The 72089-nt window shown below is 33.5% G+C and overlaps 3 protein-coding genes and 2 pseudogenes across 6 annotated transcripts; 2 read left to right on the top strand and 3 right to left on the bottom strand.

Moving 5' to 3' along the window:
* The first annotated feature begins 29294 nt into the window (after positions 1–29294).
* LOC148761783 (1-aminocyclopropane-1-carboxylate oxidase homolog) lies at positions 29295–31131 on the top strand (annotated as a pseudogene).
* A 523-nt stretch (positions 31132–31654) lies between these two features.
* LOC18594789 (DEA(D/H)-box RNA helicase family protein) lies at positions 31655–43580 on the bottom strand. The gene is made up of 13 exons (XM_018125238.2): positions 43313–43580; positions 43078–43225; positions 42908–42977; positions 42581–42643; positions 36432–36506; positions 35902–36021; positions 34513–34554; positions 34349–34423; positions 33345–33491; positions 33063–33200; positions 32761–32872; positions 32584–32672; positions 31655–32084 (listed from the first exon to the last, which is right to left on the bottom strand). The coding sequence occupies exons 1-13, from the start codon at positions 43449–43451 to the stop codon at positions 31968–31970; spliced, it is 1335 nt and encodes a 444-aa protein (XP_017980727.2). The 5' UTR covers positions 43452–43580; the 3' UTR covers positions 31655–31967.
* A 2749-nt stretch (positions 43581–46329) lies between these two features.
* On the bottom strand, positions 46330–53570 carry LOC18594788 (Tetratricopeptide repeat (TPR)-like superfamily protein). Of its 3 annotated transcripts, none has more exons than XM_018124749.2 (3): positions 50488–53570; positions 48768–48889; positions 46811–47232 (listed from the first exon to the last, which is right to left on the bottom strand). In XM_018124749.2, the coding sequence occupies exon 1, from the start codon at positions 53430–53432 to the stop codon at positions 50619–50621; it is 2814 nt and encodes a 937-aa protein (XP_017980238.2). In that variant the 5' UTR covers positions 53433–53570; the 3' UTR covers positions 46811–47232; positions 48768–48889; positions 50488–50618. The 3 variants fall into 3 exon arrangements, with proteins under 3 accessions (XP_017980240.2, XP_017980238.2, XP_088664229.1); XM_088808103.1 differs by having other exon boundaries at positions 48768–48839; XM_018124751.2 differs by lacking the exons at positions 46811–47232; positions 48768–48889 and adding an exon at positions 46330–46566.
* Positions 53571–54990: 1420 nt separating this feature from the next.
* SCI1 (splicing regulatory glutamine/lysine-rich-like protein) lies at positions 54991–58397 on the bottom strand. Its single transcript, XM_088808104.1, has 4 exons — positions 58265–58397; positions 58011–58130; positions 56954–57009; positions 54991–55391 (listed from the first exon to the last, which is right to left on the bottom strand). Exons 1-4 carry the CDS (start codon positions 58338–58340, stop codon positions 55161–55163), a joined length of 483 nt encoding a protein of 160 aa, XP_088664230.1. The 5' UTR covers positions 58341–58397; the 3' UTR covers positions 54991–55160.
* A 69-nt stretch (positions 58398–58466) lies between these two features.
* Positions 58467–63073, top strand: LOC18594786 (uncharacterized; annotated as a pseudogene). Its single transcript, XR_016027439.1, has 12 exons — positions 58467–58964; positions 59095–59199; positions 59292–59340; positions 59427–59742; positions 59859–60321; positions 60401–60501; positions 60644–60687; position 60771; positions 61127–61318; positions 61662–61806; positions 61919–62043; positions 62561–63073. The product of XR_016027439.1 is annotated as an uncharacterized LOC18594786 (transcript).
* The last annotated feature ends 9016 nt before the right edge of the window (positions 63074–72089 follow it).

The following is a 72089-nucleotide window of genomic DNA, read 5'->3' as shown; positions in this document are numbered from 1 at the left end:
TCGCGACGGTTGTCATGGGCCCGAGGGAGGTTCCGGGTCGTGACAAGAGTGACTCTGGGCATGGGTGCTAACATTTAGTGTCATGGTGAACCTACTAAAAGATGAATAGGAGGGAGCACCTCGACGTAGGATCCAACTACCTTCGATCCTAAAACTAAAACATGAATTTAAAGAGAATGAGTATAAACTCAGTGAGAGAACATAGGAAGGGAACAAGCAACCAATACGGAAAGTTTGTGAAAACATGATGCACTCGTTTTGAAAACAATGCAATTTTGTATGCCATAAACAAAACTCGATGCCATGTTGTCTTTTATTCATTTAAAACATTTAAGAAAATCAACTTTCAACATTCGATGTAATCACATAATATTTCCTTAACTTTTTCATAACATATATAAATATTTCTCCAGCATATATAAACATCTCTATAGCGTATAAATATATAAACATACATGTAACCACCAGTCATTAGCTCTTGTGCACTCCCTACACGCACAAGGCAATATCATCATGTGCACTCCCTACAAGCACATTTCAATATCATCCCATGCACTCCTGCCCACATCATTACCGGCATGTGCACTCCTACACCGAACACCACCAATACCATCACGTGCACTCCCACACCGCACATGCATGATTGTAGCTATTATACAACATTATCACTCAAAGCATAACATACATATCCACATAACATAGGAACACATGGTTTCATTATATCACATATTTTACCACATAAAAACATTTCATCAAGGGCTTGTTCCCATGCACGTTTTAAAAAAAAGTTCGATAAAACATTTCAGGTGATTCAATTAAACACAAATGCATTTATCCTAAAACATTTTAATGCAAGTTCACTCACTGATCTTTGTTGATTCTTAAATCAACTCCAACTTCCACTAATGCTCCAAATGGAGATGTGGGGTCTCATTGGAACCTATTACACACAATAGCATCACAATCAACTCAATTCACATAACTATAAATTCTAAAGGCTATCTCTTAAATCATGTTCTACTAGTTATTCCTAACTAACTTCCAATTACCATTAAGTGGCTATTTATTTTCACTATTCTAGTCACACTAAAGATGAATAAACAACCTCAACTACAAAACACTCACAAATCTAACCACAAGCCATTCTCAACAACTCAAAAATCAACTCAATTTCATTACTCACCTTGGTAGATTTATAATTGAATTCATTCTCAAAATTTCTCAAGCTATTATAGAAAATATCTCTTTCTCTCTCTAAAACACCTAGCTAGTGAGAGAAAGTATTAAGGCAAGACTTTTAAGGTTTTTAAGGTGAAAGTGTAAAAGAGCACAAAGGACTTTGTGAAAAGGTGCACAAAATCATGAAAATTGGGGTTTAACTTGAGAAAGTCATGGAGGTTTTTAAGGAGGCTTCCATGGGAGATAAAGAACGTTAAATAGAGAGAAAATATGCGAAACAGAAGAAGAAGCTGGTAGAAGTTTAAAGAAGCTACTGGAAATTTAGATATTTATTGCTAAAGTTGACTAAAGTTTCACATAATTTACAAAAATGCCCTTTTTGTTCTTCTGGTGCAGTGCTTTCACTTTGACAAATATTTTGACCGCATTCTGATCAGAACTGGGTAAAGTGGTAAACAACAAAGTTGTAGCCCTACCTCTTAGCTTTCTGATGGTCTAAAAATCATTTAATTGGACTTTGATAGTGGGAGATATGTTTGAAAATCCGAAACATATGCAAATAGAGCAACAGTCCATTGTGCACCTTTCTTCACCAATTGAAATTAATAAAATATTATTATATTTCAAAATTTTCCATTTGTCTCCTTAGCACCCAAAACACCTTGTTATACCCCGATTCACTTCCAAATCATTTTTTTTTTCTTGCTAATTCATCCTCAATAAAAATATTATTATTTAATTATTATTTCTTCACGTGCGGCATATTTTTCTCCAACCTATTCCTTTCATCTTTCATTACTTTGAAACATTCTAATTAACCTCAATTGGCATCTAATAAGCTTTATTAGTCACCATATCAAAGTACGAGGTATTACAGGTTAAAGCAAGGCAAGCATAGCAGAACGAATCTCACTGCAGCTGAAAGGCATTCTGGCTACAGCTATGCTACAGCGAGAATGAATTTTCGTTACAGTAAACTTTAAGGTAAAAAATGAACCAACAGCCCGATAGTTTCTCGCTGCAGTGAGAATCATTCTCGCTGTAGCAAGGAACAAAACACTAAGAAGAATTTTGTCTTATTACATCAAGAAAAGGCCATTTTACTGCAATAGTAAAAAAAATCAGCTTGAAAATAGTTAACAATTTTCAAGGTTCAACATGCGGGATTCCACATACATTACAACCATATACCATATTCATAAAGTTTCTATTGCATAAATATATATATATATATATATATATATATATATATATATATATATATATATACATATATAAACACGAATACCACCACCGCCTCACCCAGCTCATGTGCAACCCCCACATCGTGCACATAGCTGGAGTCATCATGTACATCCCCCACATCGTGCACAACTAATACCACAATGTGCATCCCCCGCATCGCACATAGGCAATATCATCATCCACACTCCCTCACCCGTCATCACCGGCATGTGCTCCCCCACATCGCGCACATGCACGGCTATATTTATTACACAATATTACTTATCACTACATATCATAAAATCATATATTTACACACACACACACACACATATATATATATATATATATATATATATATATATATATCAACATGATATATAAGCACATGGATTCATCACAGGCACATTTCACAACATAAAAATAATTCATCAAAGGCTTGTTCCCATGCATATTTTAAAGAAAAGGCCAATAAAACGTTTCATGAAATTCATTCAAACACATACGCTCTAATCCCAAAACATTTTTATGCAAGTTCACTCACCTCAATAATGGCAACTCACAAGACTAATGTCCACAAAGTCTTAATACTAGCAATCCCAAAATACCATTAAAACCTAGATTTGCCAATAAATAATAATAGCTTCAAATATATCACAAAATTGAATTTAATCATTCTAATAAGCATGCACTTGATAAATCACATCCTACCCTAATTTTTAACCTAGAATCTTAGTCTAATTCTCAAACCCATCATATCAACTATTCCAGATTTGAAGATTCTTTACCTTTATGGTTGCTTGACTCGTACTTGCACTCCAATATTCCTTCAAAACATAAATCATCAAGCTGCCAAAATGATTCATATATTATTTCTCTAAAGATTTAACCATCCATGAGCTTAAATCACAAAAATCCTTACCTTTGCTTGCTTGAATTACAATACCAAGCTTTTTCTTCCTTTCTCTCTTTTTCTTTCTTCTTCTCCTTCTTTTCCTTTCTCCTTTCTTTCTTTCCTTTCTCCTTTCTTCCAACCGACCTTACTTGTTTTTCTTTCTAAGGGCATAGTTTTCTTTGCCAAAAAAAAGCCAATTTCCTTATTGTTGGTGTGGCAGATAAAAGGAAAGAAAAACCAATGAGTGTGATGATGTTTCTAAAAGTCTTTTGGGATAAGAACAAAAATAAAATAAAATAAGGAAGTTGGCTTCAAGTGGCCGGTCATATGAATGAAAAAGAAAAAGTCAAAAAGTAGGGTAAAAGCTTGTTCATTTAGTCAAGTAATGCATAGTAAATTTTTTTGTCTTTTCCTTTCTTTCTTTTTTTTTTTTGGCACATAAGCCTTACATTTCCAAAAATCTTACATGAGATGGCCAGCCATGAGGAACAAAAAGAAGAGTCAAAGCTTCCTTTGAAAGCTTTGACAAAGTTTTGTAGAAAATTACCATTTTGCGCTCCAAGGTTCTCATCCTTTCAATTAAATCCTTCCAAAATCTTTTAATCTCTAATTTCCTTCTACTATCTTCTTTTACACATGTACAAATGAAATATAAAGTTTGTACCCCAACGCAATTTGACCATAATATTTAAAATATAATTTTACCCGCGTTAGTTTTATTTAATAACAACGCGCGGGCCTCACTCACTTCATTTTTCTCCAAAATTTGCTCATTCTTCCTCTCCCCCACTTAGAATGACCATATACCCCTCCTTCATGGAAAATTTCGACACTAAATAAAATATTAATATTTTAATATTATTTTATTAATAAAATATTATTTATTCTAAAAATTTCCTCTCGTCTCCTCTTATCTCCTTGGTACCTAAAATACCTTATTATGCCTCAATTCACTTCCGAATCACTTTTTATCTTGCAAATTCTTTTTTGATAAAAATATTATTATTTTATTATTGTTTCCTCGTGTGCAGAATATTTTATCCCAAACTATTTCTTTCATCTTTCATCACTTTTAAACATTATAATTAACCTCCATTGGCATCCGGTAAGCTTTATTAGTCACCATATCAAAGTACGGGGTATTACAATATATGTATCGCAAAGATAATATAATGATGAGTAGAGTGTCAATCCCATAGGGAATTGAATTAATTCTTATTATTAATTACTAAATTACACACCCTAATTTTATCCAAACACTAAAATTGGAAGCAAAATAAAATCAAACTTAAAAACTAAAACTGGTCTAAATTTACTCAGAAAAATTACTTTTTAGATTTGATTGAGTTTTAGATCTAAGATTATGATGTCCCTCAATACTTCATCTAATTATTCTCTCTCTCTCTCTCTCTCTCTCTCTCTCTCTCTCTCTCTCTTAACTTTGTTTAATGGATTAAATTGCTAACCTAGAATCCTAAATTATTTACAAGTCTCTGTCGAGTTTCTCATAAAAATATCTCTCTCAATTAATTTACTATATATTTATGCAAATTAAATTAAAGAAAGATTCATTAAGTTCCTGCTCTAATTTTAGCTATGTATGGCTTATAGGTATATGTCTACCTTGTATGCAAATCAAACCACCTAATCAACTAAGTGTATTCGATCATACGCTATTCTATTCAAGGTCTATCTAAATCTCCTTTGTCAAGGTTTAACTTAGATTTTCAATTCAATCTAATTGGTAAACAGGCAATTAGAAGTATTAAGAACTGAATAAAATAAACAACTTAAATCCATCAAAAATAAGCAAAAGAGAGATAAATAAATTAGACTATGTATTGAGTTCAATCATAATCTTAGATAAATCATTTAGTTCCTCATCAAGTTACATATCATCATCAAATAAAGTTTAAACATTCAAATCAAACTAAAAAAAATAAGAGAATAACAAAAAGATGATAGAACCCAAGAATTATAATCTTCATCTTCCAAATCTTCTTGAATCCTTTAAATTCTTTTTAGCTTTAATGACTTTTTGGCTTAACTTTTAGCTCTTATTCTAGTGTTTCGTTCTTCTCTCTAAAAGTCCTTCGAAAGGTTGTTTTTATATGGCTTTGAAGTTAGGGCAAGTTGGGTAAAGAAAGAAGTCAATTCCAATCAAGATTTCCTCATCAGACTACATGAGCCACAGCCTACCTCAACCAAGGTCACGGCCTTGACCAATTAATTAACAAAAATCGTAATTACTCTAAGACTACTATAGTGCTTCGATTTTGACAAGATTTTTTACTATTTTTCAAGCTAAACTGGGAAAAGTGGTCAACATGAAAGTTGTATCTTTTTCTCTTAGATTTCCAATGGTTTAAGAACCATTTCATTTGGAGTTTTGTACAAAGAGTTATGCTCAAGACACCAAAACATGTGCAATAAAGGTCTACACCTTGAAATTGCTCTCTTTCTTCCATTAAAATTCTTCTTTCATTAAACACCTACAAATCACAAATAAATTAATAACAACCTATCTTGATCATATTAATACCAAATTAAGCATAAAATTAACTAATATTAGATTGACTCACCTAAATTAATTAACCTAAAATAATTAAACTAAAACCTACTAATTTCTATGCATCACCACAAGAACTAAGCTAAATTACAATAAAAATTAAGCCCAAATAACTCTATATCATAGAATTATCAAAAGGCAAGAGTCTACAAGGAGAAGACAAAAAGATAGCATGATCAAAAAATATAAAGAGAAGCTTTGAGCCTGGCCAACATGTTCTCTTATATAATTTTCAATTGAAATTATTTCCTAGAAAACTGAAGTCAGGATGGTTTGTACTTTTCATTGTAACGAAAGTATATCCTCATGGAGTAGCGTAGGTGGCTGATGATAAATCAAGCTTCAAAGTGAATAAGCAACAATTAAATCACTATTGCGATCGTGATTTTGATCGTCAAAAGGCCTCAATCACACTTGTTGATGTAATTTGAATCCAAGTTAAGCCGAAGACTATAAATCAAGTGCTTTCTTAGGAAGCAACCCAAGCATTTTGACTCAATTTATTTCCTCTAAGTTATTTTCATCTATTTAATTCTTTTTCTTATTTTTATTTTATTTTATTAAAATTATTAATAATTTATTTTTTATTTTATAGGTACATTTAAAGCTTCTCAAAAAATTAAAAAATTAAAAAATTTTGGGGTAAGTCGTGACTCCCACTAGGAGAGGTCGTGGCCTCCAAAAGTCCTTACAACGCGGGCCACGCCATTAGGCCCTATGCTCCAGCTTCACATTTATTACAAAAAAATATAATAAATAATAGTAAAAAATTTTAAAATATATCAGGGCCGCAGCACCCACAATGGTAGGTCGCAACCTAGTGATTTTTTTCTTAACACAGATCGTGAAGCCCACAAAGCATGGCTGCAACCTCATGATCATTGTTAATATAGGTCGCGATGCCACTAGGGGTAAGCCGTAACTACTCACCTTGTCTTTCCCCCCTAATACCTTATCCCACCCCTTAAAACCCCTCTCCCCCCCTCTTCTTTTAGAATTCCTCTTCTATTTAAACCCCCCTAGCACTCTTTTGCACCCTCAACTTGTTCTACTTCAAAAAAAATTCTGCACTTTTTTTGTCCTCTTCTTTCTTTCCCATAACTTTCCATCTCTCATCAATTCTCGACAACCCATTCTTCTCTTTTCATCAATCCCTCTCCATACCCATTAACTACATCTAAAATCTCCATCAACTTTCCCTTTGCCACTTCAAGAGTTTAAGTAAGTTTTAATTTTTCTTTAATATTTTTTTATGTTTTTAGAACTATTAATTACTTGCTTCACATCTTTTATTTTATTGGCAAATTTGTGATGAACATTGATGATTCCTGAGCTACTGTGCTTAGTTATTTTTTAGGTTTGGTATATTGTTTTGATTTGTGCTTTAAAATTATTGGGTCTATTGTAGTTGAGAATATGGGTCAATTGATACTTGCGATTTATTTTTATGCCTCTTATTCTAAAAAATTTAATTGTTCAAATTTTACTTGATAATATGAGCATTAATTTATTGTGATTTAAGGACATACAAGTTGATTTTGTTGGTCATCTATTGTGTTATGTTGGTTGTCTTCTTTTCTTTTAACTGAGTTTAATTGTAGGAAATTTGAGAATGGCACCAAAACAGGCATGACAAATTTCTAGTGTTTCATTTGATCAAACTCGATTTGTGTCAGTTGACGCTGTGGCTATACATGTCAGTTCTCTCATCAATAAAATTGCAATACCCAAATGAGGACTAAATCAAGGGTTGATCATGTAGCTTGACCTTCAACCAATGATTGATGAATGACACTAGTAAAAATTTTGTGCCTCGCCAGAGGCTACAATTATCCCTATGGTAAAAGAATTTTACGCTAACGATGTTGAAGCTACTAAAGATTTTGCTTTTGAGATAGGCAAGCTGGTGCCATTCTTGAGCCATGCCATCAATGAATTTTATGAAGCTCCATATTTTGACAATGATGGTTATGGACTTGGCTGGCCATGAGGATTAGGATGACATCATCTATATACTCTGTGAAGAGGATGCTCAGTGGCGGATCTTCAATAATCCACCAGGTTCATTAAAAGGAATATGATGAAACCAAATTCTAAGATATGGTTATATTTTATGGCATCCAAATTACTTCCTACAACACATCTCAACGATGTCACAAAAGGCAAAGTCATCCTTATTCATTCCATCATGATGGGACGCATAACTGATATTGGCTATGTAATTTACAAAGCCATGACTCACATTGCAAAAACAAAGCACAATGACCTGTGGTTCCCTTCTCTTATTACAACCATGTGCAAGAAAGCTGGTGTAAATTAGGTTTCCATTGAGGAGTTGTTGCTCTTTAAACTCCTAATTGATATTAATCTCATCCTCAGACAACCTTAACACTCTACAGGGGGTAGTTCTCTTTCAACACATCATCCTTAACCCCCTCAACCAAGATCCCAACAACAAATGTCAATGACTCAAAGGATTAAGTAGCTTGAGCATTTAGTTTAGCAACCTGGGCACTAGTTTGAGTGACACATGACTTATCAAACACAATGTAATCAACATATGGACCAAATGTTTCAAGCTTATGGTGCTTTTATGGGGATGGACATGGCTATTCTTCCACCAACACCTAATCCTCTTAGGAGTGCCAATGAGGTAGAGGACGATAAGGACAATGCAGTTGTAGATGATAAGGAAGATAAGGAAGAGGATTAGAGCATCTACGAAATTAATTTAACCATTAAGGAAATGTTCTTTTACCTTTCCTTTCTTTTTTCTAACATTAAGGGCAATGTTTAGTTTAAGTTTGGAAGGGTGAATTTATTTTTCTATTGGTGAATATTCTATGGAAGTATAAAAATTTAAGTTTATTTACATGTTTATCTAGATTTTTAAATAATTAGGATCAGTTGGTCAATTAATTTTTGAGCTTACTTAAATTTTTAGGAATCTAGAATAAAGTTGTGCCAATTTTTTTGATGATTTCCCTATCCAATGATGATAACTAGTTGTCTTGAATTTTTAGCTCTTGGTAAATAAGGTCTTTGTTTGAATTCATGCTAAATTCTTTTGTTTAGTATCATTGTTAAGATGTGATTTTCATAATTTTGAACACTTTATCTTTTGCTTTAAATTATTGTGAATATTTAGAGAAAGTTTATGCTGATATAAAATTTTAGATTATGTCAAGAATTTTAGACTTTGCTCGATTCTCTTTCGTGGTGAAATCTTAGGCAATATTTAGTTAGGGACATGATTTAGGCCACTTTTGGATTGTTTGAGCCTAAAAAGCCAACCTTGATATATTTTTATCCCTAGTACATCCCTTCGAGCGTAATTTCTCTTTTCTTTGTTTAACCACATAATAATTGAGCCTAATCTTAAAATAAAATTTCCAATTTTGCAACCCTTACTCTTAAGCATGTATATTATTTTAGGAAATATAGATTGAGTTAAATGTTGAAAAACATAGAAAGGTGGAGTTCCTAAAAAAAAATTTCAAAATATTAAAAATCGCCCTAATACTTACAATATAAAGAAAATAAGTTTGGGAGTGTAAAATTGTGACTTTGTGAAAGAAAAAGAAGTTCAAAAATGAAGAAAAAGGGTTTATGAGGAGAATGAAAATAAATCTATATATAGGTCTTAGAATAATTATGTGTTTAAGGCGATTTGAGCCCTATTATATCCTTTATCCTACCTTGACCCTAACCATACATTACAAGCTTCATAAAGTTCTATGGAACCCTGACTTAGAATTAGTCTACTTTATTAGAGAGAGAGATGAAAAGCAAACTTATAGAATTCTAGTACTAATTTGAATTTCGTGCTGGCATAAACTCATCAAGATGTCATGATATTCTTGGTAAAAGATTTCACACACACACACAAATCCATTCGAGAGTATGCTTGCATTAGAATTGAAACATGAATCTGAATGATGCTTATATTTTTCCTTAAGTTAAATATTGATAGACATACTTTTAAGGAAATTATGGGAGATCACTGAAGTTGATGCACTTTATCTCTAGTAGTTGGTCTATCTATTTTGCTTGTATCATTTAAATTGTTTTTCGTAGGTTAGTTCCTTTTCTATGTTTTGCTTGAGTAGTAGCAAAATCTTAAGTTTAGGGGTGTAATAACTCTATGATATAGAGTTATTTGGACTTAATTTTGATTATAATTTAGCTTATTCTTGTAATAATGCATAGAAATTAGTAGGTTTTATTTAATTATTTTAAGTTAATTAATTAGGTAAGTCAATCTAATCATAGTTAAATTTGTGCTTAACTTGGCATTAATGTGCCTAAGATAAGCTATTATTGATTTATTTGTGCTTTTGTTAGTGTTTATTGAAGGACTTTTAATGGAAGTAGGAGAGAAATTTTGAGGTGCAAACTTTCACTGCACATGTCTTTGTATTTCGATTATAACTCTCACTACAAAACTTCAAATGAGGTGATTCTTAAACCATTGGAAAGCTAAGAGAAAAGGCTATAACGTTTTTGTTTTACCACTTTTCCAGTTAGGCTTGGAAAGTGGTCAAAAACTTTGTCAAAATTGATGCACTGTAGTAGTCCTGGAGATAGGTCGCGATTCACATAGCCTGATGAGGAAATCCTAGTTAGAATTGACTTTTTTCTTGACCCAATTTGGCCCAACTTCAAAGCTCTATAAAAGCAACCTTTTGGAGAACTTTTGGGGACATGAAACACCAGATGGAAAGCTAAGAATAAACCACAAAATCATTGAAAAAAAGTATCATTAAAGTTGTGAAGAAATCAAGGGATTTAAGAAGATTTGGAGATCAAGATTGCAATTCTTGGGTTCTGTTATTTTGTTATTGTTTTTTATTTTCTTGGTTTTGGTTTTGATGATTAAACTTAATTTGATGATGATGTGTGACTTGATGGGGAATTAATTTTGTCACGACCCGGAACCTCCCTCGGGCCAATGACAACTGCCACGACGTCCCGATTGACACTCATTACCCGGAATGCCAATCGAAACCCCGCAAGGCTTACATATCAGTTTCTTTCCTTTCCTGTGAGCAATCATTGTTAAACATTCCATTTAAAACAATTACCGATCGTTTCCGGCTCAAATAAATCCAAATAAATTTAAAAAAAAAAGATTTATAGACAAATATCACTATTCAAAATATTGATTAAAATATAGCATTTTTATATAAAACAATATTTATAGAAACACGTGTAAGAAATCTTTTGTAATGTGTAAGTAAAATAAATTCATACATACAAAATTTACTAAGTTATAATGTACAATAATGGTTACAATGACAAGTGGCCCAAAATACACCCAATGTTGGTGCTAGAAACCTACCATCTGTGTGGTAGAGATGTCAACTGGAATCCTTGACAAAATAGGGTATCTACAAGCTACCACAGGCCTGAAATATTTGGAAAGGAGGTGGGTGAGATTTTTCAATCCCAATGAGTAAACAGACATTATCATAAATATCTAAAGGTGAGTAAAATGGAGGCAAGTTTAAATAACAAATTACGAACCATTTCATAATGTTTTCAATTTATTTCTTAAACCATAAAATATTTGTAATTTACCAAAACAGTTGTTAAGGCTTATGTCTTTTATTAAAAACAAGGCTCAAGCCAAAACTAATCTTTGGAGATACCTTGGCCGAGGCATCTAACCAAGTCCGCCAAGGTTGTTACACATTTTTATTTTTAAAACAAGTCGTTCCTTGGCGTTGGTCGAGTTACACATTCACGTGAGGGTTCAACCTGAAGTGAGCTCTAATACTACCCCGAGAGTTACCCTCCTCGCCTCTACAACTGGAGTAACTATATAACTGGGTTTATCGTGCCCCTCTAATAGGCAGTCCATGGAAACCCGTCACTGCAGTGACTAACCCACCAATTTTAATAAAATTTTGACAGTATAACGTGGCTTTTATTTATTTATCCAGCCTGCATAGTAAAAACAGCTTACATAAATTTCCCAATGCACTTACAAAATATAGCCACATATACTCATATATCATAAGCCATTCATAGGAAAATATATAATTTTCAAGACAGTTAACAGCCTCCAATTACTCAATTTCATAATCAACCCAATATATATTTATTTGTCACATTTATTTGTAAAACATCAAAAATCCCGTTTTAATCTCGTTTTCATTTCATAAAATACATAAAGAGCATTTAAAAATAAACTCTAGATAATTTACAATAATAATAAGTTTACTCACCGTTTGTACAAACTAAAAGCTTTCTAGGTGCCCCGATAACTACTCGTCGAGTACGATTTCCTTACCTTTATCGGAAGGCTCTCCTCCTAGACACATTGCAAAAATTTACTCAATTCATCACATTAATGCTAAATCACTATATATTTGACTTAAATCCTATGCTAATGCATGGTATGAAATGCAATAGCCAAAAATGGCTTAAACGCGGTATTAACCTATTTTTAGCACTTTACCCGATAAACTGCTAACGCTCTCCATTTTAGCTCTAAATTGTCCCATTCTCTCTCCAACATTTCTAACCATTAATTATCAGCCAATATTCCTCTAAAATCACCAAAATCAGCTCACTCTCTTCCTTGGAAAATTCGGCCAAAAATGGGACATTAACTCGGTTAATTTTCCACTTTGTTTGTCTATCACATTTAACCATTTTTCATCATTTTCTCTTCATTTCTCTTAGAATAAAAATCAGATTATCATCATTGTACCTCATTGCAGATTCAGCCAAGGGTGGGTATTGTGAAAATTTAATGCTTTCTTGCCCAATTTAATTTCTAAACACATTTAACTAACTAAAACTATCAATTTAACTAAAAATCAAAACCTAAAAATTTCAATTTCTCCCCCCTTGAAATTCATCCAGCCCTTGATGTCACTTTTAGATCTCTCTCCTCAAGCATGCTAAATGGAAACAAAGACATAGGAAAGGTAGAAATCAAGCTAAAGTCGAAAAATCTTACCGTTAGACTCATAAACGAGCGAAAAATGCGAATTCCCCTTTGAATTTCTCTAGTTTCCCTTTGTTTTCTTTCTTTTCTTCCTTTCCTCTCTATTTCCTCTCTTTTTCTTCCTTATAGCCGGCCATCACTTAAAATGGGGTTTAAATGGACTGACTTTTCATTAAAATAATATTAAACCATTAAAAAAAATGCCATGTGTCACTTTCCCATTGGTCCGTTTTTAAAATTTTATCCATTTGTTTCCAAATTTTCACCATACACTTATTCCGCATATCCATAGCTTAGATAAAATTCTCAGACTTATACAAAGTCTCGGTGGAGTAATTTTTTAAATTTACACTTTTGCCCTCGTAAAAGTGAAAAATTACATTTTTGCCCAAAAAACTGAAAAATTGCCCATAGACATATTTTTCATCCCTTATACTCATACCATTCTCCAATTTGTCAAATCTGATCTAAATTCTCTCAAAATCTCAAATTTTGTTGGCGTGTGGTAAAATTATGATTTTGCCCCTACACTCCAAAAATCACCAGAATTAAACTTTTTCACTTCCTATCATTAAACTATACTCCAAATAGTTAATCTTGGTCAAAAATTTCACTCCATTATCAAATTATTATCTTATGTGGCAAAATGACGATTTTACCCCTGAACATCAAAATTTTCAATTTTACCCCTAATGAACCCTCGAACTCCGAACAATCATTTTTAGTAATTCCTTGACTATAAAATATTAAATTTCATCCTACGATTCCTATTTGAACTAGTTCAAGGTTAAATCAACTCAAGTGTACCGTTAGGTACGATTCCGGGTTTCGTCTATTCTTAAGTGTTTTCCTAGCATAATAACATGCTACTCAGTGCATGTATATCATGACATGTGTTTATAGGGTTGGGTTTTACAAATTTATTTATCTAAGATTATGATTGAAGTAAATATGTAGTCTGTTCTATTTATCTTTCTTTTGCTTATGTTTGATGGTTTTGAGTTTACTCTATTCTGTTCTTAATGCTTCTAGTTGATTGGCCACCAATTAGATTGAATTGGAAACTTAAGCTAAACCTTTATGGAGGAGATTTAGGTATACCTAGAATAGAATAGCATATGATCAAATACACTTAGTTGATTAGGTGGTTTGATTTGCATATAAGGTAGACATACACCTATAAGTCATACGTAACTAGGATTAGAGCACAAACTTGATGAATCTTTCTTCAATTTAATTTGCATAAACATATAGTAAGTTAATTGGGAAAGGTAGTATTATGTGAACTTTGATAAAGACTTGTAAATAAATTAAGACTCTAGGTTAGCAACTTAATCCATTAAAGTAAGTTAAACTAGAGAGACAATATTTAGATGAAATACTGAGAGATATCATAATGTTAGGTCTAGAGGTCAATCAAGTCTAATAAAGTAATTTTGCTCTGTAAATTTAGATTAGTTTTAGTTTTCAAGTTTGATTAAATTTTACTTTTTAATTCAATTTTTATTTTTTAAATAAAATTAGAATGTGTCAATTTTAGTAGTTAGCAATTAAGAATTAAAATAATTCTCTGTGAGAGCGATACTTTACTCATCATTATATTATCTTTGCGATACGTATATTTACGTAAGTAGAAAACTAATAAACAAGTAGCTCTAAGATTCCAAGGAAAACTTAGTTCATCTTATTTGGTCAGATCTTTTAGATAACTATTTTATTCCTTTTCTAACCTTGTGCAAAGGAAAAGTACACTATGAATTTGACTATTATATTTGAGATTTTATGCTACAGAAAATATTAATAAGGATGCAAAGGCCTTGGACAAGTTGGCTTTATCGTCAGTAACTATGTTTATCAATAAAAATTAATGGAAAGATATGAAAACACATGCTAACATCCTTAAACTCTTTGAAAGGTTAGCATCCTGTTTGGTAATGAAAACTGTTGCCTAATTTGACAAAGTAAAATGAAGAAAATTAAAAAATATATATATTGCTTACAAGTGTCTGCTATTTCACATTTAATTATTCTTTTAAAAAATAGACAAATTTCCAAAAAAAAGGATTAAATAGTACTTTATAAGTTTATAAATACATCCTGAATTCATGAATTAAAATATGTACCAAAATTATTTTTTGTGAATTGAATCTTATTTATCTTATGCCACTTCTCTCTAATAAAATTTCATATACTAAAAGAACATTTCCTATGACATTGAAAAGTGGTTGATAGCACCTCAATAAAAGATGAAAATCTAGAGTTGAACCCATGTTTCCACTATTAATTATGAACTGATTCTGATAATGTCACGACCCGGAACTCCCATCGAGCCTGTGACAACCGCTGCGACGTCGCAATAGGCACTCATTACCCTAAATGTCGATCGAAACCCCGCAAGGCTTAGTATCAACTTTCGTATCTCCCCGGTGAGCGACAGTTATTAAATCTCGCATTTCAAGAAATCATAAGTCTTTCCAAATCAAAATAATAAAATATTATTTTTTGGCTCACAAGGGTATTTTCGTTATTTTTCTTCGAAAACACCAAAACCCGCCAAAAACATGGTGTAAAAGCTAAATATTTTCATATGTACTTTAAATCAAATAACTAAAGTATAAAATTACTTTTACAATGACACATGGGCCCCCAACTAACTAATAAGATGCGAGTCTGTGAACCTACAATTTTGTCGATGCAAGGCTAACTGAAGTCCTTGATGCAATCGGCTATCTACCGACTATCCCTAGCCTAAAATGTGGGGAATTGAGGTTGGTGAGATTATAAAATCCCAGTGAGTAAACAATTACCATCAAAAGCATCTAAAGTCGAGTAGATGGAGATAATATAAAAAAAAACGTTATACTTTAATAATGTTCATAACGCAAAATTCGTTTCGATCTATACCAAACAATTTCTTTTCATCAAAATTTCCCTAGCTTATGAGTTTCTTAAACTTGGACCCTGCCAGAATCATTCTCGTGGGTACCTTCGTCAAGGTATCCCACTAAGACCGCCAAGGCTATTCAATGACCCATACCTATAAACATGTTTTCACATCTGACACACAGTCGTTCCTTGGCATTGGCTGAGTCTCACTCTCACGTGGTGGCCCGAACATGAGGTGCACTCAAATCATACCTCAGGAGATACTTCACCCAACATCTCCCCCTGGAGGTAAGTATATAATTGAGTTACTGTGCCCCTCTCATAGGCAGTCCATGGAAACCCCCACCACTGTAGTGACCGTTTAATATACCACCAGACCCATAAAAATTCCAATAGCATAATATGGTGAATAAAATGTACTCCAGTCTACCGAGACCAATCCAAAACTGTTCATATATTTCATGCCAACCTAAAAAATTTAGCCATCATGCTACCATAGTGTCATAAGCCACAATTTCAATAACATATAAAATCATAAATTTCAACACAGTCTCCATATACTCAATTTTTCCCAAAAACAATATTTGATTTCAAAACCAGTATAAATCTCATTTTTATTAAAAAACATTTTAATTGGAAAACATAATATTTTATAATTTAAATTCAGCATTCAATAAAAGCATTAAACAAGTATAATTACTCTAGATATTTAAGACGATAAGTTGTCCACTCACAGTTTTAGGAGTCGATGTACTCCTAATCCCAGTCTTCAAGCACAATCTCTATACTTTTACTAGTGTAATTTACTCACCACCTATCCACAATGTACAATACATAATTCACCACATTAATGCTTGACCATTATAAAATCAATTCAGGCTCGATGTATATGGATGATATGGTATGCAACCTATCCGACTACCTCTTAAATGCGGTACTGACCTAATTCGGCCTATTACCCAATTAAATCGATATACGCGTCCTTTTAAACTCCTAATTAATTTTTTTCAGTTTCTATACCTCATTTGCACCCAAATTGACTTAATGTCCCTCAGTGTGGTGCAAATTATCAGTCTCGGTTACAAATTATGAAAATACCCCTAATGGGTAAAAATTCATATTTTTACTCTGAAAATTCCCATTATTTTTCTAAACTCATAATTCATCATTATTCATCATAATTCCTCAAATAAACATCAAGATCAGCAGCCATTATTCCCCTAGAAAATTCAGCATAATGGGTTTCAATGGGAGAAAATTATTTCTCTAGCTTATTTTTGCTATATTTCAATATAACCTAACTAAAATCACTTAATTCAATTAAAATCAACCAAAACTCAAGCTCAAAACTCATCCATGAAGGTTTGGCCAGCATGGGTGTCCATACCCACTTTCTAATTTTGCATGGAAATGAGAAAAAAATGCATGGGTAGTGACAATCACAAGGAAAATCAATGAAATTTACCTTTTTAATGCTTGATTTCTTGATTTCTCTTGATTTTCCCCAAATTTTTCAGCTAGGGTTCTTATTTCTTATCCCCCTTTTCGCTCTTGGTTTGGACAGCTTGAAGAAGATGAGAATTCTGGAAATTTTGGCCTTTTTAAAGGCTAAATAATATAATATTATTTTATTCATTTTCTTTTGTTTTATTAATTTCTTAAATTCTAGCCATCCATTTGTTTCCAAATTTTCACCATACACTTATCCCACATATCCATAGCTTAGATAAAATTCTCAGACTTATCCAAAGTCTTGGTGGCGTAATTTTTGAAATTTACACTTTTGCCCCTATAAAAGTCAAAAATTACATTTTTGCCCCAAAAATTGAAAGATTGCCCATAGACATATTTTTCATCACTTATACTCATACCATTCTCCAATTTGTCAAATGTGATCTAAATTCTCTCAAAATTTCAAATTTTGTCCGCGAGTGGAAAAATTACGATTTTACCCCTACACTCCAGAAATCACCGAAATTAAACTTTTTCACTACCAAACCCTCAAATTATACTCCAATACTTAAATCATACTCCAATAAGTTAAATGGGGCCAAAAAAATCTTTTCTAAAAATTCTCATTGTCAAACCTTGTTCTATAAAATAATTACGACGTCATTTACATGTTCAATAGAATGGTTACATATTTAGGAAGTTTGATAAAATCGTTAAAAGACGATATTACTCATAATGGTATCATTAAGTCGATTAAGCTTCGAACTAGTTCAAATAGAAATTTTAAGGTGAAATTAAGAGTTTCATGGTCCATGGATGACTTAAAATGGTGATTCGGAGTTCGATGATCAATTTGGAGTCAAACCAGAATTTTCACTATCTAAGGGCAAAATGGTCATTTTCCACTTGGGGACAAAATGAGAATTTTTAGAAAAGATTTTTTGGCCCCATTTGACTTATTGGAGTATGATTTGAGGTTTAGAAGTAAAAAAAAATTTTAATTTCAGTATAATTTGGAGTATAGGGGCGAAATGGTAATTTTACCACCCCGAGGGCAAAACGGTAATTTTGCACCCCCAGAACATTTTTCCTGCACAAGGTCTTCACCCATCATCATTTTTTACCCTTGAATAATGTGTGGTGGAGATTTAAAGCTTAAAAGATAAGAATTTAAAAAATGGACCAATAATGTAGTGACATGTGGCAAGTTTAGATTATTATATTATTTAACTATAAAAATCAGCCCACACCACCATTTTCTCTTCATTATGGCCGGCCATAGCAAGAAAACAAAGGGGAAAGGAAGAACAAACCCTAGGTGGAAAGAAATTCAAGGGAAAATTGGTGAAAATTCAAGGAAACAAGTGACAAAAGGTAAAATTTCTTGATTTTGACTTGTGATCTACCTTTCCCATGCATTTCTCCTCATTTTCCATGGTTAGATTTCATGTTTTCATGGTGAATTCATGGCTGCCCAAATGGGTATGGAGAGAGAATAAAGTTAGATTAATTTGATTTTAAGTTATGTTAGTGTTTTAATTTAGTTTAGCATATTTAGAAACACAACAACAAGAAAAGAATTCATTTTCCTCCATTACCATTATTGGCCGAATTTTCTAGGGCAATATTGGCTGCTGATCTTGATGTTTATTTGAGGAATTATGATGAATAATGATGAATTATGAGCCTAGAAAAATAATGGGAATTTTCGGAACAAAAATATGAATTTTTACCCACTATGGGTATTTTCTTAATTTGCTATCGGGACTGATAATTTGCACCACATTGAGGGACATTAAGTCAATTTGGGTGCAATTGAGGTATGGAAACTGAAACAAAAAAAAATTAATTTGGAGTTTAAATGGACGCGTATATCGATTTATCGGGTAAAAGACCGAAATAGGCTAATATCGCGTTTAGGCAAAATTTAGACATTTTGCATATCATATCATGCATATACATCGAGCCTGAAATAGTTTATGACTGTTAGACATAATTTAATTGGAATATGTGTCATGGATTATGGCTAGGTGGTGAGCCATTGGATACGAGTAAAGGACTGTACCCGCGGACTGAAAACAGGAGTATTTCTACCCCTAATACAGTGAGTGGACAATTTATTGTCTTAAATATCTAGAGTAATTATACTTGTTTGATGCTTTTATTGAATAGTGAGTTTAAATTATAAAATATTATGTTTTTCAATTCAAATGTTTTTTTTTAATAAAAATGAGATTTATACTAGTTTTGAAATCAAATATTGTTTTGGGAAATTTGAGTATATGGAGACTGCGTTGAAATATATGATTTTATATATTATTGAAATTGAGGCTTATGACACTATGGTAGCATGATGGCTAAATTTTTTGGGTTGGCATGAAATATATGAACAGTTTTGGATGAAAGGGCACGGTAACCCAATTATATAACTACCTCCGGGGGGAGATGTTGGATGAAGTATCTCTTGAGGTATGATTTGAGTGCACTGCACGTTCGGACCACCACGTGAGAGTGAGAATCAGCCAACGCCAGGGGACGGCTTGTGTCAGATGCGAAAACATGTTTATGGGTATGGGACATTTAACAACTTTGGCAGTCTCAGTGGGATATATTGACGAAGGTACCCGCGAGAATCATTTTGGCAGGGGCCAAGTTCAAGAAATTCATAAGCCGGGAAATTTTGATGAAAAGAAATTGTTTGGTATAGATTAAAACGAATTTTGCATTATGAACATTATTGAGATATAACGTTTTTATATTGTCTCCATCTACTCGGCTTTAGATGCTTTTGATGGTAATTGTTTACTCACTGGGATTATTTAATCTCACCCCTCTCCCTATCCATTTTTCAAGCCCAGGACAGTTTGTTGATAGTTGATTAAGACGGGAATTAATCTCGGAGTGCATCCTAGAAAGTAAGGGTTCGTAGCCCTACACCTTCTTGGTTAGTTGGGGGCCCACGTGTTACTGTAAAAGAAATTTTATACTTCAATTATTTGCTTTAAAGTACGTATGAATATATTTAGCCTTTACACTACATAAATTAAATTACGGATTTCTCTATAAATATTATTTTTTTTATAAAAAATAAAATATTTTATTAAATATTATTATTTTATTCAAACAATTATAATTTCATTTCAAATAATTACTTTAGACAACTAAATTTACTTTTAATTACAAACATGTGTTTTTCACCCACACACCATGTTTTTGGCAGATTTTGGTATTTTTGAAAATAAAATGACGAAAATGCCCTTGTGAGCTAGAAAATAATATTTTATTATTTTGAGTTGGAAACGACTTATGATTTCTTGAAATGCGAGATTTAATAACTGTCGCTCACCGGAGAGATGCAGAAGCTGATGCTAAGCCTTGCGGGGTTCCAATAGGCATTCGGGGTAATGAGTGCCTATCGGGACGTCGCGGCAGTTGTCACGGGCCCGATGGGAGTTCCGGGGCATGACAATTTAAGTGGTATCAAAGCATGGTTTAAAGATCAAAGATTTTGATTTTAAAGTTTTTGGTTTTAAAAAATTATTTTAAGAAATCCACACTGACACTGCGTGACCCCGAGTTAGGTTAAGTCAGGTTAGATTGAATAGGATGAGATGAATTTGAAAGTATCTATTTTACTTATTATATGTGATAAGCACAAGAGGATATAAATGGTTATGGAAATTGTGATGTAAGCTTGAAGGGAAACCAAACGGTTGAGAATGATTAGTGTAGTAACCTTAAATATAGATGAATAACATTGATCAAGTAAACTCCAATAGCCACCGTGCCGCGGTGCTAAGAACACTTCATGTCTAGGACGCATGAATAAAATGAGACAGATGTGAAGTTGAATTCACGAGTTGACCTAAGGTCATTGAACTTGATTCTAAGTTTTGGTAATTGGAGTTTTAAGGTTTTGAAAGGTATCGATATGAATGAGTTAAAGCTGAAATGGTTAAAGGCCTTCCCTTCAGGGGAAGTAAAAGGTTTGGGGTTCGATACTTAGTGTATGCGGTCCTGTAGGGTCGGGAAGCCAAGGGGATCGATACAGATATAACAATACCTTAGAGTGGGCCCCGGATGAGGAGACCACATGGGTGGGTCCCGAAGAGAATGTCACATAAATGGCTAAGTTACAGGTTAAGTGATCACATGTTGTGAGACATAAGTTTAAGATAGATATCCCTAAGAAAATACTCAAGAGAAGTTCTACCGTGGATCTTGTAATAGCAAGCACTAAGTTATGTGATTATAAAAAAGGAAGCTATAAGCTGAGAGTGATATTAGTATTAATATTGAAAAGTACTTGAGGAGAATCTAGTTTTAAGTCTTGCAATTTCAAGTACAATTTGTAAATTGGTTAAGGAAGAATGATGTTATATTCGTATGAAAGAGTGGAACTTTATTAAGGAAGCGTATGGAAAAGTATAAGAGAATATATTAGTTTGACTTACTATAAGAGGGCAAAAATTAGATGGCCATGAGTGGCTTGTAAGTAACCCAGGAATGTATAGTAAGTGTGCAAGGGAGCTATGATCGATAAATAAGGGTAGAATTTTAATTCCGGTATAATTTAGAATACAGGGACGAAATGGTAATTTTACCACCCCGGGGGTAAAACTGTAATTTTGCACCCCCAAAACATTTTTCCAGCACAAGGTCTTCACCCATCATCATTTTTGACCCTTGAATAATGTGTGGTGGAGATTTAAAGCTTAAAAGATAAGAATTTAAAAAATGGACCAATAATGTAGTGACATGTGGCAAGTTTAGATTATTATATTATTTAACTATAAAAATCAGCCCACACCACCATTTTCTCTTCATTATGGCCGGCCATAGCAAGAAAACAAAGGGGAAAGGAAGAACAAACCCTAGGTGGAAAGAAATTCAAGGGAAAATTGGTGAAAATTCAAGGAAACAAGTGACAAAAGGTAAAATTTCTTGATTTTGACTTGTGATCTACCTTTCCCATGCATTTCTCCTCATTTTCCATGGTTAGATTTCATGTTTTCATGGTGAATTCATGGCTGCCCAAATGGGTATGGAGAGAGAATGAAGTTAGATTAATTTGATTTTAAGTTATGTTAGTGTTTTAAGTTAGTTTAGCATATTTAGAAACAAAACAACAAGAAAAGAATTCATTTTCCTCCATTACCATTATTGGCTGAATTTTCTAGGGGAATATTGGCTGTTGATCTTGATGTTTATTTGAGGAATTATGATGAATAATGATGAATTATGAGCCTAGAAAAATAATGGGAATTTTCGGAGCAAAAATACGAATTTTTACCCACTAGAGGTATTTTCGTAATTTGCTATCGGGACTGATAATTTGCACTACATTGAGGGACATTAAGCCAATTTGGGTGCAATTGAGGTATGGAAACTGAAACAAAAAAAAAATTAATTTGGAGTTTAAACGGACGCGTATATCGATTTATCGGGTAAAAGACCGAAATAAGCTAATATCGCGTTTAGGCAAAATTTAGACATTTTGCATATCATATCATGCATATTGTCACAACCCAATTTCCCGGGCCATGACCGGCGCATGAGCTCAATGAACATAGCTCACTAAGCCCCAGCAAGCCTATCCATTTACCTTTGCTTAACAAATTTATCATATCATGCATACACACACACCTTTTTTCGGGTTTGAACATAGCCAAAACATAATGGCATTATCGATAATAATATACATGCACTATACCAGTCATGTATTTAGCAATTTACATTGCATACACATATTCACATTGTTAAATTGTATTCACAATACAAAAGGACCCATGACTTCCAGCGGAGACATTTACAATAAAAGGGATTACTATCGAATGCTAGACACATACCCAGGAAATGCACTATGGGGACTCCTCGATCTAGGGTCCAACAGTCACCTAATATGAAAACATGAATTTTTATAAAACGTGAGTACAATACTCAGTGAGTGAACAAGATGGGAACAAGCATACCATAAGGAATGTTTACTGAAATCATGATGCATTCATTTTCTCAAAACCATGCAATTGTTTTAGCTCTTTTAAACCGCTCATGTAAACCCCACATGAGTAAATCACTTTACAAAAATCCATACTCAACTATGGTACCAAAGAAATGGGAAATATGGCAAAAACCCACAAGTTAGCAAAATGGACAGAAAGTTTCTCGCTGTAGCGAACTTCATTCTCGCTGCAGCGAGAACCAAAACATCAAGGAAAAAGTCTCCTTTTTCCCTTAAAACAAGTCATCCTGCTAAAATAACAATAGCAACATGTAACACATGTAAACTTCGAAATTCCAACAAAACAAATGCTTACATATTTGCATTTACAACCATATACCCATCATCAACATGCACACCATCCCATCATCATCATCTCATATGCAACGGCTTATGCGTACTCCCACTCGCATATAGCTGGGTCAGCAACGACTTATGTGCACTCCCACTCGCATATAGCCAGGTCAGCAACGGCTTATGTGCACTCCCACTCGCACATAGCCGGGTCAGCAACGGCTTATGTGCACTCCCACTCGCACATAGTCGAGTCAGCAACGGCTTATGTGCACTCCTACTCGCACATAGCCGAGTCAGCAACGACTTATATGCACTCCTACTCGCACATAGCCGGGTCCAAATCAACATGCAAAGAAGCATCCAATGCATATCATGCATTTTATCATATTGTGATAACACATAAATCATTGTATAGCACATTTTCACAATATAAAATCATTTTACTAAAAGCTTGTTCCCAAGGTACATTTTCTAAGACAAGTTGGATAGAATCTTTCATATTCCCCAAAACAAGTTTGAAATGCAAGTCCACTCACCGGTATTAGGAGTAGAAATACTCCTATTTTCAGTCCGAGGGTACAGTCCTTTACCCATATGCAATGACTCACCACCTAGCCATAATCCATGACACATATTCCAATTAAATTGTATCTAACAGTCATAAGCTATTTCAAGCTCGATATATATATGATATGAAATGAAAAATGCACGGGTAGCCATCTAGACCCGGTAATGGCCTAAGTCGATTTTTCATCCGATAAATTGGCCAATGCGTTCAATTTCACTCCAAATTAATCCATTTCTCCTCTAATACCTTAATTTACCACATACCATTTAAATAAAGCCAAATTCAGCATTAGAACCCTCACAGTTCCTTATAGAAAAATTCAGTCATTTGGTGCACTAGCACCGAAATTTTTCTGCATAAGCGTTTCACCTTAATCCATCATATTTCCAAGCCATTTTCCTTGAAATAAAAACAATCCCCCATTGATATTCAGCCCTCATGGTTCGACCAACAAGGAACCCTAGAGAAATTGAATATCTCTTTTGTGTTTTTGTTCATAACCATGCTTAACTATCCCTAAACACTAACATAGTCTAAAATCAAATTATTCCAACAACAATTCCTCTTCCATACCCATTTTTTCAGAATTGAATTCATCATGATAACTCAATATTCAACCATGGAAATCAAGAACAAAGCATGGATAAGCTAGGTATCAAGGAGAATTAAAGAAATTTTAACGTACCTAGCTTGTTTCCTTGAATTCCAACACTTTTTCTTTGAATTTCCACCTAGGTTTTCTTGTTCTTCCTTGGTTTCTCTTCTCTTCTGGTTTGGCTGATCACTATGGGAGAAATGGGCTGATTTTTATGCCTTTTATAAAGAAAATAACGAATGGATGAAATTTTGACACATGTCACCATTCCATTGGTCCATGTGTCATACTTAGCCATTAAGCAATCTCTCTCCACCACACATTTCTCATGTTTATCCATTTACAGGATGAATAAAATCCCATGGCCTTGACAAGTGCTGGGGTGAAAATTTATCGATTTGCCCTCGGGGTGAAAAAATTACGATTTTGCCCCTATACTCCGAAATGTACTAGAATCAAATTATTTCTACTTTTCAACCTCAAATAACACTAACATTGATCAATATTAACCAAATGGGGCAAAAAAAAACTCATTTTTTTTAATCGAGCTTGACAGGGTCTCACACATATACATCGAGCCTGAAATAGCTTATGATTGTTAGACATAATTTAATTGGAATATGTGTCATGGATTATGGCTAGGTGGTGAGCCATTGGATACGGGTAAAGGACTGTACCCGCGGACTGAAAATAGGAGTATTTCTACTCCTAATACAGTGAGTGGACAATTTATCATCTTAAATATCTAGAGTAATTACACTTGTTTGATGCTTTTATTGAATCGTGAGTTTAAATTATAAAATATTATGTTTTTCAATTCAAATGTTTTTTTTTAATAAAAATTATATTTATACTGGTTTTGAAATCAAATATTATTTTGGGAAAATTGAGTATATGGAGACTGTGTTGAAATTTATGATTTTATATGTTATTGAAATTGGGGCTTCTGACACTATGATAGCATGATGGCTAAATTTTTGGGGTTGGCATGAAATATATGAACAGTTTTGGATTGGTCTCGGTAGACTGGATTAAATTTTATTCGCCATATTATGCTACTGGAAATTTTATGGGTTTGGTGGTATATTAAACGGTCACTGCAGTGGTGGGGGTTTTCGTGGACTGCCCATGAGAGGGGCACGGTAACCTAATTATATAACTACCTCCGGGGGGAGATGTTGGATGAAGTATCTTCTGAGGTATGATTTGAGTGCACCTCACGTTCGGACCACCACGTGAGAGTGAGACTCAGCCAACGCCAAGGAACGGCTTGTGTCAGATGTGAAAACATGTTTATGGGTATGGGACATTTAACAGCCTTGGCGGTCTTAGTGGGATATCTTGACGAAGGTACCCGCGAGAATCATTTTGGCAGGGGCCAAGTTTAAGAAATTCATAAGCCGGGAAATTTTGATGAAAAGAAATTGTTTGGTATAGATTGAAACGAATTTTGCATTATGAACATTATTGAGATATAACGTTTTTGTATTGTCTCCATCTACTCGGTTTTAGATGCTTTTGATGGTAATTGTTTACTCACTGGGATTATTTAATCTCACCCCTCTCCCGATCCATTTTTCAAGCTCAGGACAGTTTGCTGATAGTTGATTAAGACGGGAATTAATCTCGGAGTGCATCCTAGAAAGTAAGGGTTCGTAGCCCTACACCTTCTTGGTCACTTGAGGGCCCACGTGTTACTGTAAAAGAAATTTTATACTTCAGCTATTTGCTTTAAAGTACGTATGAATATATTTAGCTTTTACACTACAGAAATTAAATTACGGATTTCTCTATAAATATTATTTTTTTTATAAAAAATAGAATATTTTAGTAAATATTATTATTTTATTCAAACAATTATAATTTCATTTCAAATAATTACTTTGGACAACTAAATTTACTTTTAATTACGAAACATGTGTTTTTCACCCACACACCATGTTTTTGACGGATTTTGGTATTTTTGAAAAAAATAATGACGAAAATACCCCTGTGAGCTAGAAAATAATATTTTATTATTTTGAGTTGAAAACGACTTATGATTTCTTGAAATGTGAGATTTAATAATTGTCGCTCACCGGGGAGATGCGGAAGCTGATGCTAAGCCTTGCGGGGTTCCAATCGACATTCGAGGTAATGAGTACCTATCGGGACGTCGCGACTGTTGTCACTGGCCCGATGGGAGTTCCGGGGTGTGACACTCATTTTGTCCCCTGGTGGCAAATGACCATTTTGCCCCTGGATAGTGAAAATTTTGGTTTGACTTCAAATTGATCCTCGAACTCCGAATTACCATTTTGAGTCATCCCTAAACTGTGAAACTCTTAATTTCACCTTAAAATTCCTATTTGAACTAGTTCGAGGCTTAATCGACTTAATGGTACCATTAAGGGGAATATCGTCTTTTAACGATTCTTCGAACTTCCTAAATATGCAAACATTCTATTGAGCATGTAAATGACGTCGTAATTATTTTATAGAACAGGGTTTGACAGATAACTTGAAGACATTCATTTTAGAGGACGATTACCTTGGTAAATTACATGAATATGCAATGTGACTTAATAATTGGCGCTGGTAGGGTCATTTTTGGGCAAATTCTTAACCTTTAGTTGACAAATGGATGACATAGATAGATTGACTCACTTTAATCAATTTGTTTGGAAAATGGAACTAAATGCTACTAAAGCGACTCACATCTCTCTTAAAATAAGATTTATCATTTTGATTTATGTTTGTTTCCTAGGATCTTTTTGTCCACCGCCACCATGCACTATTTAAGCAGCCTTTCCACATGTATCTCTTTTATGCTAGGATTCAACTTCATGCTCAAATATGAAAATAATCAAGAAATTAAAAATATAATGCAGCGGAATAATAAACTAGCATTTAATCAGAAAAACAGTCGAATCCTAAAGAATCAATATTTATATTTTTCATGTAATTTTCAAATTAATTATGAGCATTCATAAGTTTAAGAGTTACATACCTTATTCTAAATATCGTAATCAAGAGTTAATTAAATCAAAAATGCTTGTGATGAAGCAAAAAACCCCAAAAAGAGAATAAGATGGTTTAAAATCCTACAAGCAAAATCTTTGCTTCTTCACCTTTAGGATTTGTCAAATCTTCAGCCACCCAAGTATTTGGCCTCTAAGAATAATCCACATAATGACTGCAGAAGACCTTCTCAAAGGTAGGATTTTACTTATGCTAGCAAGTTTTGTTTCTAAAACAAAAAGGCCAAAAATTCTTGTTGAATTTTTTTTTTTGTCAAAAAAAGAAAAATATTTTTTTTTCTTATTTTATGAAACGATTGAGAAGTGGCTAGAGGCTTAAAGTTTTAGTTTGCTAACATAACATATTTATATAGCTAAACTAAGTTGTAACCCTAGATACAACAGTTGTATTTTAATTCAATTAAGTCCTTGTGAACTTAATTAATTGCCCACTTTATTTTGGTCTATTCCAATTAAGTCCAACTTAATTGATCATCCTTATTTAATTTTAAACATGTCACTTAATATGTGTGACTCATTAGGCTTCTAACATGTTGGCAATAAATATAAATTATAATCAAATATTGATTTGATAATTGAGTTATATTTATAGATTATGAGCGACATCTAGCAATACATCATGACCACCCAAATGTTAGAAAGTCAATTAAAGAATTTGACAAAGCCCTTCAGTGATAACCTTCTTAATGCAATACGATCCTTTCATCAAATATCTCAAATATGTCATAAAGCATGGCTCAGTGTCTACTTGTAACATTCCATATTAGTTCTCATAATTCATGACTAACTTTATGAATTTAGGAAACTAACTTTCTTTAGATTCATCATGCTTTGGCCAAAGACTTTATACAAGTTAATCAAGAATTGAGAACAAGTGAGATACATTCCATCATATCACTTAGGGTGTTGAATCCTTTGTTGACCATGCATTCACCTTCGCATGCTTCATGGCATACCAAAAACACCCTATTTAAACATCTGGTCGCTTTTAGACTCGTAGGGGTAAAATCAAAGGATGTCATTCCCTAGACAAGATGACCTAATATCTCAAGTCCAAGGACTGGTTGCACGACTATCACATGAAAACATATTCTATAGACAATTGAGTGAAATACCAAATGAATTTCTCATAGCGAGTCATGTTCAATGAACTTGTTCTTTAACAAGCACCTACATGTTATCCTCAAGTATCTCATATATTTCAATCTATGAGATCGATTGCTTACTTCCCAAGTAAGGAGACTTAACATGTACCAGTCTTTGAGCATTGTCAATGTTTTGTCTTGACAATACAATGACCTAGAACAATTTTAGGAACATGGCTTTGATGCATAGTGATCTCATAATTGTAACAACTTTACAATTCTCTTCCAAAACCTTTATACTCCATGAGCTTCATCCAATTAGTACTTAATAACTCCTTATTATTGCACTAACATGAAGGAAAACCTCTATTACATATTGTTATGCGATTTAGTTTGCATTAAATGATAATATATATTCCTTGACCAATCCAATTGGCTCAAGAGCATATACCAACACTTCACACACATATATTAATCAACCTTTCACACCTTATACCAGATGGAATCCATCCCAGCAGCTGAAAACTTAATTGCTGATAGCTGCTCCAAATATGATCATGCCAAAGAAATGAAGGCTTTCTTCGAAGGCAGGGCAGTCAAGGGCTTGTGGATTTTGGCATTACCAGGATTCCTAGCATCTTCATCCATCCACCCCAGACTTTACCAAAATCGCAGCTTTAAATTCCAGTGATTGACCTCAAAGGCTTTGAGAGTGAGCGCAGGAGGGAAATTGTGGATGCCATACATGATGCAGCCCAGACATGGGGCCACTTTCGAATGCTTAATCATGGAGTTCCAATTTCTGTGATGGGAAATATGTTAGACGACATGCGTCAATTCCATGAGCAACCTCACAAGGTGAAGAAGGCATGGTATTGCCGTAAAGAAAGTGGACAAAGGATTTTCGACTACAATACCAATGTAAAGGTAGTAGCCTGGAGGGATACTGTGGCGTGTGAATGTCCTGATGGACAACTAGATTAACAAGTTATACCTCAAGTTTGCAGGTTTGAGATGAAATTGAAATAATTGTCTAAACCTGATCATTAATATCTTTTATTTCTGTTTAGTTGATATTTTAAATAATTTGGCTTTGCAGAAAGGTAACAAGTGAACACATGAAATGTATACTCCAACTCAAGGAGACGTTGTGTGGATTGCTATCGGAGGCTCTAGGGCTAAGGAGGGATTACATAGCAAGCATTCAAGGCATGAAAGGTGCTCTTGTTGCATGCCATTATTACCCAGCTTGTCCAGAGCCTGGGCTGACCTTTGGCTCATCCTGCCACACCGATGCATCCTTTTTAATTATACTTTTGGAAACTTAATCAGAACCAGTGGGTGGATGTGCCACACCGCCATGGATATCTAATTGCCAATATTCGCAACTTTTTGCAGGTATTGCGATGAATATTTAATTGATATGGAAAAAGGATGCATTACGTACCAACTTAAAGATATATGGTAGCAGAATAAAGAGTTTACATATATTTTTTATACTTTATTTAATAAGCTAAAAACTCACTTGCCAATAAAATATTTTTAAATACCTTACCTAATATATGTTATAGTTTAATTTAATAAAATATATCTAATACTAGCAAATTGTGATTTCATAAGAGTATTTAAATATTAGGGTTTATATTGATGCATCTACAGTATATAGTTTCCATATAATGTTAACCATAATCATAAGGTAGCACTTTATTATAAAAATAAATTAAAATTTTTTAAAAACTTAAAATTGAATGTTAATAATTATTTAAAAAATACACAGATTTTCTTACCTTCTCTAGCTACAAGCTTGTAGGTTCGCAGCCAAACCTTATTTGTTTTAACAGAAGAAGATAAGAAGAGATTAGGTGAGAGGAAGTTGGAGAGATTAAAAAAATATTTTCATCATTAATGTGTTTTGTTGAAAAAATTATTAATATTTATCATTAAGTTATTAAAAACTTTTAATTTACTTATATCAGAAGGTGATTACCTTATGATTTTGACGAAGAGCACCCATTCTTTACATCTTTGTAATAGTTATATTTTTTAAAAATGATCATGGTTTAAGCAAAATTTTCTCCATTTTCCCAATTAATATGATAACATATATGTAATATTGTATTGAAAAAACCTATTTAATTTGTAGATTTGTATGAAATGACAAGTTCCAAACCGTTATGCATAGAGTTCTGGCTGGACGCCTGGGTCCAAGAATATCTGCTACGCGTTTCTTTGCTCCAACCCCTGCTTATAGGGATAAACCATATGGACCAGCCGAGGAGCTTCTATCAGAGGAGAATCCACCCATATATAAAGGAACTAGTTTCCACCAACATCTTTCTTATTTCAGGATAAATGGACGAGATGGCCGCAAAGCCCTTCCTCATTTTAAGATTTCCTCCTAATTTATTGCCTAATTCCCTACTACTAGCTTGTTTATATGACAACACAATCCTTTTTTTTTAAATTCCTCCTAATTTATGATCTAAGTTTTGAATACTAACTTGTTTTTCATTGTTTGGTACATAGAAATGTGTGTATATGTGTACACGCGTGTCAAGTACTAACTTGTTTTCTTTATCTGATACATACGCGTGTGTGGATAGCAGCAAACCCTTCCTCGTTTTAAGATATTCTCCTAATTCATGACCTAATTCCCAAGTACTAACTTGTTTTATATATATATATATATATCATTTAGAATTGAAGGTATAGAAGAAAAGTAACTCATGTCTCCATAAGATTCTGCTAGATTATAAATTGTTACAATCCTTTGCCAAATTCTGACATAAACAAACAAGTAAAGGTCATGCGTGGCCTCTTATTTATGTAAAAGCTTTCAGCTTGCAATTAACAGCTAATCTAAACTACATGGGGGTTGTATTAGTATGAGGCATTTGAAGTCTAAAGTATCTGATAAAAAATCACTTATTCAAATAAAGCTGCATTGATCAAACTTTGTAACTATTTTCTTGTACGCTCAGTATGTATACATGAATGACAATAGATAGACCTTAGCAGTGTACCGTTACTCCCAACAAGCAAATGTTTCTACTATCATATATTTTATTTGAGTTTTGTACAATAACTTGGCCCCAAAAAAGGGAAAAAGATTGAATTACTCCCTCATTCTCTCAATTTCCTATTTTCCTCTTAATAAAAGTAATGTCGAATATCTTGCACGGATCAAAATTGAAGCTATCCCAAACCCAGCATATTAGTAGGAAGTAGGAACCAAGTCTCATTTTTTCTTCAGTTTCTTGGAGGACTTACCTCTATGTCCTAGATATCTCTCTATATCTTCGTCATCATCGTCTCCACCCCTCCTCTTCTTTGTGCCTCCGATTTCTTTAAGTTTCTGCAGAGATGTTCAAATTTTATTAATTAGAAAAACTGTCATCCAAAAAAGGGGCTAAATTAAACTTCAAAATACTATAAATCGTATGATACAATCAGAAGCACAAGCAGAAGGGCGACTCCACCACAAAGCGACACATATTCTACATAGGATTCAAATACTAACTCTCAGTGTGAAATAAAAGCACTCGAGCATCTGACTCATTACCTAAAGAGCAGGGTTCAAATCTCCCTTCTCTCAATTATAAATAAAATAAAATAAGCGTGAAACACAGCCTTTTCTCAACAGCATCACAATAATATTAAGCTACATATCAAACGCTAGAACAAAGCAATCAAACATATGATATAAGCACGAGACCCAATTTATATTAGCTTTACTTCCACAGACCAAAAGATTAGACCAGTAACAACCAAAAGACATAATAGAAACACAAAGATGGTGCTATAAATCCAGGTTATAAAAAAATCCAAATAAAGTTAAAAGGAGCTTTGATTACCATCTGTGATAGTCTTTTGGCTTCTGTGACACTTTCCAACAGTAGCAAGACTTCCTCTTCTTGAGCAGGATACTCAGGTAACTTTTTGCCTGGAATACAGAAAACATAAAAGGTTAGTCTCCTGGACAAGCTACTCAAACTACGTCCCAGCAACAAATTTAGGTACTGTGGAATTACCAATAAGCTTTTCTATCTGCAGATACCACTCCAGCTCATACTGATTCACTAGTGAGATTGCAACACCAGATCGTCCCGCACGAGCTGTTCTTCCCACTCGATGGATGTAGTCCTGTACCGACTTGAAATTTAGCAAAAAAGAGACAAAAGAAAAAAAGGAGGCAGCGAAAGAGAATTTTTTTGCACTCTATCCTTTTAATCCCAGAGCCTTTGATAGAATAACAGAATGCATAATGCATAATTTTAAAGGCCTAACATATGCGGCAACAAGTCAAAGAAAACAGATATAGTGCAAGTACAACCTTAGAGTTTGTAGGGATATCATAATTAATAACCATATCCACTGACGGAATGTCAAGTCCTCTACTAGCCACATCAGTGCAGACAAGAACATTACACTCCCCAGACTTGAACTTATTCAAGGCTCCAAGCCTCTTTGACTGTCAAAAGCATCATGTCAACAAAGTGTGGGCAAATAATAATCATAATAATAAAAACAAAAGGAGAGGCCAAAGAAGAGAGGGACACTCCACATTTGAAGAGCAATATTATAGATCGATACGTGAACTAAATAAAACACATACCTGGGTCATTTGACCACTAATGGGAATTGCCCTTACATTAAGATTCCGAAGAATATAAGACAAAAGGCGAGTTGCATCACATGTCCGAGTAAAAACCATAGACGTACATCCTGACATCTCGGTCAAAATATAAACAAGATAGCAATCCTGCAATCACAGCAAAATTAATATATAAAGGAAGAGATTTACATGGGACATAGAAATGCAACATGAAGAGATCTTCATCTTCATCATTTCCAGAACCAGCAGAAAAAGATATTACTGTGGCTAGATAACTATCTAGTTGCCCAGCTACAAAAAAAGGAATTCCCTATATAACAAAAGACATCCATAAAAAACATAGAAATGCAATATGAAGAGACCCCCATGTTTCATCCATTTCTGGAACTTACAGAAAAAATTACTGTGGCTAAATTACTGTCTAGTTTCCAAGCTACAAAAAATAAATTCCCTATTCAACCACAACATATGTAACGATATGGCATGAAAACTCATACCCATTAGCACAACTCAAAGCTTAATTTGATCTTCAAAATATGACAAAGATGCCTAACTCATATGATAACCTAGGTTGCTGGAGTGTGGGTATGTATCTATGTTTCTGACGTGCCAATTGCCTGGAACAGAAGACAGCCGAATACAGCTATAAAGGGTGTAAAAGGAGTATAAGGTGTGGAAATTGGTTGTCCAAACTATGGTACTGAGATGTTTATCATTATTATATTAGTAGCTTAACCTTTTTTTATGCAAAGTTATACACAATATTAGAGTTTTTGGTAAGTTACGAAAGCAGAACAAACTCACTAAAGCAAGCCACTTGGTCTCATTTACTGAATTTGTCCAGACCATCTGAACAGCACAATATGATAAATGAGCAGAAAGGAAACAGAACGAAAGGCCAAATAAGCTGCAGAAGAGTGGACAGAATTCAAACCTAATCTACAATATATTAGAGCCCCAATAATTACAGAATTCAGAAATTTAACACAAAGAAGATTAGGCACCTTGTACTTTGCAGGAATAAAGCGATACTGCTGCTTCAGTGTGTCAACGGTGGAATATTTAGATGCTGCTTCAATCTTAAAAGAAAGGAACCAACTACAAATTGATAAATGTTAAAAATAAAAAAGAAGAAAGCAGAAATTTTGCAGAAATATCATCATCAAACCTTCACAGGATTTCTCAGACATGCCCTTTGTAGCTTCTTGACCTGCAACATCACAAATACAGCAGTCAAACTTTCACCCACAAAGTAAAGACATCAATATTGTAAAAATCAGGTCAAATCGTGAAAAATCTTTGTAGTAAATGCACATCTTTCTCAGATATGCTCTAAGCATGACTCGTCATTTCAGTTTTTTTTTATCTTCAAATCAAGAATAAATTCCCTATACATGGGAGGAGTGCTCAACATAAGTTTGATTAAAATGGCATGGATGCTTCATGTCATCTTTATGCAATAATACTGAGATATACAGTGTCAAACTTTAGCTAAAGGATTCCATTTGCCTTTAGCACCAGCTTTCCCACAATAAACATCCTGTATGACAAAGTCTCAGATGAATGCTTTACTCTCTGAAAGTGAGTACCCCTTTGAGTCGGCACTTGCCCTCCAATTTTTAGTCAAAGTCCAAATGGGTCTTCAAACTTTGCATTAAAAACTCAACTTCAAATTTTTCTGTGATTAAATGTTTGACCCTTTCAAACTCTATTAACAAAATAGATATCAAAGCATGAAAACGAGAAGGAAACAAAACCCACCCTTTAGATAGTGTGAATCAAAAACCAATTAGGGGCTTTGAAGTTACATGATTCCTTTTAGTTATTCATGTGATAATTCCTTTTGGTTATTCATGTGGTAATTGCCAACATTATGTTAACGAGTACTAATGGATAAATGTTATCCTTGTCAATATGGAAGAAACATGACACCTGGAAAGTAAGACTAAATTACATTTGCATTGAGTTTGAAGGATATCACTTTGAAAACAGATTTCATAGAAGACCATTATTCACTGGCAATAACATGTTCAGGCTGCCAAGAGTAGTCCATTTTCACAAGTTAATAAAAGTGACATATCTTAACAACTATTGTCTTAACAAATATTATACAGAACTTTAGCATCTGGTAAATATCTTTTGGGCAAATGGATACACACGGAGTAACACATGTTCTCTGATGGGAGAATTACTACATGAGACCACATAAAAAGGGAAAGAACAAAAGCATCCTTATCCACATGATCAAAATGGATCATATAGGTAATTTCCATTCCTGATAAAAAAATCATGTGTATAAAATTGTAACAGCAATGAAATGCAGCCAACGCACTACTTCCTGCTTTTGCAAAGATATGAATTAACTGTATAGAGTCAGCTACATAGATCATATTGCACCAACGCACTATACTCAAGATCATATTCTTAGTAAGCTTAAAAAAGTCAAGTCCTTTTTCTTATAAGTTCAATCCATGTCCACCAATGGTAACCAATCATTTGAAATAGAAAATGGTATATGAAGGACATGCATTAAATATTTTTTCCTTTCAACACGTACCTTCTTGGTCATAGTTGCAGAAAACAAATATGTATGCCTATCACGAGGAATAACATTCAAAATATCATCAAGTGCTTTCTCAAAATCCTCATTCAGCAACCTATCTGCCTCATCTAAGACCTGCCAAATAGATGCACATTATTTCAGCAGTAAATATACATACATATCAAACAGTTAATGATCTATGTAAGTAAGAAAATAGGTATTTTATTACTTCTATCCAGGTCAATCATATGAAACTATATCAAGCACCAACTGTAATATGGCTGTATAGTTGACTCTGTTTTAAAGGGCCATGTAAGACATTGGCATTCATATCATATAGCTAAAAAAGTAAAGAAAGGATATCTCAAGTGAAAGGGTGGAAAAAAAATTAAAAAATCTTTCACAAAACATGACCTGCTCATTTTAAAGCCTAAATCCTTTCTGAAACTGAAAATATGACCATGAATATTTAATTCAACCACTCATGCCAAGGGAAAAATGAATAAAAAAATCAAAAAGGAGGAAGAAGCAGAAGAAACTCTTACCAAATATTTCAGCATTCGAAGAGAAAAACCTTTAGTATTGGTCAGGTGATCCACAAGGCGTCCAGGAGTCCCAACCTACAAAAGGAAAGATTAAATTGAAGTATTATAAACACAATAAGAGATTCAGGTGTATACTTCGTTCTAAGATACTTATTTTTCATCAATCGCAAAGTGTGTCCTATATATTGTAGCTACATATAACAACAGGTTACTAACATGTTTCTCTTAAAAGTTTATATTTTTAACGGGGGTTATTACAATTAAGGGAATAACTTTTAAATTCTAAAGAAAGTTTTTCCATCAAAATGAGCACCAAAACATACTATTATCATCTAAATAAACTCACAGGCATACCCAAGACCTAAGCTCCCCAACCCTGATCCTAATGCTTTGCAAGTAAATCATAAGAGAAAACTGGAGGTCCTTGCTTGCCTAGATGACATCAAGATCGTACAAGGGAGTGCCACTCTAGTGCAGTCAACCTGATGCAGGCGCATATGAAAATTTATTTAGTATTTTAGTTAGTTTAGGATTTTATTTTATTTATTTAGTTTGAAATTCTTTTTCCTATCTTTATTAGAATTTTAGTACTTTAAGTCTTTATTTAGGATTAGAATTATTATTTGATTAGGATTTATCTTAACTATTATAAATAAGTATCTTAGGTAGAAGATTATCATCTTTTGTTATTTTGAATATTTATTCAAGAGGTTTCTTTAAAAACCCAATTATCTTTTTATTGTTCCAACACAATCAACCCTATTCTAGCCCTAATTGTTGAGTTCTAATTGCCCTAAACCTTTCGGCTACACCAAGTGGTATCAGAGCAAACGATCTTACTATCTTATAAGGATTTGAGTTAGGAGATTATGGTTGGTCGAGCTAGAGGTCGAGGTAGAGGCAATCAGCCCCAACAAGCTGAGTTGGCAGAGATGCGGAGAATGATTGATGACTTGACCCGGGCTGTGCAAGCCTTGCAGCGTCAGGAACCAGTGGAAGCCCGAATGGAGAATCCGGAAGGTGACCACAACCCCCTTGAGATTCACGATCTCGAGGATGATGACGAATTTGAGAACGAGAACCCCTTTCATGAAGATGGACCCGTAAATCAAGCGGCAAGAGTTGGATTGGAAGGCCGGTTATTACATGCTCTTGATTTAAACAGTGGAGGAATCAGGATCGAAGTAACTGATTTTCATGGAAAATTTCATGCGGAAGAATATTTGGATTGGGAAGCTAGTTTGGAAAATTACTTTGAATGGAAACCCATGGCAGAAAATCGGAAAGTGTTATTTGTAAAGTTGAAATTAAAGGGTACTGCACTTCAATGGTGGAAGAGAGTTGAAGAGCAACGTGCACGACAAGGTAAGCTTAAAATCAGCACTTGGGAGCACATGAAAAGCAAATTACGAAAGCAATTTTTACCTGCTGATTATACTATGGAATTATATGAAAAGTTTCATTGTTTGAAGCAAAATAACATGACCGTTGAGGAGTACACATCGGAATTCAATAACTTATCAATTCGGGTTGGGTTAGCTGAGACTAACGAACAAATTACTTCTCGTTATCTTGCTGGTTTAAATCATTCTATTAGAGACGAGATGGGAGTAGTTCGTTTATACAACATTGAAGATGCTCGTCAATATGCTCTATCAGCAGAAAAACGGGTTTTACACTATGGTGCTAGAAAGCCTTTATATGGCACCCATTGGCAAAATAATTCTGAAGCAAGACGAGGTTATCCAACATCCCAACAAAATTATCAAGGGGCTGCAACAATCAATAAAACTAATAGAGGTGCAACCAATGTTGAAAAGAATGATAAAGGCAAGAGTATAATGCCTTATGGAGGACAAAACAGTTCTGGTTCTTCTACAAATAAAGGAGGCAGCAATTCCCATATTCGATGTTTTACTTGTGGGGAAAAGGGGCACACTTCTTTTGCTTGCCCACAACGAAGGGTGAACTTAGCAGAATTAGGGGAAGAGTTAGAGCCTGTTTATGATGAGTATGAGGAGGAGGTAGAGGAAATCGATGTTTATCCTGCACAAGGTGAGTCATTAGTGGTACGAAGAGTAATGACAACAACAGTAAATGAGGAAGCAGAAGATTGGAAGAGGCGAAGTATTTTTCGCACACGAGTTGTTTGTGAAGGTAAAGTGTGTGATCTTGTCATTGATGGAGGAAGCATGGAAAATATTATTTCAAAAGAGGCAGTGAACAAATTAAAGCTTCCTACAAACAAACATCCTTATCCTTACAAGATTGGGTGGCTAAAGAAGGGACACGAAGTACCAGTAACTACTCAATGTTTGGTGAAATTTACTATGGGAGATAACTTGGATGATGAGGCCCTATGTGATGTTGTGCCAATGGATGTTGGTCATATTCTTGTGGGTAGACCTTGGTTGTATGATCACGATATGGTTCATAAGACGAAGCCAAATGCCTATTCTTTCTACAAGAATAACAAGAGGTACACTTTATATCCTCTTAGAGAAGAGACTAAGAAATCAGCAAACAACAAGATCAGCAAGATCACTGGGTATTTATCTGCTGAAAATTTTGAAGCTGAAGGTAGTGAGATGGGTATTATGTATGCTTTGGTAACTAAGCATTTAAAAAGTGATCAGATGAGTAAATCTCCTCAATATCCAACAGAAATTCAGCAGTTATTGAAGGAGTTTGGAGAATTGTTCAATGAGGATTTGCCGACAAGTCTACCACCTTTACGAAGCATCCAACATGCAATTGATTTGGTACCAGGAGCAGCATTACCAAATCTGCCAGCATATAGAATGCCACCTATGCAGCGAGCTGAGGTACAAAGACAGGTTGAGGAGTTGTTGGAGAAAGGTCTAGTGCGTGAAAGTAAAAGTCCTTGTGCTTGCCCTGCTTTGTTAGCTCCTAAGAAAGATGGTTCATGGAGGATGTGTGTGGACAGTCGTGCCATAAATAAAATTACAATCAAGTATCGTTTTCCCATTCCTCGATTAGATGAGATGCTTGATCAATTAGTTGGTTCAAGAGTGTTTTCAAAGATCGATTTGAAGAGCGGATACCATCAAATTAGAATGAGGGATGGAGATGAATGGAAAACAGCTTTCAAAACCCCGGATGGATTATTTGAATGGTTGGTGATGCCATTTGGCCTTTCAAATGCACCAAGCACATTCATGAGAGTCATGGCAGAGGTACTCAAGCCCTTCTTGAATTCATTTGTGGTGGTTTACTTTGATGATATTTTGATCTATAGCCACACTAAGGAAAAGCACTTAAAACATTTACGACAAGTTTTAGAAGTTCTTCAAAAGGAGCAGCTTTATATAAACTTGAAAAAGTGCAGTTTTATGCAACCAGAAGTGGTATTTCTTGGTTTCATTGTGTCTGCAGAGGGTTTGAAACCAGATCCAGAGAAGATTCGTGCAATTTCAGAGTGGCCAGCACCTACATCTATCAAAGAAGTAAGGAGTTTTCATGGTTTGGCATCTTTTTATAGGAGATTCATTCGAAATTTTAGTTCTATTATGAGTCCTATAACTGAATCTTTGAAGAAAGATGGATTTGAATGGTCACATTCTGCACAAAAAGCCTTCGAAAGAGTTAAAGCTTTGATGACTGAAGCCCCAGTTCTCGCACTACCAGATTTTGAGAAGTTATTTGTTGTTGAGTGTGATGCTTCATATGTAGGAATTGGAGCAGTTCTTAGTCAAGATGGAAGGCCTATAGAGTTTTTTAGTGAAAAGTTGACAGACTCTAGACGACGTTATTCAACTTATGACTTAGAGTTTTATGCTTTGGTAAGGGCCATTCGTCATTGGCAGCACTACTTGGCTTATCGTGAGTTTGCTGTTTATTCTGACCATCAAGCTTTAAGGTATTTGCATTCACAGAAAAAGCTTAGTAATCAACATGCTAAGTGGAGTTCTTTTCTCAATGAATTTAATTTCTCTTTAAAATATAAATCTGGGCAGTCTAATACTGTGGCTGATGCTTTGAGTAGGCGATGTAAAATGTTATCAGTTATGAGCACTCAAGTCACAGGATTTGAAGAACTTAAAAATCAGTATAGTTCTGATTCATATTTCAGCAAGATAATAGCTGATTTGCAGGGTTCATTACAAGCTGAAAATTTACCTTATAGATTGCACGAAGATTATTTATTCAAAGGTAACCAGTTGTGCATTCCAGAAGGATCTTTAAGGGAGCAAATCATTAGAGAACTTCATGGGAATGGTTTAGGAGGACATTTTGGGAGAGACAAGACTTTGGCAATGGTGGCTGATCGTTATTATTGGCCAAAAATGCGCCGAGATGTGGAGAGGTTGGTGAAAAGATGTCCAGCTTGTTTATTTGGTAAAGGCAGTGCTCAAAACACTGGTTTATATGTTCCTTTACCTGAGCCAGATGCACCTTGGATTCATTTGAGTATGGATTTTGTTTTGGGACTTCCAAAGACAGCAAAAGGATTTGATTCTATCTTTGTGGTGGTGGATCGGTTTTCAAAAATGGCACATTTTATTCCGTGTTTTAGGACTTCTAATGCAACTCATATTGCTGAATTATTCTTTCGTGAGATTGTAAGATTACACGGAATTCCAACTTCCATTGTTTCTGATAGAGATGTGAAGTTTATGGGACATTTTTGGAGAACTTTGTGGAGGAAATTTGGGACAGAGTTGAAGTATTCTAGTACTTGCCATCCGCAAACAGATGGTCAAACAGAAGTTGTGAATCGAAGTTTGGGTAATATGTTAAGATGTCTTATTCAAAATAACCCAAAGACTTGGGATTTAGTCATACCCCAAGCTGAATTTGCTTACAACAATTCTGTCAATCGAAGCATAAAGAAGACACCATTTGAGGCTGCATATGGGTTAAAACCTCAACATGTGCTAGATTTAGTACCCCTACCACAAGAAGCTAGAGTGAGTAATGAAGGAGAGTTATTTGCTGACCATATTCGGAAAATTCATGAAGAGGTAAAGGCTGCTTTAAAGGCCAGCAATGCAGAATATTCTTTTACAGCAAATCAACATCGTCGCAAGCAGGAATTTGAGGAAGGTGATCAAGTACTTGTGCACTTGAGGCCTAAGGGTACTTATCACAAACTCAAGTCTAGAAAGTTTGGACCTTGTAAGGTGTTAAAGAAAATCAGTTCAAATGCCTATTTAATTGAGTTACCACTTGAGTTACAAATCAGTCCTATTTTCAATATTTTGGACTTGTATCCATTTGATGGATGTGATGGAACTGCATCTACCATAGACGCTCAAATTCAGCACCTTCCAATTGCTAAGGTTGAAGTTATTGAGGATGTGCTAGATGTAAAAGAGGTTCGATCTAGACGAGGGAACCTGTATAGACGATTTTTAGTGAAATGGCTTGGTAAACCTGCTAATGAAAGCACTTGGATTGCAGAAGAAGAATTGAAAAGAGTGGATCCCGACATCTATGAGGAGTATGTCAAGGCCTACTCGTCGGAGTCGAGTTTTTTCTGACCCGAGGGGACTGATGCAGGCGCATATGAAAATTTATTTAGTATTTTAGTTAGTTTAGGATTTTATTTTATTTATTTAGTTTGAAATTCTTTTTCCTATCTTTATTAGAATTTTAGTACTTTAAGTCTTTATTTAGGATTAGAATTATTATTTGATTAGGATTTATCTTAACTATTATAAATAAGTATCTTAGGTAGAAGATTATCATCTTTTGTTATTTTGAATATTTATTCAAGAGGTTTCTTTGAAAACCCAATTATCTTTTTATTGTTCCAACACAATCAACCCTATTCTAGCCCTAATTGTTGAGTTCTAATTGCCCTAAACCTTTCGGCTACACCACAACCAGTAGACCAAGATTAAAGAAAAGGATTATGATGGTCAAAAAAATCAAGCATGAGTACACTGAAAAAACCACCAAGCATAATCTTCGTCACTACATCACAGAACATAAACAACTTAGAAAAGGCTCAACACACGTTACAGTAAGAAACTTACAATCAATTCTGTCTATCATACTGTAATCTGCAGCTTTATAATTACAACAAGTCATAGATCTACTTAACCCAAATCCTTTAGACTCAAAATTGCTTCATAGGACAATAACTTTTCAGAATATAGCGAGGGAGCAAAAGATGAACTTACAATGATGTGTGGCCGCTTTCCAAGGGCAATTTGTTGTTGCATTAGGTCCACCCCTCCAACAAGCTTTCAAATATTCAGAACCAAAATTTAAGCAATCAAAATAAGTTAATTTACGAAAAGTATAAATGAAGAAGCAAAATCATCAAAGTCAGTAAAAAACATATCCTCGTAGCAAAAGAGGCTGTCAGACAAAATTTTCGACATGTAAAGCATAAATTAAGGAAACAGTCAAAAATGAAGATCTCAATCCCATTAGACAGACAACAAAAACCATTTTAAAGTAACCAACCGGCTAACGATCAGGTATGCTTTTGACTGGAAGCTTACCACTGCACATTTCAGACTAATCCCAGATCCTAAAGCTTCAAATTGTTCCGCAATTTGAATGGCAAGCTCCCTGCAACAACAAATTACCGATTAAACTGAATAATATTCAACAATAAATAAAAAAAAAATTCCTTTCCACGACGAAATTAAAAGGTTTTTAGATATCAGACCGCGTTGGGGAAAGCACCAAAGCGAAGAACACGGGTGCAGATTTATATCCTTGTTTCGAATGGCATTCTAAAAGCGCGTGCAGTATGGGAAGAGCAAATGCCCCTGTTTTACCCGAACCAGTTTGCGCTAGTCCAATCAAATCCTTCCCTGCAACGCGAAAATCCACCAAATTAAAAAAAAAATTCCAATTAAACGAAGTTCCTCAAAACAATTTAGAAGAAAAGGCGGCGAAACCTTCGAGCGCGTGGGGAATGGCTTCGACTTGGATTTTGGTAGGGTTTTTCCAACCTAAACTATCGCATGCTTCCACTAATTCGTCGCATAAGCGTAAATCTTTAAACGACTTGATTTCTTCCTTCTCTTCTTCAGCCATTTTGAACAAGTTTTTACTTGACAGCGCGTGTAGACAGGCGGTGGAGCGTGGGTTAAAGTAGCTAGGGTTTTCCTGTTTGACCGTTAATGAGAACGAGAAACTCTGTTCTAGGGTTTTGCCGCTAAACGTCTAAATATTAAAAACCCACGAGAGGGGAACTTGTTTTTTAATAAAATATATCAATCACATAAAACGCTGCGTTTCGTTTGGTGTTTGTTTTTCTTTTCTTTTCTTTTTAAATGTATTTCAAGAACGGAAAAAATATATGAATTAACTGAACTGTTTTATTAGCCGAATTAACCGATTGCTATATAAACCATTAATAAATTAACCAATATAAACATATTATTATATATGTTTATATAATAAAAACATATATGTGTATATCATATAAAACATATCATAACATTTATTACAAGATATGGGTTTATATAATAATATAAACATACTACATTATTATAACACATAGGTTTTTAAAATAATAAAAAATTTTGATTAATTTGATTATCGATCCATTCAATTAATATTCACAGCAAATTTGATTAATTCTGTTATAAATTAATTCAACTAATATAATTTTTTAATTGAATCAACCATTTGCCTACCTCTAAACTTAAAGGGAAATTTGATTTATTTAATATAATAATGCCTTTGAAGTTATCAATGCAAGTGAGTTAAATATACTCGCAATTTTATTTCAAACTTAATTCAAAAAATTATTCAAAGAAAATGTTAAAGATTTCTAAAAAGATTTTGTAACTAAAATATCGTTCCTTCTTTATAGATATAATTCATAATAAGCATCCATCGATCGAACTCAATAATATAGTTACAAGTATTTACATAAGTATTTGAATAATAAAGTCCGCTTATGGAAGACACGTTTGAGTGCGGTTTGTGGGATTAAGGACTGTACCTAGTTATCCCCAATTCTAGGTACTACGTTATTGGGGATTATTTCTATTATAATTCTATTTATGTAATCAACAAAGCTCAAAGTTTAATTTAACTTTGACACTTGGTAATAAGAATGCGTACTTCTCAAAAAAAAATTCATATTTATTTTTTATCCAAATTAAAATTAAAAAGTAGATGTTCAAGTCTCACGTAAATGTTAAAACATCATAAAAAATTCATAAAGGAGCTCTGAAGTTTTTGACCTCGATTACAAGCAAACTAGTTGTTTCGTAAGGGACAATAATTACTATAAAAACTCAACCAGCCGAGTCAACATGGATGATATATGCATACATATAGATGTCAAAACAATTTAAGACTTTTTTCAAGAACAAGTTTCATGTTCAATCTTTTTCCGGAAATATTTTCTTTTTTAAATAGTGAGATCAATCCCAAGTTACCTGAAAAGCCGAGTCTAACAAGCCCAAAATCGAAATCAAAGTGTGCTTAGGGAACTAATAATTTAAATAAAGATCATAATTAAGGAAATTTCAATATTTAATTTTATGCACATGCATGCACCTAGGCGTCCTTCCTTTCAAATTAACTAAGTTTACTAGGCTTTACTCACTTAATTATAAGGTCATGCTCATCTTCTAAGGTTTATCCAGCCTTTTAACTATGATTTTCAGCACGTAGATATCCATAAAAGTCACCAAGGTTCACAAGAAAATCTTAATCCAATTTTCATTTGACAAAATCAACCTTATCAGTTCATGAAAAATTTTAATAAAATTCATAGGAAAATAGATTAAATATTGATCAAAATAAACAAACATATCTTTTAAATTTTGAAATTTCAGAATTAAAGGCTTTAAATTCTCTTACAACATGTTTGGTTAGGAGAATGGCCCTATTCCTAAGCCTTCTCATACTGCGAACCAAACATTCTTTTAGCATGTAAAGTTCTTAACCAATTGCCCACTACAAAAATCATTGACCAAAACAATTACTAGAATGTCGAATTGCGGCAACATAAAGTTGGCTGTTTATTATTTTAGAATCCAAAATTAAAATCAACATATCTTACAATCTATTCAACCAATCAAATGAAACTTGATCCATTAAATTCATTAGGCTGAGAAGTTTATGAGGAAAAGTGAGTGGCCATGGATGGAAGCTTAAGGTTTCAGGGTTTTCCTATCATGCTTGCAACCGAAAACAAGATTAAACCTTCATTCAATTTTGGTCTCTTCTTTTTTTGTTCTAAGGTCGAAAAAGACGATGCATTTATACCAAGAGGATCTTTGTCTTTTGCACTTAGACCCTTCTAAGACTCCTATTTGCACCTAAGTCCCTCTTTGTAAAATTGTATACATACAAAATTGACAACTGCCCCCCTTACCATAATTCCTATTTATACATGTTTTTGGCTCTGTGAACCTCACATAGATTAATTTCTATTTATTTATTTGGTCTTTTATCGCTTTTTGTTTTTATTGAACCTCACATAAATTGGCTTTTTTTAAGTGTTGTTTCATATAAATTAATACTCCAAGTAATATAATTCAATAAACATTAGAACTCTGTTAATTAATTAATTAAAATTCAAACAATTGAAAATTATAATAAAAATTGACAAAAATAATCATATTTATCCATTATATTTTTAAATTATCATTTAAATTTTATTATTAATATTAATAAGATTTATCTAATTTGTAGATATATAAGAATTCAAAGAGCATTGACTGGTTTTCATTAAAATGCTTTTCTTAATCCTAATAGTATTAAATAATGTATATATTAAAATTACAAAATTTCACTTATATATAATTGAAAACTTATTTGTCTTTTTATACATAATTGTTGTTAATTATAATTATCTTTTACTTATAGACAATTTTAATTTTTTTAATCTATATATAATTATTATTTAAAAATAAATAATAAAAGAATGTATTCATGTGCAAAACATGTATCCAGAGAGTTATGATGAAAAATATTCATATTCGAAGATCAAACAACTGCCTTATTCTGAAAAATGGTCATTCCATGAACCAAACAATGACCGAAAGAGTAATTTGAATAGGAGGGAAGTGGAATGGCCAAACATGCTGTAAGATTGACTTAAAACCCAAGAGCAGCAGCAAAATGTGTTACCCATCATATCATTTCAGCCGATAAGTGGTCAGCCTTGCTCCTCAGAATTAATCACCTGAGAAAAATTAAGCAATCTGAAATATATCACATTAAAAAACACTGTAAAAAGATGGACTTGATACACGAAAGAAACCACACAAGGCTCAAAATAACTTCTCCGGCATCCTATCAGTCGTGTTCATGGAAAAACTACAAAGAAAAATCAGAAATATCTCTACTTGTGCAACTAGGCAAGCATATACTGCGAAGATACAGAACTCACACAGATCAATCTAGATTGCAGAACACCAAACAGCTAGTGCTTGAAACTTTTCCTTTCACATCTCAGGTTCGAAATTTTTGCAAGGGGAAGGTGGGGTTTGTGGGATGGGAGTTAGCTACCTCCCGTTGTGCATCTCAAGCCAAGTGAGCTACCATATGTACCAAAAAGAAACGCAAACACAAAATGAAAGGAAAATAAAAGAATGCATGCAAGGATCATTGCCAAAAGTTTGATTTTCCTGTTATATGCGGTCACTGGGCTCCTTGTAATGCCTTGCCTTCATAATATTGAGATCTGAGATTCTGGTTATTCCAGTCTTTAACAAAGTCTAGAATAATTCCTGTGCAGACTCCGACGAAAGATCAGAGAAAAACATATTTTTCTCTTCTTTCAGCCAAGTAGCAAATTCATTGTCCTTAGAGAAACAGTCCTCCTGTTATAGCTCTTGAACCCATGCCTCTGCAGAAATGAAGTCAACAACATTAAGTTACAGTCAAACAAAACCCTGAGATGTTACTCCCATGCAAAAAGGCAGAAACTAGCTTTATAGGCGGGCAAAACGATACATAGACATAGGACTCATGCATAATTTGTCTTAACCCTACAATTCCAAATTTCACTTAACAACTTATGGTTTAAACCATCATACAGCCCCTTATCCCCCTTAATCCTAATAAAAGAAGAGTGGAAAAGTTAAATATTACTATTGTAACTACAAGATTTTTTTTAGATACATCTTTCAAGGCGAAAATATAAGAATTGTCTCGTCATTCTCATATTTAAACTGTATAAAACCCTTTGAATGGTATAGTAAAGCACAGTGTATTTTTTTAAAATAAAAAATTTAACCACAAGTTCCACGGATGGAAGCATAATTTGTAGGGCTAAGCATGATTGGATTAAAACCAAAAAATCAAAACAAACCGACTGACCTGGATTGGATTAGATTAGTTGTAGAGTGAAAATTTATTATGGTTTCAGTTTGGTAAATTTTGAAACCAAACCTAACTGAAAATCATATTAATAATTAAAAATATATTAATATATATATTGAAACTATTTTTAATTGTATAAGTTTTTTATATATTTATATTTTCATCTAAAAAATATATAAGTTTTCTTTAAGACTTGGTGATATGTATTTTTTATATATTTGCATGAATGTGGGTTTTTTCATTTGATTTTGAGAATGTTTAAATTGTGTAAAAATTCTTTTGGACTTGTTAAGAAGGCCAAAACCAACCAAATTATTTCGGTTTGGTTTGTATTGGCTTCAGAAATTTTAATACCGAAATTTTTGGTTTGGTGTGAGTTTTCTCTTGAAACCAAAACCAAGACCACACCGCACCAGGCTCAGCTATTCAGTTGCCCATCAAAATTTGGCAACTTTATTGCATCAACCTTTCTGAAAAAGGCAAAATGCTAAAGAAACCATCATGCAGCTTCTTAATTAATTAAAACAATTCCCTCCCTCCCCCCCCACCCCCCAAAAGCCATGCCCCCTAAAACAACTTTCCTAATTAACTGGGGGATGTGTGAACTTAGTGGAGAAAATTTATGAAAGAACAGTACCAATAAGACATCTAGCGACTAAGTTACTTTCAGAGCATCCAGCACAGCATGAAGGCATGAAAGATGGCATACATATTATGGCATCCAGCAGTACCACAATTCTCCACATGTCAGTATTCATAATATATGTGTTTTTTAGATTCCTCAAGAATACAAACAATCCTAAAATCTAAATGTTCATCAGAATCCTTACTTTGCTTTAAACAGTGAACTACAAAAGCAGCAATATGTCCAAGTACATAGATTCAATTCTACCCACAAACCTCTATTTGACATCATATGCCTTAAGAAATGAACTAATATTTGAAAAGATGGTGAAAAACACATCAAAATCAGGGGCTGCAGTAAATAGATAAAAAGACTTAAAAACTAAAATTTGATAAAAATAAAGGTTAAATTCTTTAATGTTGAACATGACTCACCATGTGATGGTCACCCTTTGTAATGTTCACTTTTGTGCTTCTTCTACTTATCCTTGAGTCAACCACAGTGTGCTGTGATATATTGGTTTTGCATAGTGCAAGAGACAAGCAATGCAGACCAACTGCAGTTCTCAATCATTTTCAGAAAAGAACATTGCTAAACATTTAGCAAATATTCAATGCATAACTCCAAATTTTGGTACATGATAAAGTGAAATAAGGCATTCAACAAACAAAACAGATGGAGTCATGGACCAAATGCAACGCAAAGCCGTGTGGATAATCACCACAATTCTCAGAAAATAAAATTATCAGAATTCTATTTGCAAGCATTTTAACTCTACAATTCAAAAGAATAAAATAATATATCAAATGGAAAAGAATGTGCTGTTGTGGGTTTCTGATTATAAACTTACGTTATAAGTCCTAAACCAGCCAAAATTCAATATTGTTGGATAGCACATTTTTCTTCTAATTTCAATTGATCTATTCATAACTGATATCTACAAATAATCATATATTGTCCAACTTTCAACAAGGGAAAATAACCACATTCAAACCCCAATGCTGATGAATACACCAACCAAAGCCATGTAAATATATAGTTTAAACAAACAACAGCTAGAAAGCCAAGATTTATTGAAACACTTATGTGGGTGAACTGATCGTAGTGAATGTGTGTGCATAACTATCTCAGCTGAATAGGTTCTTCTGTAAATACTAAAATGAGATAACTAGCATGCACATCTCCAAAAAGTAGCTCCCCCTGCCAAAGTATTTTACAAAGGTCTGGATAAATGATTTATTACTTTCAGCCTATTAACTAACTATTTCAATTTACAAAATACAATAACCTAACTCAAATTTCACCTTGCAGAGAAAACAATGCTCGTAGACCAGATCTAATTCAAGCGCAGAGTTGGATTCGCTACAATTCTCAAACGATATATTAGTAATAGTTTAACTACAATGTTGCATGTAAATCATTCCCTCGATCATTGGAGGCAAATTCCTGCGATGGTCTCTTCTGATGAACAAACTATTTAATTAATGAACAAAAACAAAGTTAAAATTTTAGAATAATGTTCTTCTCTCTTAATTTCAGTCAATCAATCAATATTCTCTCATCTAATGTGTTCCTTCCAAAATTCATATGTTCTCCGACTTTCAGCAGAAGCAAGGAACCTAATAAATCTGTTAAAAACTTAATGCAAATAAACACATAAACCAGAGGCATCTAAACATATGGTACACAAATAAATTCACACCTTCACAATCAATGCACAATGAAACACATTTTATGACAGCATTATTTTAGAGTGTCTTAGCGCATGTGCCTACAAGTGCCAGGTGCATGTGTGCATGACAGTCTCAATTAAATTAGGTGAGATGCCGCCTTTATCACAAGGCATAAGGTACTTTACATGCCATATATAGAAATAGCAGATACTTTAAGCTCATCAAAATGGCAAATGCACAACTCAATATTGAAATTTGCTGTTCTCTTATGTAATTTTCCCTCCTAAGTATGTTTTACTGTTCTCAGTTGAATTCAAAAATAAGGTCACCAATCCAATAAACAGATCTTCAATTCCTTTCAACCAATCAACCAACAAAACAAAATCAACATTAAAAATTTGAAACTCATTAAACAACAAGAACATGAAGAGTCTTCAAACCATATTCTCAGAAAAATGAATAGCTGAGATCTTATCGGTACCTTCAAGTTGGACAGTTAGGTTGCCTGTTGCCCAAATCAATGCCAGGATCTGGACCTATCTATTTAATACACTAGTAGCACATTTACTTTATATTCTGTAAAATTCTGCTTGAGCTCAAAAATAGCTGTTCTCACCAGTAGTCAGAACAAGAACATTGGCCACCACTAAAATGGTGGAACCGGTAAGGATCCCTTAATATAATTTTTCGCTTGATAATTCCACTGACAAACTTGTAAACAGAATGGCAATCACCACAAACACGAAGGTTCTTGAAAACTCTAATAGTTGAACCATCTGGAGTATTTATCAGTCCAAATGCAAGGGCAAGTCTCTCACTGTGGTTCCAAAGATTATGCTCCTTTTGTTCTTCATCTGTGTCTTGCAATGCATAGCTAGTATCAGGAACATAACCTGCTTCTTTAATCATTTTCTTAAGCTCTCCCAACTTCGCATATATTTCAATGGTCTGAGGATGTGTTTGGTCCCCCATTCCAAACGAACCCACCTGGTTCTTCAACTTCACCCAACTGCACGCAGGTTTCTTCTTTATGTTATACAACCCCATTTGACTCCTTACATCCTCTACATCCCCCCATTTCCCAGTAGTTGCACAAATATTAGAATATAGAACATATGCAGAGTCATCTGATGGGTCCAACTCAAAAAGATGTTCTGCAGCTTTCTTCCCAAGTTCCAAATTGCCATGGATTTTACATGAAGCCAACAAGCTCCGCCAGACAAGACCATCTGGCAGGACAGGCATTTCATTGATAAAAGTTTCAGCCTCAGCAAGCCTTCCTGATCGTCCTAGAAGATCAATTATACATACACAATGTTCTATTGCTGGTGGGACATTAAACTCTTTGCTCATTGCAGCGTAATATCTAATACCCTCATCCACCAGGCCCCCATGACTGCAAGCAGAAAGAAGAGAGACAAAGGTAACATGGTCAGGCTTCATCCCCATTTCTAGCATTTCATGGAAAGTTTCTCTTGCCTTCTGAAAATACCCATGTCTGGCAAAAGCTGATATTAATATGTTCCATGATAATCGTGATCTACTGACTGGTTGGGGAAGCATTCTTAAAACATCATCCATTTCCCCACATTTTCCATACATATCCATTGCAGCATTTGTAACAAAAGGATCCGAGTCAAATCCAAGTTTAACTGCCACACAGTGGAGTTGTTGGCCTTCCTCCAAAACAGCCAACTTAGCGGTAGCAGCAAGACCTTCAGAGAAGCTGAACTGATCTAAATCGATGCCAGCAGTTCTCATCTTCACAATATGTTTTAAGACCTCTTCGCCAAGACCATGACAAGCATTTGATGCAATAATTGCATTCCATGAGATAGAGTTCTTATGAGGTAATCCATCAAAGATGTAGTTACTTGATTGGAGATCACCACACCTGGCATACATTGTAATAAGGGAATTCTGCACATATTTATTGGATTCAAATCCTGTTGAAACAACATGTGCATGGATGGGCATCCCGAGTTTCAGTAAATCATCAGGGGTCAAGCAAGCACCCAGAATATTTGACACTGTAATGTAGTCCGTTTTTATACCTTCTGCTCTCATTAACTGAAAAGCTTTTACCGCTTCATCTGTTTCTTCATTTTCTGCATGGCCACCAATGAGTGCATTCCAAGTTACTTCATTTCGCTTGGGCATCATTCGGAACACCTTTTTTGCTTCAACCGTCATACCAGACTTTGCATACATTGTAACTGATGCATTTCCCACAACCAAGTTCTCATGCAGACCTGTAAGAATTACAAGGGCATGCACAATCTTTCCTTCATCAATAAATGCAGCGTTTGAACAAGCTGCCAATGCATTCGTAAAAGTCACATAATTAGTTGCCTTTTTCATTTGAAGCATTTTGATCAATAATATTAGGGCATCTAGGCTCCTCCCATCTCTAACATTACCGGTAATCATGGAATTCCAAGAAATTACATCCCTCTCTGGCATTTCTTTAAAGACAAATTCTGCATCATCCAACCTTCCAGACTCAGAATACATACCTAAAAGTGAATTGCATATACAAAGATTTGAATCCAATCCCAACCTAACAACTAGACCATGAATTCCTCTGCCCCATTTCATATGATCTACTGAACTGCAGACAGAAAGCAAAGTTGCAAGAGTAGTAGAATTTATTTTCTCATGAACATGACGCATCAGACGAAAAAATCTCAGCGATGCTTCACAAAGTTCATTCTGAGCATGTGCAGAAATTATTGAGTTCCACGAGATTGTGTCCCGTTCATCCATGTGACTAAAAACATAGCAGGCCTCTTTTAGACTCCCTAAACTACCAAACATAGATATGAGAGAGTTAGCAACAGAAACTTTATTTTCAAAACCAGACTTTACAACATGACCAAAAACATGAAGACCCAATGATTCATCTTCAAGCAACGAACAAGCAGTTAGCACAGTAGCAAATGTGTTCTCATTACAACCAATCTCTTCTTCCCTCATTTCCCAATATAAATGAATAACATTCTCCAAATCTCCATTATCTAAATATCCAAACATCAATGAAGTCCAAGACACAACATTCCTCTCTGGCATCTCCTCAAAGAGCGTTTGCGCATCAAAAACTCTTTTGTAAGCTCCATAAAAATGCAACAAACAAGTTCCCACAAACACATCACATAACAAACCAATTTTAACAACAAAACCATGAACTTGAATCCCTTCAATAAACATACAACCCGACCTATCACAAGCAGTTATCAAGCTCGAAACCAGAAACCCGGAAGGCCAAACACCAAAACGCCGCATTTCACAGAACAAAAACATCACGTCTCCATATAAACCAACACGAACAAGGCCGGACATGATAGTGTTCCAAGAAGCAGTATTCCTAACAGACAAATGATCGAACAGGTACCGAGCGTAATCAATAAGACCAAACTTCGAGTACATATTGATCAATGTATTAGTCAAAAACACACTTAAAGGGACTAAACCCTCGATGCAAAGTGCATGTAAGGCTTTGCCAGTGGTTTCTCGGGTGATTTGAGAGAAACCCTTCTGGTAAAAGCATGAGATTTCGGGGTTAGGGTGGTTTGAGAGGGAAATGGTGGCATGGTTTCCGGGTTTTTCTTCTTCTTCTTTTGCTGGGCATTGAATCGAGAAGATGGCGTGAAGTTGAAAACGGGTTAGGGAGGGAAGGGTGTAGAGAGCAGTGGTGGGTAATGGCAGTTTTGATTTGAGAAGGTTTCTGCAGCAGCGAATAGCCAGCTCTGTTGGTTTTTGGAAGAAAGAGAAATAACAACGGTCAATTCCCTTGGTTTGGGCTTTTGGAGGGTGGAGGCTTGAATTTCAGTTTTTTCACCTTTTTATATATAAATAAATAAATATATATATATATATATATATATATATATATATTATGGAAAGTCTTCGGTTTGATTTGCAACAAAATAACAGAAAGAGTTGGAATCTAATTTTGGACCTCAATCTCTCAAAAAAGGCGTGATAATCACTAGTTAAATATATTTATAAATTATTAAAAATGTATTAATATTTTAGATCATTTTTATTAATCATGACTATCAAATTGGAAAAGAAGAAGTCCTTTCTTAGGAAACAATCCCAGTTTATTTCTTGAGCAACTGAAACACCCTGGTAGACTTCATCCAAAGAAGCTGGAGCAGACAACCATACAGCCCTCCTATCCTCCCAACCGCATAAAAAGGTTCCTCAAGTCATTTGCACCCTAAGCATAACTTCATCGAATCCGTCCCTGTAACTAGACACACAACTGGTTTCTCTAAGATCTAAAAGTTGGTCTTCCATGCCAGGGATGTTAATACTCTTCTTTCAATATGTGTCTCTTGGCAACCTTTCTTAACTGTTTCTTGGCTCCACCTTACCTATTTCGTATTGTCCAAGCCTAAATTGACTGAGTTTCACTGAAGTTGAGCTCAGCTCAATTACGTAACCAACTTTAACTCTTAGATTGGTAGGAGCAGCAGTGATCAAAGGAGCTTGATTGGATGAACACAAACAGGCTTTTATCCAGTTGTTTATGTCTTCCCCCTAGGGGAGGATGAGCAGCAGCTCAACTTGAAACCACCTAAAAACTCAAGATGGAGCAATGTATAAGCAATCTATGAGAGCACAAGCATTTGACTCAGTGTACTTTAAGATTTATTTAAAACAATAGCAGCAAGAAAAGAGGTTAATCTTAATTTCCAACCTCTCCTTCCAAGGGCCTATGCATACAAGGGAAAAATGGGACATGTGTGCTTCTAGGAGGTAGTTTTGAAGTAGTTATTTTGATGATTTTTATCAGACATATCATTTCTGCTTTAGTCATTGCTCTGCTCTCCAAAATAAACCCCTGTAAACATATGCCCTGATAACATAAGTAGGGAAAAAAAAAGCCAGAAGCTTGATAAAGAGGCTAAACAATGGGGGTTAAATAACTTCTTTGCCATACTCTCAGGCTTTCACAGTAATTTTCATGGAAAATCTATGAGCAAAAGATTAGAAATATTTCTACTGATGCAACTATGCAAATGCACACTGCAAAACTACAAAATTCATCCCACACTAGACTGCAAATCAGCATATACAAAAGGAAGGAACAAAAACATAAGAAAACAAGTAGGGATCAAGCTGTTGAAAGTTTTTTCTCTTCCCTCCCTACTGTTTGATTTTCCAGTTATGTGCAGTCCGCGGGCCACTTGCAATGCCTTCATAGTATTGAGATCCGAGCTTCTGGTTATTCCAGTCTATAACAAAGTCTGAGAATAATTCTCGGGCAGACTCAGACGAAAGATCAGAGAAAAACACATGTTTCTCTTCTCTCAGCCAGGTAGCAAATTCATTATTCTTAGAAAAATAGTCATCATTGGATAGCTCTTGGAAATGTTTCTGCAGGAATGAATTAAATAACATCAGCAAATAACAAATTAAACAAAAACCCTTTTTTAAATGTCACTCCCACACAAAATCCACCAGCTGTATATGCAGGCAAATGTTATATAGACATAAGATACTCATGCATGTCTAGTCATGACCCTACGACTTCAACAGTTCACTTCTTTTTTTTTTATTTTGAAATTTAATAATTCCATTGAACAACCTGGGGGCAACAACCCAAACCAGGCATGGGACGATTTCAGGCCTATGAGTTTTGATGTGAAACTCATTTGCATAAAATCCTACCCTTAAGAAACAAAATGGCCAGAGCTCTGTTACACAAATTTCAGAGCAAATGCCCACTGTACATTCCCCAAAATCCCCCTGAAACACAATCCATATTTACTCACAGCATCATGATCCCTCAAAAATATACAGCCAAATCCTAATCATTGGCAAACTAATTACACAGCCATATACATCAGTCAGCATTCATCAAACAAAAAAAAATTGAATCTGAACCATTCAAACAAGAACCAAAGCAAAGGGAGGAATCAGGCACTCATGGCCAGCTTGAGGCTTTGACTTTCAACATTTCACTTAACAACCTATGGTTTAATATTTCAAAGGTTTTCCTCCTTGATTCCAATAGAAGAAGTGTGGAAAGTTAGATGAAAATTTAACCTCAATTTGATAGTTTTATTGTTTTTTTTATTGTTGCATGGCTATATTCTTTTTGTACATTACTAAAGGTATGTCTAAGATAATTATTGCATTCTTATAGAAGAAGTTAAACTATATAACCCCTAAGACCAAAGGAATAAAGTACAAAGCATGTAGTAAATGAAACATTTGAAACTATAAATATTCAGGGATGAAAAGCTTAATTTTTTGCCCTTCAATTTTACCAACTTATTGAATCTTGCCAACCTATTTTGACAAAGCAAAATTCAACTGAATACATAATGTAGCTGTCTTAATTGATCAATACATTGGATAGGACTATTGATCATCTCTCCACCCCCATCCCTCAAAAAATTTGCTTTTCTGTTTGCCAGCAAAAATTAGAAATTTATTTTCAGAACATATTAACTTAATTGCAGAACATATATAAAAAACAGTACCAATATGACATCTAGCAGCTGAGTTGAATTCAAAGCATCCAGCAGTGCAGCATGAAAAGTGGTTGGCATCTAGCACCACCACAATTCCTTCTACATGTAGCGAGAATTCATAGTATATGTGTTTTTCATATTCCTCTCAGGAACGAGAGAGGACAGATGATAATTTCGAAGCTTTAAATAAAGAATTATGCCTTTTGTTTTGAACACCCTCCCCTCCCCGATACACACACACAACAAAAAGTATGAAAGCAACATGGCCAAATTATATTACATTAAATTCCCCCACATGCCTCCATTTTGACATCATGTGCATTTAGAAAGATCTAATTCTTGAAGACTTACAGAGAAACATGTCATTACCAGGTGCAGCAGTAGAAGGAAACTATAACTTAAAACTACAATCTGATAAATATCAATGTTGACTTCGAAAATACGAACAAGAGGACTCACCAAGGTGCGGTCACCTTTGTGATGTTTACGTTTGCCCTTCTCCTTTGGCTTCTTCTCTGAATCAAGCAAAGTATGTCAATGTGATATAACTATTTTGCACAATGCAGGAGAAAAGAAACGCAGAGGCTAGATCAACTGTAGTTTCTCAAGCACTAGCACAAAAGACCATTGCTAAAGATTTAGCAAATATTGGAAGCATATTTCAAAAAATTGGTACAAGAAAAATTGATCACACCCTACAAACAGAAGATTGACTTCATGCAATAGAAAGACAGTTCCATATTCACTGCTATTCTCAAACAATAAATTTATCAGAATTTGATTAGTAAATATTTTAAATATAATATTCATGCAAGCAAATCAATCCTTCAAATTCAGTCATTGGAAGTGAATTACCGTGGTGATCTCTCACCATCAACTTACACTTTTTAAGTCATGAACTCACGAAAAGTTAGAAATTTTGGATAGCATACTTTACTTTTAATTGCAATACATTTTTCCATACTCTCTCACCTGATGTCTTCCCATAATCATATATGCTCCAACTTCCAACAAGAGCAAAGAAGCTAAAAAGCTTGTCAGAAACTTAATGCAGATGAATGCTTCTAAAGAGCATCAACACCTTTACAACCAAAGTTTTAAGAAACAAATTTCTTGATGACATTGATTCTAGTGTGTGTGAGTGTTGCTATCTCAATTGAATTGTCACTTCTACAAATGTTGTGGGATTGCCCTCAGAAATCCCCCCTTTATTAATAGGCAAAAGATGCTCAAGCTAAATTCCATATCGAGGAATAGCAGCTGAATAAATATCTTAACTCATGATTGAATACTCATTGTTCCTTTTCCCCCTCCTGAGAAAGCTTTACTGTTCTTAATTGAATTTTAAAATTTTTAAGTCAACAAATACAATGCAAACCATACCAAAAATATAAGAAAGCTATAACCCATTAATTCAAACTTTTGCCGCATCAAGAAAATGCTACTCATGCTCAACAAAGACCAATAATGAAACCAATAAAAAAAGGGATAATTTTGAACTTAATAAGCATAAAACCTTTATCAGAAGAGTGTTTGTGAGATTTCTTGTCCTTTCTCTTCTCTTTCTTGCTATCCTTTTTCCTGCTTTTCCACTCCTCTTCCTCTCCTCTTCTTTGCCTTTTCTCCCTTCCTTCATCTGCAATTTTAAGGTAAACCCAAATATAATCATCCAAAAAAAAAAAAAAGGAAAAAATCTATCAAGGAAATGAAAAGCTATTCAAAGGAGAAAAAGATAAACAATAAAAAATTGATTTGAAAATTCGAGCGAACCTTCAGATGCAGAAGAAGAAGAGTATGTCGATCGCTTCTTGCTCTTCTTTTCCTTCAACTTCCTATCGCTTCCCATTTTCCTTACGATTTTTTTATCCCTTTTTTCGCTTTTCCCAGTTGTAACAAAAAAGCGCTGCGTTTTATAGTGTGTGGTAGTCAAAAAAGTGTTATGGTCAACACCTACAAAACCCATCATTAAAAAAAGGAAAAAAAAAGTACCCACAAGACACAAACTGTCCGCCCTTAACAAGCCAGCAACCACCACCCAAAGCCGGCGAATATCGGCGGAGCCTCAGTTAACCACCATATTTTGATATGGACGATTCTGATAATATTTTGGATGAGCCACTTCTAACACAAGAAAAGAAATTGCTTTTTCTTCTTGTTTCGGAAAAAACAAAAGTTGGTTTGTTTTTTGGGCGTTTAAATTAAATATTGAATGTTTTTGGCAGCTCGAGGTGGTGCCAAGTTTCGACCCAAGGCTAAATGTAAAGCTAAAGATGGAATATCTGGCTCAATCCCTTCAAAACTCCCTGATGCAGTTCATGCTGTCCAGCCTACCGATGTTGTACATGAGAGTAGGAGCTCACTAGTTGTGAAACCCTCCCAAGTGGCCATCCCTGATTCTTTGCTTGCAGAGGTTGCAGTTTCCAATGGTTGTGATGATTCATATTCTAGAGTAGGAAGATCAGTTGGGGAGGTAAAAGAAAAGAAATTTGCTATATCTCTCCTTCATAGTATTGGCGTATTCAGTACAATGTTTTTTTTTTTTTTTGAATTCGGGTTCAAATTATTCAGTTCATGGTTAACATATTGATGTTAATTTTCAGAATGCAGACATATTTTTTGGGTTGGAATGTCTTGATCAATTTATTACTCAATCTTCTAATAACAATGGAGGCATTCAAATTGATGATGAAAGAACAGGGAAACAGGTGAATATTAGTACTCCTATAAAAATTTATAGTCTTTCTCATTTGCAATTACTACCTTGTATTAATTTGGTTAGAGTATTGATTAATTTCAGGAAGGAGGAGCCTTTCCTGATATTGCGTCTGCTGGGATCATTGCTTCTGGTACGTGCTAGATTAGCTACTATGAATATTCTTAATTTCTTGCAGGGTGTTTTTTGTGTCTTTATGAAACCCTTGTTGATTTTTAGGACGGCGTGCTGGGAAATTCAAACCCAAGCCCATGTTACAAACTAGTGTAGTCACCTTGCAACCTGCTGTGTTGATTCTGTTGTGCATCCTCCAAATTCTCAGTTTGATCCTTCAGAAACTATGATTGGAGAGAGCTCAATTTCTGACTTTCCACCTGATGATGTTCCTGATTGCTCACCCATGGATTTACGTGCTTTTATTCCTAAAGATCCTTCTACCTCTGAAGTTCCAGCGAATGAGGAACTGGTAAACCTCACAGAAGCTTCTAACTCAGGTGTTGCCCTTTCTGGAGATGTTCCTGGCATGCCTTAAAAAAGTGGTAAAACTTTTCCTGCACGTCTTTCTCCTGTATATAATCTTGGACTTGGATAACAATCTTTTGAATTTGCTTTATGTGATGCTATCCTGTTTATGTTTCCTCAACTGGTATTCAGAGTTCTAACATCAGGCAAAGGAAGGCCTCTCTAGTATCAAATCTTTCTCAAAAGCCCAAACAATCTTCCATTGGAGAGGAGGAGAATGAAAATGACAAAGCAACAAAGCAGTTGAGAAAGCAGGTGACTAGTCCTCAGATTGTTGTTGATCATGAGGATGGGACTTGCAATGATGATGGCCCAGCCGCTGGACTTCCCGGTAGCTCTGCTATAGATGAGGATAAAGATGATGATGGCAATTATGATGACGAATATAATGTGGAGAGTTCATTTCCCACGAGGAGAACTTCTAGGAGGTCAAAGAAACCTGTGGCTGAAAATGAAAAACCTCTTCGAAAGCTTAAGATAGCAGATGAAAAACAAGCTCAAAAGCATGAGAAAACCAATGAAGCATCAGTTCAGCCAGCAAAAGAAAGACCTAAGAAATTTTCTCATTCAACTCGCAAAAAGAGAAGATTTGGTTATTACAACTTGTAGACATTAAAGTTGTGAGGATTATTCTTTATCTATTTATTAATAACATCCTTTTTCTTTTCTAGTGGATAAGTCTTCACTGCACATTACAGAGGATGAAATTGACTTTGCAAAGGTGGCTTTGAAGTATATCATTTTGTTTGCAGATTACAAGGAGCAGTTAGCGGTACATATTCTGTTTTTCTATAAAAGTTACCATGCTTTCCCCATTACGCAAAGAACTTTAGCATTAGAATAGTCATTTGTATTATCTTTGCTGATTCATTGCTATTGTCTTCTACCTGACCAAAATCTGTCATATTATGCAGAAGAAAGATGCCAAAACATAAAAAATACCATTGATGAATCGAAGGTACTAGAATATTTTAACTAGAGTTGCAGCTGGCTAGAACTTTACGTCTAGTAGGCTTTGCAATACCATTATCATACTTTTAGTGTAACACATAACAATTCAATCAATACGTAGCATTTTTTTTATTGCAATTTAATTTTTGGCATCTTAAAGGCATACTTACCTCTCTTTTTCTCTGACCCCCAATATATTTGTATAAATTCACCAATGCTACTTTGAGTGGAACTGTTGTTAGAATAGGCTGAGGCTACGTTCATCTAAACTTCACCATGCTTTGGGTAACAATTGCTTCCATTGTTATTAAGATATATCTCTTTTGGTGACAAGAAATTCTATAAATGAGGGTGCTTGTTTTCTTGTTTTTTCTGTTTTTTAATCATTTCTGACATTATGTGCAGTCCACTGATTTATGTTTTTGGTTATATTATTTTCTTTGCAGTGCTCGAAAACTTTTCATGCGGAAAATGCTAATAATGAAGAAAACTCCCTTGCTTCAGAACAAGACCAAGGTTTTACAGACGATCAAGTGAATAGTAGGGCTCAGTCAAGTTCTTTCTGCTTAAATTACCAGTCTTACATGGACAAGAACCCACAGCAAGATGGTCAAAACAAGACAGAATTATTTTATAGGGTATGTGCATTAAGAATTTTATTTTATTTATTTATTTAATTTTTTTTTGCTTCCATTGGAAACCGACTACTCTTTATATCTGAAAATGTTGCAGAAGGAGAAAAATGCATAATATGTCTTTCTTATTTTGTGTGTGTGTGTGTGTGTGTGTTTGTGTGGTTAGTACTGCAAAAATGTTTTTGTTGGGAGGATGTGTCACCGAATAGATGTTGTAAAGTTACTTTGAATCCCATTTTAGGAATTATTAAGAGACATGGGATGAATGTCCAAGGAATCTTTTGCCACTTTCTGGCATGAGTTTATTTTCTGATTTTCACTTGATTTCTGCTGTCATATCGTTTAGGCCATTCAGCACATTGGGCCTGATTTTTTAGTGATACAACAACTTTTTACTGGAAGAAGTCGTCATCAGATCAAGTTAAAATTCAAGAATGAAGAGCGTCAATATCCATTGAGACTTTCTGAGGCTTTAGCAAGTTGTGCTGATGGTGGAGTTCCTTTTTTGTTGTGTTTTCAGTCAAGTGCTTCACTGATCTCATTATTGTGAGTTCTGCCATGCTACAAAATATGGTGTAGTAATCTTATTATACTATTGTGCAGATCATACCTATTTTGAAATGGTGATCGAGCAGTTGCAGCAAGTTTCTTAGGCAGAGGAGGAGTCTAATGGAGATGTTTCCATTGATTTTACACGTGAAGAGGTAAAGTTGACTCCCAGAACTAATGTATGTTTCCTTTTCTTTGTTTTTATTGTCGATAGGATGGTAATTTGCCATGATGCTATGTTGATGAGGAAATATTGTGTATTGAACATGTTGAGGAGTTGTTATGTCCTGCCAAAGGAATTTGAATCAATTTGTGGGAATGAGCTCTATGAATTTAGAAGAGTTAGCTATTACAGAATTGTTGAGAAATTAGAAGGTGATAAACACAACAAATTATCTAGGAAAAAACTATCCAATCCTTTTGTCTTAGTCATTGAATCTGGACAATGCCAGTCAGAGTCTCTTACTTGCTTCATGTATTTTACACCATGGCTCACATTTGTCCTGCATGCTAATCACGACCATGTTCCACTTTTGATTTTTCTTTTCTTTGGATGGTGGTGGGATAATCACAGTTATGACTTATGACAGTTTAATAGGGGAACTTAGATGATGGATTAATATTTTGGCTACATTCTTTCTATCCTCTGTAGCTATCTCATTAAATATTGCCTCTTTCTGGTTGACGTGCTTGCAGGATGAAGCAGCAAAAGCTGAGCAGGATGAGGATGTAGCATTCAAAGATCAAGGAGCAGATGTTACTGAAGACCATAGTGCTTTAAAGTCCAATGAAACTGATGACAATGATGAAATATTGAGTTCATATAGAAGTGCATTTTAGTAATCAAGACCAGAACACAAGTGGTGTAGATTTTTTAAAAAAATATGAAGGAAAAAAAAAACCTGAAAAATGAGAATATCAATTATTTTTATGTATTTTCCAACTGATTTTTAGGCAATGTTTGAATCTGGCTTTTGCAAAGGGCAATTCTTGCAAAGGGGATTGAAGATAGGATCTTGTTTTCTAGAAGAAGAGAGATGTAATTATCAATTAGGTTATGTCATAGTCATGGGATGTACATGTTGTCTATAGAAAAGCATTTTAAACTATTTGTATAGTACCTTGTTCTTATGATAAGTCTTGCTTATTATTTGACATGTACTTTTGTGTAGATGTATGGTGAATCATCCGATTTTAAATTTGTATCATTACAACCAAGTGCTATTGGCAATCAATTTTCTTGAAGTGCAATACTTACTTGTCTCTCAAAAAGTTTTCTATTTCTTGATATTACTATTGAGTTTGCTTTTGGCATTCATGACTACTACTGGCATTAGATGCTTACAGTGGGGAGAGAGGTGGGAACCTGAACTATTGGGTTGGTTCCCCCCAGAGGGCGAGAACAGCAGCCATGGTGATTCAATGATGCTTTAATTGTGAGTGTTTTGGATTTGTCTCTACGGTGTGTGCCTGCATGCATATATCGTAGAGAAAACTATATATTCCAAGCCTGTGATTCTCCTTGTTCTTATTTTGATTAGGTGAATGTAAATTATTTAGTTTTATATTATTATACATAAAGATAATTTTGTAAATTAACATTATATTTATCACGTTTCCAAACCCAAAACTGTAATGTGATTTTGTTCAATATTTTCTTATATGATGTAATGTCATTTTTCCAACAATCACATTTTCGATAAATATATTACCAACAATCATGTTAGTAATAAAGCTGCAAAGAGTAGCACAAGAGTAATTAGTCTTAAAAGAAAGCAATTTTTGAAGAATAAATGTCTTAAAGTAAATGGATGATAAAGCAGCATAAAAGGATTGAATTTGGAGGGAAGGAAAAATACAAATTGATTGTTTTCTATTATTTCTCTCCTACCATTAAAAAAGACAGTTATTTTCCAATTCCACCCCCTTTTCTTCAGAGTTTGGGTTTCGCAGTGACACAATCTGGTTTTGGTCATAGTAATAGAGAGTTCCACCTGAGCATTAAAATATGCACGAAATTAAATAAAAATAACCCAACCATACTTGATTCATAACTGCGTACTTGTGCATTACCTAGTTAAGAGTTCTAATCAAACAACACCTTTTCCCAAACAAGAATTCAATTGTGTATAAAAGTGGGTTATACATGAATGTGAATAAAGCCGTAGCCTTTTATTTCTTTTCATAGAAGCATGAAGAAAGACCATAAAGACAACAAGTCCAAATCCATTGAAGAAATTTGGAATGAAGGATTCTTGAAAGAGAACGATATTAATGCTGCTTTCATACTTGCTTCATTTAGGAGCAGTGCTCCTGATTTGGAACAAAAGAGAAGAGAGGTTCTTCGTCAGCTTAAAGGCAAAGACAAGCAAGAAACAGCCCGAAAGAGAGGTCAGATGATAATGTTAGACAAGTATCAACCCCCAAATATCCCTCCGGTCGCAACTTTGGCCCACCTCATTGGCGAATGTAGCAGGCCTTATTCAAAGCAGTTGACGGAGACTGATTTGAAGGATAATCAAATAAGGCTGAGCTTGAACAAGAATCATGTTGGAAAATCCTTCATACCACTGCTCAAGGAACATGAGGATGTCAACAAGGGAATCCAGGTCATCACATACGACCCGGAAGGGAAGGAGTATCCAATGAAATTCGTTTTCTGGACTTCCAAGATGTATGTGCTTACCACTTCTGGTTGGAAAAGGTTTTACAAAGACCATGCGCTGAAAGAATCTGATATAGTTACTGTTTGGATGTTTCGCCATAGGCACACACACAATCTTTGCTTTGCCATCACTTGGAGAAGGTCGCCAACAGCACCCAGCGTAGTCAGAATACAAGAAAAGGCCACTAGTTCTCAGTATTAATTAACACATAGAAATAGAATAATGTTTGTAGCATACATATTAGGACAGGAGTTACTTTTCATAGTTTTTTTTTTTTTTCTTAAATTGTTGGATATATATACATAATTGGTCGGCTAGAAAAAAAATATATATATATATATGTTATAAATATTGTTGTTGAGTACGTAGAATGTATGAATTGTATGTCTAAATTAATCACTTGATATTTTGTCAAAAATTCTTCTATATATCTTGGTGTTAAGATGTCCAACCAAACTAACAAAAGCAAAACCAGGAACTCCTGTACCCATGAAATATTAGGATTACAGTTTCTACCATTAATATTAACATTTTTATGTATAAATAAATTTGGCAAAGGGATTATCATATTGTTTTAGAATTAGTAAAGAAAAATTATTTGATATTATTCTCCGAGTAGGTTTGATTCCAAAGAAAAGAGAAGGTAGATGAAAAATGTCTTCAAAAGACATTTCAAGTTGATCGATATAATCTTTTTTTGTTGATCTGTAAAATATTTTATATTTGTAAAAATTTTAATTCTCCCTGTCTATAAAATTAAAAAATTTTTTGGAAATAACTTGTCAATCTTATCAACAAGAGCCATAGTACACAACTTTTATCCTTAATTTGCTAATTCATGTATACTAAACTAAATAATTAAACGATTTTCTGTCCTATAATATTAATTTGCTAATTTATGTATAATAAACTAAATAATTAAGTGATTTTCTGTCCTATAATATGTACTCTATACATGGAGCTCTATTACATACCCTTCTCCGTTTAGTGCAGAATTTGTTGATCATTTTGTCTGCTTTTGTACTCCTAGGTTCTTGGGAAAAATATATTTTTGTTAGCATTTCAAAAAATAAATAAAATTTAATATTTTACTAATTGTTTTGTTTACTGGATATTTAACTAGTTGTTTTTTAAGTATTGGAATGAGTTTTTAAGGTTTCAAGGAAATAAACTTAATCGGTAAGAAGAAAAAAAAAGAAATAAATTCAAAGAAAAGCCTTTGTTTCAGAAAATATGGAAAATGTTTTGAGGAAAAAAAGTTGGAAGACATTGAAGGAAGTTTGAGTAAGGACAATGAGGTTAGTAATGCTTCTAGAACTCTTATTTCCTTATGCCATATAAGATTAAACGAGAAACACCTTGTTGTTTTGGAAGAGCTAAAAAGAGACTAATCTCCGGATTAAACACTGCAAAAATAATGAGTTTTTTTGACAAAATTTTCTGTTGAAAAATGTCAAAATTTCATTGGAAATTCCGTCCTGGAAAGTGTCATCGGTAATACTTTCCATTGAAAATCTATCAAAAATTTTCATTGAAAAAATACATAATTTTGTCAGAAAAAAAACTACAAAATTGTAGGTCAATTCCATTGAAAAAGACCAAAATTCCAATGAACTTTTCCATTGAAAATGCTTTTCTTAAGGAATTTTGTTGGAAATTCTTCTATATATCTATAGTGTTAAGATGTCCAACCAAACTAACAAAAGCAAAATCAGGAGTCTGTAGAAATTCTCGTAACTCTTATGCACATGAAATATTAGGATTCCCTTTAAACTTTATGGCTCAAGTATAAATAAATTTGGCCAAAGAATTATTATATTGTTTTAGAATTAGTGAAGGAAAATTATTTGATATTATTCTCCAAGAAGGTTTGATTCCAAAGAGTAAAGAAGGTAGATAAAAAATGTCTTAAAGTCCTTCTTGGGTGCAAAAGACATTTCAAGTTGATTAATATAATCTTTTTTGTTGATTCGTAAAATATTTTATATTTTTAAAAATTTTCTCCCAAACAATTTTTTAGAAAAAACTTTTCAATCTTATCAACAAGAGCCATAGTACAACTTTTATCCTTAATTTGCTATACATATATAGTAAACTAAATAATTAAGTGATTTTCTGTCCTATAATATGTACCTATACATGGAGCTCTATTACATAACGTTCTCCGTTTAGTGTAGAATTTATTGATTATTTGGTCTACATTTGTACTCCTTGTTTATTGGGGAAAAAATATTTTTGTTAACATTTCAAAAAATTAATAAAATTTAATATTTACTAATTGTTTTGTATACTAGATATTTAACTAGTTATTTTTTAAGTGCCCGTTCGATCTGTTTTTTTTTTCAATTTATTTACTTCTTAAAAATAGAAACCAAACCAAACAAGGATTTTGAATAACTCTTAAATATAGTCACTTTTTTTTAAAGAACAATTTTTTTTTTTTAAAAGAGCTTTCTCTTCTCTTTTTTTAAAAACATGCCTCCTTTTAGGAAAATTTTTCTTTTTGTTTCAAAAATGTCATCATCTATTAAGAATAATCCCAAAATTATCCATTTCCATTTTTATATGATTTATTATAAATTATAAATTTTATGTTATATAAAAATGCTTTTTTATATTTTTAAAAGTTTGTTTTAAATAAATAAAAAAATAAAGTTAACTTTTTTCCATTGTAAATAAAGAAATTGGTGATTAATAGAAAGTTATTTATTAAATACCTTTTATAGTAATTTTAACCAAAATTGGAACTTATATAAGTTGTTTTGCCAAATAACTTATCTATAAAAAAGAGCTTATAAAGGTAAATCTATTAAACATATTTAAGTTAATTTTAAAAGCTATTATTTTTCATAAGAGCTTCATATTAGCTTTTAAGTTAAAAAAAAAAATCAAACCAAATAGGCCCTAAGTATTGGAATGAGGTTTTAAGGTTTCAAGGAAATAGACTTAATTGGTCAGAAGAAAAAAAAAAAGAAAGAAATTCAAAGAAAAACCTTTGTTTTAGCAAAAAATGGAAAAAGATTTTGAGGAAAAGAAGTCAAAAGACATTGAAGGAAATTCTAGTAAGGACGATGAGGTTAATAATCTATTAGCTGTTTATATTCTTTTAGAGAGAAATTTTGTGTTCTAGTGCCATAGATTAAAATCCTTTTTCATTGTCAATGCTTTTGATTTTTTTATTATTTTTGCTTTTTAATATACATTTGATTCTTTGAGAGATATGCAATGGTAGATGGGTCTAGATATGACAATTCATGTTAGCGTGTTGTAATTGTATAAGACACGATTAGACAAGAAACACGTTAAGGCTAAATACGAACACGAGACGTTTAATATTTGTGTCTTAAATTTAAAACAAGTACACGTACACGTTTAATACACGTGTAACATGACACGATACGATTAACACGTTTATTAAACGTGTCAATATACGACACGACAAGATTAATAACACGTTTAACATGATTAAATAAAAATATTTATAATTAAATATAATTTTATTATTTAAATTTAAAATCTATAATTATAACAATAATTATAATAAAATAAAAATAATAATAACATAAAATAATCACCAAAAGTTAAAAATTAGGGTTGAGTATGTATAATTACATTATACCCTTTATAAAATTAAAAAAACTTATTAAAATAATTATTTAAAATTATTTATATAAGCTTAAAATAATTTTTAACTATTAATTCTTAATTGGTTAATAAATGTGTCATGTATATACGTTTAAACACGATAACACAATTAAGTAAACGTGTTTAAATGTGTTTTAAATGTGTTTGTCGTGTTAGACACGTTAAGACACAAAAATTTTCGTGTCTTAACATGTCAGATATGATTAGACACGAAAATTTATGTCTTAATGTGTCAGACATGATTAGACACGAAACACGTTAAGACTAACCTCAAAACATATTTAACTCGTGTCTTCTTATGTCATATTAACATGTTGTATTCAAAATTACCAAGTCTAGATGAGTCTATTTTTTTAGATCAATTTCATTTTCCCTTACACTTGATATTTTGTCAAAAGTTCTTCTTTGTATCTATCATGGATCTATCGAATTGGTACCATTTATATGTATATATGATACTATATTATAACTTCCTTTAACAAATTCCTTTAACATGCTAATAATAGATTTAATTTCACTTTCTCTTGAAAATTTTTTTATTGATTTAATATTTATGACGTTAAAAATTAGTTTAGTCATAAAAGACATTGATGAGTACTTTTCTAATCTTAATTTGTTGGTTGACTGTCTTCATTTGTACTTTTTTTTTTATTGGAATAAAATTTTCCTTAGCATTAGTTTTAAAAAATTAAAAATTTAATATTTTACTAATTGTTTAATTTGTTAGTGGATATTTTACTAAGTTCACTATTGGAATGAGTACTTTTTACCATAATCACAAGGTCAAAGATTTAATTCTATATATATTTTTGTATGACAAGTTTAGTGATATCTACAAAAATAGTAACGTTGTTGGGGTTGGGCTGAATATAAAGAGGAAGCAAGACTCGTCACTCCTGCAATGATGGTGGTGGTGCTTGTAGTTGCAGAACGCAGGGAAAGGAGTTGTGCAAATGTTTATACAACAAGACGCCTCAAAGCATCCAACTTCAATATATTTGTATCGTAAATGTTTCAAAGATTCTAATCACATGAACAACTAGTCAAAGACGAGATACGAGTAATAAATTTGTACGTGCATTGCTATCTTTGAAGGAGTTCACTTGGAAAAAATTAATTCCTCAAGGGGTTTTTCTTTATTCTATTGGATTGATAAGTAAAGATGACAAAACAAAGAGTCAAGTGTCTTTACGTTGTATTTCTAATTCTACATTGCATGCATGTGAATATAGCCAATTAACTGTATCATCTAAAATATTTTTATTCTATTTAATCATTTAATTTATTCATTTCTACCTTGGATTTGGAAATTCTACCGATATTCTATTTTTATTTTACCTACATTTTCAATTTCGATATCTCCATTACTTTGACTAATACTGAAGAAACAAGATCAACTTCTGAACAGAGTAACTCACATTGAGTTCATACCCAACAGATTGAGAAGACCATGGAAACGTTACCAAGAAACACCATTAATTTTCCAATCATGGAATTAATTTCGTTAAAATTATTTTTTTATATTTTTGACGGATTCCAACAAAAATAATTCTGCTATAAATCCATCACAAAAACAAAATAAAAAATTTGCAAAGTCAATTTTTTTGGCAAAAAATTTAATAAAAAACTGGCTATTTTTTACGGAAGTTTTTAATGAAAATTTATTTTTAAAACTAATAATATTTTATTAAGGAACTTTACTCTTTTCGTTAGAATTCACGTGTTGAATTAATATTTTTTGAAACATATGTAAGTCGTTAAATTTATATATGTTACACAACATGATGCATTGATTTTTCATCCGATCAACACCATTCTCTACTATTCGAATTTAAGACTTTCCAAATAAAAAGTTCACGTCCAATCAATTGGGGTGTTCATTGCATTAAGCTTTTTTAGATTTTATGCCATTTTAATTTTATGTTTGGACAAATTTTAGATTTTGAAACTCAAGATTTCAAATTTTGAGAAAGGAGAGAATTGTAATTGACCTAAATTTGACATGATAAAACAATTTAAAATCCCCTTTGGATTTCTACTAAAAGTACCGGTTTTGCTGATGAAAAATTTATCGACAAAGTTATGAATTCCGTCGATAAGGTCAATTACCGACGAAAATTCCGTCAGTGATATACGAAATTCATCGGTATCATTATTGATGAAAAAATGATGGTCGTCAAATTCGTTGGTAATGTGCTAACGGAATTTGTTAGTCAACAAATCTGTTAGTAATTTATTGATGAAAATTGGTAGTTGGCAAGTCTGTCGGTAGTTTATTGATAGATTTACTTACAGAATTACCAATCGGATTTTTTTATTAACTCCGTCAATAATGTGTATTATTCCATCGGTAATGATTTGGATTATTAATTTTTTTAATAAATTTGTATTTCTTGTGTTGAGTTATTAATATCAATATTAAAAGCATGTATTTTGTTTTAAAAGCATCTGAAATGTATTATAAAATGGAAAAAAATACAAAATTTTATAAAAATAAAAAAGGAAGTGCTATGTCTAAATCCATGAAAAAAGTTAATATAAGAAATGTATACTACAATAGAAAGAATTACAATTGTGCATCGACTAAATCATCGAAAAGAGAGGACTGCTGTTGTGGCCGAGGATACGACTGTTGTGATGATAAAAACCCGCCAGCTAGATCTAGAAGCCTCTCAAATATAACTTTCATGATGGACTTAATATTGTGCACGTTAGTCTTCAACTCCTTCACATTGCTCTTCATTTCTTGATAGCCCCCAAGTTCAAACGAAAAAACTCGTGAATCATTAATTGAAGGTATTGAACCACAAGCAGACTCAGATGTCGCAGCTGGGGCAAATAGTGAAGCAAGTCGCATCCTGGTGCTAAATCCGTAGACATGGTTTGCAGCCCTCCATTTGCTTTAGATTTTAATTTTAAAATTTTAAATGTAAATATTAGGAAGGAAAGGCATTTTATTTTTTAAAAAAAAATTAGATGAAATATTAGAAGAGATGTTTGTTCTTTAGTTATATAATACAAAATTAAACAACTATTCCTATATAATTTAATACATAAACATTATATAAAAACACTGATTGCAGAGTTAATGAAATCAGTCATTACGTAGAACAGACAAAATAGATAATGTGCTTTAACTTAAATTAAAATTTGATTTAAGCACTAGCAAAACATATAGTTATATATATATATATATGTATATAAGTTATATCAAAATTAAATTCCTTAAAAATCAAATAAAGATAATGAAAATGAGATGGAGGGAGGGAGGGAGGGAGAATTAAGCAACGGTTAATATATTAAGAAAACAAAACAAAATGAATAAGAAATTAAGCATAAACTCTCCATATTAAATTACAAATTATTCATATTCTCTTCATATTTTTTATTTTAATATTTATTGTTCAAATCTGACCCATGAACATCTCTAATACGTAATAAGGAAAACATAAATTTTGTAAATTTACAATATATATTACCAGTAATGGTTTTCCAAAAGAAAAGGAAACAATAGGCGCTGATGAATAGGATGCATATGGCGATGCAAAATTGTCCTTTTCACTTGTTTAGAAGGTAGAAAACTTTTACGAATCTAAAATAACCGACGTAAAATATTTTTATTTTCTATTCCTAATTTATTGAAAATTAATGTGTTTGGTAAATCTAGTGAAAGAGTAATTATTTTTAATAAGGAAAACAATGCAAGCATTGTATTTGTATCTAAGAAAAATTAATTGCTATTAATTTTCTCTAGATGTGTTGTATACATATACATTAATGAGTAAAGATGACTTAATATACACTGAATTTTCAATTGAAAGCAAATAATATATTAGTTAAATGTTACAAATATAACAATTCATTAAACCCTTTCATAATTAAGTAAAAATTTAAAAACCAAAAAAAATTTAAGT

The sequence above is a fragment of the Theobroma cacao genome, chromosome 7 (genome assembly GCF_053813885.1).
Source record: "Theobroma cacao isolate CCN51 chromosome 7, ASM5381388v1, whole genome shotgun sequence".
Classification (NCBI taxonomy): Eukaryota; Viridiplantae; Streptophyta; class Magnoliopsida; order Malvales; family Malvaceae; genus Theobroma; species Theobroma cacao.
This window is presented reverse-complemented; position numbering and strand designations above follow the sequence as displayed.

Bases quoted from the DNA above. Each gene is read 5' to 3' on its own strand.
- SCI1 (XM_088808104.1), bottom strand. From the start codon at position 58,340: ATGGGAAGCGATAGGAAGTTGAAGGAAAAGAAGAGCAAGAAGCGATCG. The intron at 57,010-58,010 runs GTTTTATGCTTA...TGCTTGATTCAG, and splicing joins CAAACACTCTTCTGATAAAG to AGAAGAAGCCAAAGGAGAAG. The intron at 55,392-56,953 runs GTGAGTCCTCTT...TCATTCCTGCAG, and splicing joins ACAAAGGTGACCGCACCTTG to AAACATTTCCAAGAGCTATC.
- LOC18594789 (XM_018125238.2), bottom strand. From the start codon at position 43,451: ATGGCTGAAGAAGAGAAGGAAGAAATCAAGTCGTTTAAAGATTTACGC. The intron at 34,555-35,901 runs GTACGTGTTGAA...GTGATGTTGCAG, and splicing joins CTGCAACTATGACCAAGAAG to GTCAAGAAGCTACAAAGGGC. The intron at 33,492-34,348 runs GTGCCTAATCTT...CTGTGATTGCAG, and splicing joins TTATTCCTGCAAAGTACAAG to GATTGCTATCTTGTTTATAT.
- LOC18594788 (XM_018124751.2), bottom strand. From the start codon at position 53,432: ATGTACTCGAAGTTTGGTCTTATTGATTACGCTCGGTACCTGTTCGAT.